Genomic DNA, 72,089 nt, shown 5'->3' on the forward strand with positions numbered 1-72,089 from the left:
CCCCGCGTTGTTCTTGCCACACACACACCAATCAGTCCTCAGTCTACCAATCAGCAGCCAGGCACATCTCCACACATGCATTTTACTTACCAACTCTTATTTCGGACTTACCTCTGCTTCATCGCCACCTGGTGCCAAACCCGGGATTTGAACCCTGGTCGTCTGGTTGGAAGTCAGGAACTTACCCACTGGACCACACTGGCTTTCATGTCTTTACCCTTTCCAGTCTTCCCTATATCATGGCTATCCTTTGTCATGTGCAGTAGGGGGCCTGTATGCTGCTTATAGAGTCTCCTGCACTGAGGAGTTCCAACAAGGAGCTGTAGCTCAATGGCAATGTCGTCTGCCTTTGGTGCAGCAGGCTCCCCAGGACAAGGGTTCAAATCCTGCCGATGCCATCAAAGTGTATGAAGGCTTCAAAAATTTAAATTGACGTTTTTTTTTTTTTCATGAACTAATATTTTGATTAGAAAAAAGAGGAGAAATTTCAGCTACTCTTTTTTGCACTAATGCCCAAAAATGACAAATATTTTCTCTACTGACTCCCATGCAACACCCTTCTTCTTAAGTGGGTGAAATATGGGCAAAGCATCATCTTCATTTGTCAATGTATTAATTTATTCTCTTTAAATTTGCTGTTTTGCAGCGCAAATGTGGCCTAGGGCGCATAACTGAGCAGAAGTAAACCTCCTACAGAGAGTAAGATAGGTTGAGTGGTGGTGATTTTTCATTCTGGTGTGAGCAAAGCTGGGGCATAGTGCCTGTGCCCCTGGCTAGGCTTATAGGCCTAGTGTTAGCTGTCACTCATGAAGTGATGGGTAAAGTTTAGAGCTGGTGAAACTCCCTCTATTAGGTGCAATCAGAAGATAGGCGTGTTGAACTTTTCAAGAGGCAGAAAAGGGCAAATTCAGGCACTTGCTTCATTGAGCCTGCATTATGCCTATTGCAGGAGCAGCCACAGCCGCAGCTGCAGCTGCAGCAGCTGGGCTGGGCTGGCCTGGCCTGGCAGTGGAGCTTTAAACACCCGACTCTCAGTCTTTAGCAAGCAAGCCCACGAACGCCCACGAACGCCCATGTTCTGTATAGGGGAAGAATGCAGGTAATTTGGCACCCTGCTAAATGAGGGTGGTGCCCCCATGTGTGGTCTTCGAGGGAGGTAAAGCCTTAGCCTAAGACAGGCTTTCAACCTTACAATTCTGCTGAAAACAATATGTTGGAGGCCGTATCATGGTGGACGCCCGTGAATGTCTGAGGCCAAAGTAAGCATGGGAGGATATTATTTGCATGGGGCAGCCCCCTTCTAAATCACATTATCATGCTGCAGTTGCCATGTAGCACTACTAGAGGGCAGCAGTACAAACATAATGGCAGAGAGAGGTGTTAAATCTGTTTGCTGACATGCCTCCTGTTCATGGTGGACTTTGCTGGGCCTATGGAGTGGAGGACTACAATAAGCGAGTGAACGAGTAAGGCGGGATGATTAGCCTGAATTTTTGTGGTGAAGGAAGGGCATTTGGAGGGAAAACAGCAAGAAGAGAGAGTCAAAGTATAGATGTCTGCAGAGTGATTGAGTGAGTGTGTCATCTGTCTCTTTGAAGGGACATGTGAGAGGAAGAGCAGCCCACGGTTCTCAGGTGGGAGAAGAAGTATAGAAGATCATTTTCCCCAAAATAAAAACCTTTGCACCATCTCGAAAGCTTAGAAGTGCACTATGACGCTTTGCAGGTTGTAAGATTTGCCATGTTTGGTGCATAAATATGCAGAGTTAGTAAGGCTTCTCTCAGAATTTAAGAAGCACACACACTCTTTGGGAGTATCCTAAGGCCAGACATGTTAGGCACGTAATTGGGGATGTGAGTCCAAGAAAAACTTTGGGACGCTTGGTCTAATCATCTGCACGATTGGAAGACACTGCAGAGAAACTGGAGAGGGAACCACGCTGCACAAACAAATGGCCAGGGTGTCACATCACACCCTACAAGGAATATCTGACCCCACACCTCTGTGCCTGGGACAACATTTCTGACCGCTCAACACCCCCATCTGATTGCCAGTCAAATGTTTCCTTTTAGTATCCCACCTTGGGAAGTGCACCAAAGCATTTTCAAGCATTTGAATGACCATAAACACCCTTCCTTTTGTCCCTCCATTTGTAATTCTCCCAGTAACCCAGGTGCTTTTGCCACAGTTCAGCCTCCAGTGACTGGTTGGATGCACATTGCTCGGCGCGCCATCCATCTACCACTCCGTACAGGTCCCTCTCAGCACACCCAGACTGCGCTTCTTTAAATCAGGCATACATGATCTGCCTCACTATAAGCTGTGAGCTTCCCTCTGTGGTTCATATACACAATCCAGGGAGGACAAACCACTTGCCAAGCACCCCAGGCTATCTGCAGACGCTTCCAATCCATGGACTACTGTCTATTTTGCAGGCCATGATTATTCTCTAGGCATCATCCAACCAATTACAACATGGGCCCTCTCCCTGCCTCATTCATCTACTTCCCCAGTGAGTTGCACATCTGTACTCAGGTGGCAGTTCCTCCAAGTGGCACTCGAAGATCGCCTTACTTCTGTTTCTCTACCTTATGTGGCCCCTTTCAGTACGACCACCACACCAGCTGTCATTTTGTGGGTTCCCCCTTGTGATGAGTAAATAAACGAGAGGGTATCGCACAAGAAATTGGCCCCATGAAACCAGTCCTTTAACACCCCAAGGCCTCTTTCACTACTGTCAGTCACATCATCCCTTTTTGACTGCCCCCGCTTAGGGGGCAGGGCAATACACACCCAATGGGGGACACACGTTTCAACATGCCCCTTCCCTTCAATGTCTAAAGATCTGTTTTCAATACAGCCATCCCATGAGACCTCATAACATATCTCACGTGGGTGATGGGGGGCTGGGAGGGGTGCAACAACACCTTGGGGAGCCTTGCCACCCCCCTCCCCCCGGCAGTATCTTGCCATGTGCTCCTTGTTGCCTCTTTCAAAACCATCACTACAGTAGGTCTGTGTAGTGCCCCCTTGTGGTTGGTAATACAAACTGCCCCGAATTTATTCCCCAAGTTTCCTCTGTTGCCCCTACACTTTTGGGGTACACCCCATGGAGTTGGGGGGGAGCAAAAAAAGCTATCGCTAGCCTCCCAAAAAGCCGCAAGCCACATCATTCTGTGACTCTTGTTACCCCTTTCGTAATGCACCCCAACACCCCCTTTTTTTACACTGCTCCTCAAAATTTGCCCCTCCCCCCCCCCCCACTCCAACTCAGTTGGGGGTGGGGGGGTAATAATAAAATGATGGGGTCCCCTACCACCAGGTCAATCCTATTTGATCACCCCTATGTGCTTGCTGACAAGCATTTGGCCTCACTCCCCTATGCTTCTCATCTGACCTAGTGCCCTAGACTCCGCCTACATCTGTGACCCCCTCCTGGTACCACCTCGCCTCTCTGGCCCAATCCGCAACCCCACTTCTTGGTCCCTGGTCTCCCTGACACCACCAACACCTGCTGCTAGGCTCCTCCCCCCCCATGCCCCCTTCTCACAGCACCCTCGTTCTTGCTCCACCCTCTCACACTTACCCCCTGTGACTCCACCCACTATGCCTGGACACAGCCACACTCCAGCTCCTGGACTCCTCCCCCACTTCTCTCGACACCCCACTCCGCTTTCCATTCTTGCTCCACCCCCTTACACTTACTCCCTGTGACTCCTCCTCCTCTCACTATGCCTGGACCCCGCGTTGTTCTTGCCACACACACACACCAATCAGTCCTCAGTCTACCAATCAGCAGCCAGGCACATCTCCACACATGCATTTTACTTACCAACTCTTATTTCGGACTTACCTCTGCTTCATCGCCACCTGGTGCTGAACCCGGGATTTGAACCCTGGTCGTCTGGTTGGAAGTCAGGAACTTACCCACTGGACCACACTGGCTTCCATGTCTTTACCCTTTCCAGTCTTCCCTATATCATGGCTATCCTTTGTCATGTGCAGTAGGGGGCCTGTATGCTGCTTATAGAGTCTCCTGCACTGAGGAGTTCCAACAAGGAGCTGTAGCTCAATGGCAATATCGTCTGCCTTTGGTGCAGCAGGCTCCCCAGGACAAGGGTTCGAATCCCGCCGATGCCATCAAAGTGTATGAAGGCTTCAAATATTTAAATTGCCGTTTTTTTTTTTTCATGAACTAATATTTTGATTAGAAAAAAGAGGAGAAATTTCAGCTACTCTTTTTGGCACTAATGCCCAAAAATGACAAATATTTTCTCTACTGACTCCCATGCAACCCCCTTCTTCTTAAGTGGGTGAAATATGGGCAAAGCATCATCTTCATTTGTCAATGTATTAATTTATTCTCTTTAAATTTGCTGTTTTGCAGCGCAAATGTGGCCTAGGGCGCATAACTGAGCAGAAGTAAACCTCCTACAGAGAGTAAGATAGGTTGAGTGGTGGTGATTTTTCATTCTGGTGTGAGCAAAGCTGGGGCATAGTGCCTGTGCCCCTGGCTAGGCTTATAGGCCTAGTGTTAGCTGTCACTCATGAAGTGATGGGTAAAGTTTAGAGCTGGTGAAACTCCCTCTATTAGGTGCAATCAGAAGATAGGCGTGTTGAACTTTTCAAGAGGCAGAAAAGGGCAAATTCAGGCACTTGCTTCATTGAGCCTGCATTATGCCTATTGCAGGAGCAGCCACAGCCGCAGCTGCAGCTGCAGCAGCTGGGCTGGGCTGGCCTGGCCTGGCAGTGGAGCTTTAAACACCCGACTCTCAGTCTTTAGCAAGCAAGCCCACGAACGCCCACGAACGCCCATGTTCTGTATAGGGGAAGAATGCAGGTAATTTGGCACCCTGCTAAATGAGGGTGGTGCCCCCATGTGTGGTCTTCGAGGGAGGTAAAGCCTTAGCCTAAGACAGGCTTTCAACCTTACAATTCTGCTGAAAACAATATGTTGGAGGCCGTATCATGGTGGACGCCCGTGAATGTCTGAGGCCAAAGTAAGCATGGGAGGATATTATTTGCATGGGGCAGCCCCCTTCTAAATCACATTATCATGCTGCAGTTGCCATGTAGCACTACTAGAGGGCAGCAGTACAAACATAATGGCAGAGAGAGGTGTTAAATCTGTTTGCTGACATGCCTCCTGTTCATGGTGGACTTTGCTGGGCCTATGGAGTGGAGGACTACAATAAGCGAGTGAACGAGTAAGGCGGGATGATTAGCCTGAATTTTTGTGGTGAAGGAAGGGCATTTGGAGGGAAAACAGCAAGAAGAGAGAGTCAAAGTATAGATGTCTGCAGAGTGATTGAGTGAGTGTGTCATCTGTCTCTTTGAAGGGACATGTGAGAGGAAGAGCAGCCCACGGTTCTCAGGTGGGAGAAGAAGTATAGAAGATCATTTTCCCCAAAATAAAAACCTTTGCACCATCTCGAAAGCTTAGAAGTGCACTATGACGCTTTGCAGGTTGTAAGATTTGCCATGTTTGGTGCATAAATATGCAGAGTTAGTAAGGCTTCTCTCAGAATTTAAGAAGCACACACACTCTTTGGGAGTATCCTAAGGCCAGACATGTTAGGCACGTAATTGGGGATGTGAGTCCAAGAAAAACTTTGGGACGCTTGGTCTAATCATCTGCACGATTGGAAGACACTGTAGAGAAACTGGAGAGGGAACCAGGCTGCACAAACAAATGGCCAGGGTGTCACATCACACCCTACAAGGAATATCTGACCCCACACCTCTGTGCCTGGGACAACATTTCTGACCGCTCAACACCCCCATCTGATTGCCAGTCAAATGTTTCCTTTTAGTATCCCACCTTGGGAAGTGCACCAAAGCATTTTCAAGCATTTGAATGACCATAAACACCCTTCCTTTTGTCCCTCCATTTGTAATTCTCCCAGTAACCCAGGTGCTTTTGCCACAGTTCAGCCTCCAGTGACTGGTTGGATGCACATTGCTCGGCGCGCCATCCATCTACCACTCCGTACAGGTCCCTCTCAGCACACCCAGACTGCGCTTCTTTAAATCAGGCATACATGATCTGCCTCACTATAAGCTGTGAGCTTCCCTCTGTGGTTCATATACACAATCCAGGGAGGACAAACCACTTGCCAAGCACCCCAGGCTATCTGCAGACGCTTCCAATCCATGGACTACTGTCTATTTTGCAGGCCATGATTATTCTCTAGGCATCATCCAACCAATTACAACATGGGCCCTCTCCCTGCCTCATTCATCTACTTCCCCAGTGAGTTGCACATCTGTACTCAGGTGGCAGTTCCTCCAAGTGGCACTCGAAGATCGCCTTACTTCTGTTTCTCTACCTTATGTGGCCCCTTTCAGTACGACCACCACACCAGCTGTCATTTTGTGGGTTCCCCCTTGTGATGAGTAAATAAACGAGAGGGTATTGCACAAGAAATTGGCCCCATGAAACCAGTCCTTTAACACCCCAAGGCCTCTTTCACTACTGTCAGTCACATCATCCCTTTTTGACTGCCCCCGCTTGGGGGGCAGGGCAATACACACCCAATGGGGGACACACGTTTCAACATGCCCCTTCCCTTCAATGTCTAAAGATCTGTTTTCAATACAGCCATCCCATGAGACCTCATAACATATCTCACGAGGGTGATGGGGGGCTGGGAGGGGTGCAACAACACCTTGGGGAGCCTTGCCACCCCCCTCCCCCCGGCAGTATCTTGCCATGTGCTCCTTGTTGCCTCTTTCAAAACCATCACTACAGTAGGTCTGTGTAGTGCCCCCTTGTGGTTGGTAATACAAACTGCTCGAATTTATTCCCCAAGTTTCCTCTGTTGCCCCTACACTTTTGGGGTACACCCCATGGAGTTGGGGGGGAGCAAAAAAAGCTATCGCTAGCCTCCCAAAAAGCCGCAAGCCACATCATTCTGTGACTCTTGTCACCCCTTTCGGAATGCACCCCAACACCCCCTTTTTTTACACTGCTCCTCAAAATTTGCCCCTCCCTCCCCCACTCCAACTCAGTTGGGGGTGGGGGGTAATAATAAAATGATGGGGTCCCCTACCACCAGGTCAATCCTATTTGATCACCCCTATGTGCTTGCTGACAAGCATTTGGCCTCACTCCCCTATGCTTCTCCTCTGACCTAATGCCCTAGACTCCGCCTACATCTGTGACCCCTTCCTGGTACCACCTCCCCTCTCTGGCCCAATCCCCAACCCCACTTCTTGGTCCCTGGTCTCCCTGACACCACCAACACCTGCTGCTAGGCTCCTCCCCCCCATGCCCCCTTCTCACAGCACCCTCATTCTTGCTCCACCCCCCTCACACTTACCCCCTGTGACTCCACCCACTATGCCTGGACACAGCCACACTCCAGCTCCTGGACTCCTCCCCCACTTCTCTCGACACCCCACTCCGCTTTCCATTCTTGCTCCGCCCCCTCGACTCCTCCCCTTCCTGTGCCCACAACTCTCAACACCCCACTCTGCTTTCCATTCTTGCTCCACCCCCTTACACTTACTCCCTGTGACTCCTCCTCCTCTCACTATGCCTGGACCCCGCGTTGTTCTTGCCACACACACACACCAATCAGTCCTCAGTCTACCAATCAGCAGCCAGGCACATCTCCACACATGCATTTTACTTACCAACTCTTATTTCGGACTTACCTCTGCTTCATCGCCACCTGGTGCCGAACCCGGGATTTGAACCCTGGTCGTCTGGTTGGAAGTCAGGAACTTACCCACTGGACCACACTGGCTTCCATGTCTTTACCCTTTCCAGTCTTCCCTATATCATGGCTATCCTTTGTCATGTGCAGTAGGGGGCCTGTATGCTGCTTATAGAGTCTCCTGCACTGAGGAGTTCCAACAAGGAGCTGTAGCTCAATGGCAATGTTGTCTGCCTTTGGTGCAGCAGGCTCCCCAGGACAAGGGTTTGAATCCCGCCAATGCCATCAAAGTGTATGAAGGCTTCAAAAATTTAAATTGACGTTTTTTTTTTTTCATGAACTAATATTTTGATTAGAAAAAAGAGGAGAAATTTCAGCTACTCTTTTTTGCACTAATGCCCACAAATGACAAATATTTTCTCTACTGACTCCCATGCAACCCCCTTCTTCTTAAGTGGGTGAAATATGGGCAAAGCATCATCTTCATTTGTCAATGTATTAATTTATTCTCTTTAAATTTGCTGTTTTGCAGCGCAAATGTGGCCTAGGGCGCATAACTGAGCAGAAGTAAACCTCCTACAGAGAGTAAGATAGGTTGAGTGGTGGTGATTTTTCATTCTGGTGTGAGCAAAGCTGGGGCATAGTGCCTGTGCCCCTGGCTAGGCTTATAGGCCTAGTGTTAGCTGTCACTCATGAAGTGATGGGTAAAGTTTAGAGCTGGTGAAACTCCCTCTATTAGGTGCAATCAGAAGATAGGCGTGTTGAACTTTTCAAGAGGCAGAAAAGGGCAAATTCAGGCACTTGCTTCATTGAGCCTGCATTATGCCTATTGCAGGAGCAGCCACAGCCCAGCTGCAGCTGCAGCAGCTGGGCTGGGCTGGCCTGGCCTGGCAGTGGAGCTTTAAACACCCGACTCTCAGTCTTTAGCAAGCAAGCCCACGAACGCCCACGAACGCCCATGTTCTGTATAGGGGAAGAATGCAGGTAATTTGGCACCCTGCTAAATGAGGGTGGTGCCCCCATGTGTGGTCTTCGAGGGAGGTAAAGCCTTAGCCTAAGACAGGCTTTCAACCTTACAATTCTGCTGAAAACAATATGTTGGAGGCCGTATCATGGTGGACGCCCGTGAATGTCTGAGGCCAAAGTAAGCATGGGAGGATATTATTTGCATGGGGCAGCCCCCTTCTAAATCACATTATCATGCTGCAGTTGCCATGTAGCACTACTAGAGGGCAGCAGTACAAACATAATGGCAGAGAGAGGTGTTAAATCTGTTTGCTGACATGCCTCCTGTTCATGGTGGACTTTGCTGGGCCTATGGAGTGGAGGACTACAATAAGCGAGTGAACGAGTAAGGCGGGATGATTAGCCTGAATTTTTGTGGTGAAGGAATGGCATTTGGAGGGAAAACAGCAAGAAGAGAGAGTCAAAGTATAGATGTCTGCAGAGTGATTGAGTGAGTGTGTCATCTGTCTCTTTGAAGGGACATGTGAGAGGAAGAGCAGCCCACGGTTCTCAGGTGGGAGAAGAAGTATAGAAGATCATTTTCCCCAAAATAAAAACCTTTGCACCATCTCGAAAGCTTAGAAGTGCACTATGACGCTTTGCAGGTTGTAAGATTTGCCATGTTTGGTGCATAAATATGCAGAGTTAGTAAGGCTTCTCTCAGAATTTAAGAAGCACACACACTCTTTGGGAGTATCCTAAGGCCAGACATGTTAGGCACGTAATTGGGGATGTGAGTCCAAGAAAAACTTTGGGACGCTTGCTCTAATCATCTGCACGATTGGAAGACACTGTAGAGAAACTGGAGAGGGAACCAGGCTGCACAAACAAATGGCCAGGGTGGCACATCACACCCTACAAGGAATATCTGACCCCACACCTCTGTGCCTGGGACAACATTTCTGACCGCTCAACACCCCCATCTGATTGCCAGTCAAATGTTTCCTTTTAGTATCCCACCTTGGGAAGTGCACCAAAGCATTTTCAAGCATTTGAATGACCATAAACACCCTTCCTTTTGTCCCTCCATTTGTAATTCTCCCAGTAACCCAGGTGCTTTTGCCACGGTTCAGCCTCCAGTGACTGGTTGGATGCACATTGCTCGGCGCGCCATCCATCTACCACTCCGTACAGGTCCCTCTCAGCACACCCAGACTGCGCTTCTTTAAATCAGACATACATGATCTGCCTCACTATAAGCTGTGAGCTTCCCTCTGTGGTTCATATACACAATCCAGGGAGGACAAACCACTTGCCAAGCACCCCAGGCTATCGGCAGACGCTTCCAATCCATGGACTACTGTCTATTTTGCAGGCCATGATTATTCTCTAGGCATCATCCAACCAATTACAACATGGGCCCTCTCCCTGCCTCATTCATCTACTTCCCCAGTGAGTTGCACATCTGTACTCAGGTGGCCGTTCCTCCAAGTGGCACTCGAAGATCGCCTTACTTCTGTTTCTCTACCTTATGTGGCCCCTTTCAGTACGACCACCACACCAGCTGTCATTTTGTGGGTTCCCCCTTGTGATGAGTAAATAAACGAGAGGGTATTGCACAAGAAATTGGCCCCATGAAACCAGTCCTTTAACACCCCAAGGCCTCTTTCACTACTGTCAGTCACATCATCCCTTTTTGACTGCCCCCGCTTGGGGGGCAGGGCAATACACACCCAATGGGGGACACACGTTTCAACATGCCCCTTCCCTTCAATGTCTAAAGATCTGTTTTCAATACAGCCATCCCATGAGACCTCATAACATATCTCACGAGGGTGATGGGGGGCTGGGAGGGGTGCAACAACACCTTGGGGAGCCTTGCCACCCCCCTCCCCCCGGCAGTATCTTGCCATGTGCTCCTTGTTGCCTCTTTCAAAACCATCACTACAGTAGGTCTGTGTAGTGCCCCCTTGTGGTTGGTAATACAAACTGCTCGAATTTATTCCCCAAGTTTCCTCTGTTGCCCCTACACTTTTGGGGTACACCCCATGGAGTTGGGGGGGAGCAAAAAAAGCTATCGCTAGCCTCCCAAAAAGCCGCAAGCCACATCATTCTGTGACTCTTGTCACCCCTTTCGGAATGCACCCCAACACCCCCTTTTTTTACACTGCTCCTCAAAATTTGCCCCTCCCTCCCCCACTCCAACTCAGTTGGGGGTGGGGGGTAATAATAAAATGATGGGGTCCCCTACCACCAGGTCAATCCTATTTGATCACCCCTATGTGCTTGCTGACAAGCATTTGGCCTCACTCCCCTATGCTTCTCCTCTGACCTAATGCCCTAGACTCCGCCTACATCTGTGACCCCTTCCTGGTACCACCTCCCCTCTCTGGCCCAATCCCCAACCCCACTTCTTGGTCCCTGGTCTCCCTGACACCACCAACACCTGCTGCTAGGCTCCTCCCCCCCATGCCCCCTTCTCACAGCACCCTCATTCTTGCTCCACCCCCCTCACACTTACCCCCTGTGACTCCACCCACTATGCCTGGACACAGCCACACTCCAGCTCCTGGACTCCTCCCCCACTTCTCTCGACACCCCACTCCGCTTTCCATTCTTGCTCCGCCCCCTCGACTCCTCCCCTTCCTGTGCCCACAACTCTCAACACCCCACTCTGCTTTCCATTCTTGCTCCACCCCCTTACACTTACTCCCTGTGACTCCTCCTCCTCTCACTATGCCTGGACCCCGCGTTGTTCTTGCCACACACACACACCAATCAGTCCTCAGTCTACCAATCAGCAGCCAGGCACATCTCCACACATGCATTTTACTTACCAACTCTTATTTCGGACTTACCTCTGCTTCATCGCCACCTGGTGCCGAACCCGGGATTTGAACCCTGGTCGTCTGGTTGGAAGTCAGGAACTTACCCACTGGACCACACTGGCTTCCATGTCTTTACCCTTTCCAGTCTTCCCTATATCATGGCTATCCTTTGTCATGTGCAGTAGGGGGCCTGTATGCTGCTTATAGAGTCTCCTGCACTGAGGAGTTCCAACAAGGAGCTGTAGCTCAATGGCAATGTTGTCTGCCTTTGGTGCAGCAGGCTCCCCAGGACAAGGGTTTGAATCCCGCCAATGCCATCAAAGTGTATGAAGGCTTCAAAAATTTAAATTGACGGTTTTTTTTTTTCATGAACTAATATTTTGATTAGAAAAAAGAGGAGAAATTTCAGCTACTCTTTTTTGCACTAATGCCCACAAATGACAAATATTTTCTCTACTGACTCCCATGCAACCCCCTTCTTCTTAAGTGGGTGAAATATGGGCAAAGCATCATCTTCATTTGTCAATGTATTAATTTATTCTCTTTAAATTTGCTGTTTTGCAGCGCAAATGTGGCCTAGGGCGCATAACTGAGCAGAAGTAAACCTCCTACAGAGAGTAAGATAGGTTGAGTGGTGGTGATTTTTCATTCTGGTGTGAGCAAAGCTGGGGCATAGTGCCTGTGCCCCTGGCTAGGCTTATAGGCCTAGTGTTAGCTGTCACTCATGAAGTGATGGGTAAAGTTTAGAGCTGGTGAAACTCCCTCTATTAGGTGCAATCAGAAGATAGGCGTGTTGAACTTTTCAAGAGGCAGAAAAGGGCAAATTCAGGCACTTGCTTCATTGAGCCTGCATTATGCCTATTGCAGGAGCAGCCACAGCCCAGCTGCAGCTGCAGCAGCTGGGCTGGGCTGGCCTGGCCTGGCAGTGGAGCTTTAAACACCCGACTCTCAGTCTTTAGCAAGCAAGCCCACGAACGCCCACGAACGCCCATGTTCTGTATAGGGGAAGAATGCAGGTAATTTGGCACCCTGCTAAATGAGGGTGGTGCCCCCATGTGTGGTCTTCGAGGGAGGTAAAGCCTTAGCCTAAGACAGGCTTTCAACCTTACAATTCTGCTGAAAACAATATGTTGGAGGCCGTATCATGGTGGACGCCCGTGAATGTCTGAGGCCAAAGTAAGCATGGGAGGATATTATTTGCATGGGGCAGCCCCCTTCTAAATCACATTATCATGCTGCAGTTGCCATGTAGCACTACTAGAGGGCAGCAGTACAAACATAATGGCAGAGAGAGGTGTTAAATCTGTTTGCTGACATGCCTCCTGTTCATGGTGGACTTTGCTGGGCCTATGGAGTGGAGGACTACAATAAGCGAGTGAACGAGTAAGGCGGGATGATTAGCCTGAATTTTTGTGGTGAAGGAATGGCATTTGGAGGGAAAACAGCAAGAAGAGAGAGTCAAAGTATAGATGTCTGCAGAGTGATTGAGTGAGTGTGTCATCTGTCTCTTTGAAGGGACATGTGAGAGGAAGAGCAGCCCACGGTTCTCAGGTGGGAGAAGAAGTATAGAAGATCATTTTCCCCAAAATAAAAACCTTTGCACCATCTCGAAAGCTTAGAAGTGCACTATGACGCTTTGCAGGTTGTAAGATTTGCCATGTTTGGTGCATAAATATGCAGAGTTAGTAAGGCTTCTCTCAGAATTTAAGAAGCACACACACTCTTTGGGAGTATCCTAAGGCCAGACATGTTAGGCACGTAATTGGGGATGTGAGTCCAAGAAAAACTTTGGGACGCTTGCTCTAATCATCTGCACGATTGGAAGACACTGTAGAGAAACTGGAGAGGGAACCAGGCTGCACAAACAAATGGCCAGGGTGGCACATCACACCCTACAAGGAATATCTGACCCCACACCTCTGTGCCTGGGACAACATTTCTGACCGCTCAACACCCCCATCTGATTGCCAGTCAAATGTTTCCTTTTAGTATCCCACCTTGGGAAGTGCACCAAAGCATTTTCAAGCATTTGAATGACCATAAACACCCTTCCTTTTGTCCCTCCATTTGTAATTCTCCCAGTAACCCAGGTGCTTTTGCCACGGTTCAGCCTCCAGTGACTGGTTGGATGCACATTGCTCGGCGCGCCATCCATCTACCACTCCGTACAGGTCCCTCTCAGCACACCCAGACTGCGCTTCTTTAAATCAGACATACATGATCTGCCTCACTATAAGCTGTGAGCTTCCCTCTGTGGTTCATATACACAATCCAGGGAGGACAAACCACTTGCCAAGCACCCCAGGCTATCGGCAGACGCTTCCAATCCATGGACTACTGTCTATTTTGCAGGCCATGATTATTCTCTAGGCATCATCCAACCAATTACAACATGGGCCCTCTCCCTGCCTCATTCATCTACTTCCCCAGTGAGTTGCACATCTGTACTCAGGTGGCCGTTCCTCCAAGTGGCACTCGAAGATCGCCTTACTTCTGTTTCTCTACCTTATGTGGCCCCTTTCAGTACGACCACCACACCAGCTGTCATTTTGTGGGTTCCCCCTTGTGATGAGTAAATAAACGAGAGGGTATTGCACAAGAAATTGGCCCCATGAAACCAGTCCTTTAACACCCCAAGGCCTCTTTCACTACTGTCAGTCACATCATCCCTTTTTGACTGCCCCCGCTTGGGGGGCAGGGCAATACACACCCAATGGGGGACACACGTTTCAACATGCCCCTTCCCTTCAATGTCTAAAGATCTGTTTTCAATACAGCCATCCCATGAGACCTCATAACATATCTCACGAGGGTGATGGGGGGCTGGGAGGGGTGCAACAACACCTTGGGGAGCCTTGCCACCCCCCTCCCCCCGGCAGTATCTTGCCATGTGCTCCTTGTTGCCTCTTTCAAAACCATCACTACAGTAGGTCTGTGTAGTGCCCCCTTGTGGTTGGTAATACAAACTGCTCGAATTTATTCCCCAAGTTTCCTCTGTTGCCCCTACACTTTTGGGGTACACCCCATGGAGTTGGGGGGGAGCAAAAAAAGCTATCGCTAGCCTCCCAAAAAGCCGCAAGCCACATCATTCTGTGACTCTTGTCACCCCTTTCGGAATGCACCCCAACACCCCCTTTTTTTACACTGCTCCTCAAAATTTGCCCCTCCCTCCCCCACTCCAACTCAGTTGGGGGTGGGGGGTAATAATAAAATGATGGGGTCCCCTACCACCAGGTCAATCCTATTTGATCACCCCTATGTGCTTGCTGACAAGCATTTGGCCTCACTCCCCTATGCTTCTCCTCTGACCTAATGCCCTAGACTCCGCCTACATCTGTGACCCCTTCCTGGTACCACCTCCCCTCTCTGGCCCAATCCCCAACCCCACTTCTTGGTCCCTGGTCTCCCTGACACCACCAACACCTGCTGCTAGGCTCCTCCCCCCCATGCCCCCTTCTCACAGCACCCTCATTCTTGCTCCACCCCCCTCACACTTACCCCCTGTGACTCCACCCACTATGCCTGGACACAGCCACACTCTAGCTCCTGGACTCCTCCCCCACTTCTCTCGACACCCCACTCCGCTTTCCATTCTTGCTCCGCCCCCTCGACTCCTCCCCTTCCTGTGCCCACAACTCTCAACACCCCACTCTGCTTTCCATTCTTGCTCCACCCCCTTACACTTACTCCCTGTGACTCCTCCTCCTCTCACTATGCCTGGACCCCGCGTTGTTCTTGCCACACACACACACCAATCAGTCCTCAGTCTACCAATCAGCAGCCAGGCACATCTCCACACATGCATTTTACTTACCAACTCTTATTTCGGACTTACCTCTGCTTCATCGCCACCTGGTGCCGAACCCGGGATTTGAACCCTGGTCGTCTGGTTGGAAGTCAGGAACTTACCCACTGGACCACACTGGCTTCCATGTCTTTACCCTTTCCAGTCTTCCCTATATCATGGCTATCCTTTGTCATGTGCAGTAGGGGGCCTGTATGCTGCTTATAGAGTCTCCTGCACTGAGGAGTTCCAACAAGGAGCTGTAGCTCAATGGCAATGTTGTCTGCCTTTGGTGCAGCAGGCTCCCCAGGACAAGGGTTTGAATCCCGCCAATGCCATCAAAGTGTATGAAGGCTTCAAAAATTTAAATTGACGGTTTTTTTTTTTCATGAACTAATATTTTGATTAGAAAAAAGAGGAGAAATTTCAGCTACTCTTTTTTGCACTAATGCCCACAAATGACAAATATTTTCTCTACTGACTCCCATGCAACCCCCTTCTTCTTAAGTGGGTGAAATATGGGCAAAGCATCATCTTCATTTGTCAATGTATTAATTTATTCTCTTTAAATTTGCTGTTTTGCAGCGCAAATGTGGCCTAGGGCGCATAACTGAGCAGAAGTAAACCTCCTACAGAGAGTAAGATAGGTTGAGTGGTGGTGATTTTTCATTCTGGTGTGAGCAAAGCTGGGGCATAGTGCCTGTGCCCCTGGCTAGGCTTATAGGCCTAGTGTTAGCTGTCACTCATGAAGTGATGGGTAAAGTTTAGAGCTGGTGAAACTCCCTCTATTAGGTGCAATCAGAAGATAGGCGTGTTGAACTTTTCAAGAGGCAGAAAAGGGCAAATTCAGGCACTTGCTTCATTGAGCCTGCATTATGCCTATTGCAGGAGCAGCCACAGCCCAGCTGCAGCTGCAGCAGCTGGGCTGGGCTGGCCTGGCCTGGCCTGGCAGTGGAGCTTTAAACACCCGACTCTCAGTCTTTAGCAAGCAAGCCCACGAACGCCCACGAACGCCCATGTTCTGTATAGGGGAAGAATGCAGGTAATTTGGCACCCTGCTAAATGAGGGTGGTGCCCCCATGTGTGGTCTTCGAGGGAGGTAAAGCCTTAGCCTAAGACAGGCTTTCAACCTTACAATTCTGCTGAAAACAATATGTTGGAGGCCGTATCATGGTGGACGCCCGTGAATGTCTGAGGCCAAAGTAAGCATGGGAGGATATTATTTGCATGGGGCAGCCCCCTTCTAAATCACATTATCATGCTGCAGTTGCCATGTAGCACTACTAGAGGGCAGCAGTACAAACATAATGGCAGAGAGAGGTGTTAAATCTGTTTGCTGACATGCCTCCTGTTCATGGTGGACTTTGCTGGGCCTATGGAGTGGAGGACTACAATAAGCGAGTGAACGAGTAAGGCGGGATGATTAGCCTGAATTTTTGTGGTGAAGGAATGGCATTTGGAGGGAAAACAGCAAGAAGAGAGAGTCAAAGTATAGATGTCTGCAGAGTGATTGAGTGAGTGTGTCATCTGTCTCTTTGAAGGGACATGTGAGAGGAAGAGCAGCCCACGGTTCTCAGGTGGGAGAAGAAGTATAGAAGATCATTTTCCCCAAAATAAAAACCTTTGCACCATCTCGAAAGCTTAGAAGTGCACTATGACGCTTTGCAGGTTGTAAGATTTGCCATGTTTGGTGCATAAATATGCAGAGTTAGTAAGGCTTCTCTCAGAATTTAAGAAGCACACACACTCTTTGGGAGTATCCTAAGGCCAGACATGTTAGGCACGTAATTGGGGATGTGAGTCCAAGAAAAACTTTGGGACGCTTGCTCTAATCATCTGCACGATTGGAAGACACTGTAGAGAAACTGGAGAGGGAACCAGGCTGCACAAACAAATGGCCAGGGTGGCACATCACACCCTACAAGGAATATCTGACCCCACACCTCTGTGCCTGGGACAACATTTCTGACCGCTCAACACCCCCATCTGATTGCCAGTCAAATGTTTCCTTTTAGTATCCCACCTTGGGAAGTGCACCAAAGCATTTTCAAGCATTTGAATGACCATAAACACCCTTCCTTTTGTCCCTCCATTTGTAATTCTCCCAGTAACCCAGGTGCTTTTGCCACGGTTCAGCCTCCAGTGACTGGTTGGATGCACATTGCTCGGCGCGCCATCCATCTACCACTCCGTACAGGTCCCTCTCAGCACACCCAGACTGCGCTTCTTTAAATCAGACATACATGATCTGCCTCACTATAAGCTGTGAGCTTCCCTCTGTGGTTCATATACACAATCCAGGGAGGACAAACCACTTGCCAAGCACCCCAGGCTATCGGCAGACGCTTCCAATCCATGGACTACTGTCTATTTTGCAGGCCATGATTATTCTCTAGGCATCATCCAACCAATTACAACATGGGCCCTCTCCCTGCCTCATTCATCTACTTCCCCAGTGAGTTGCACATCTGTACTCAGGTGGCCGTTCCTCCAAGTGGCACTCGAAGATCGCCTTACTTCTGTTTCTCTACCTTATGTGGCCCCTTTCAGTACGACCACCACACCAGCTGTCATTTTGTGGGTTCCCCCTTGTGATGAGTAAATAAACGAGAGGGTATTGCACAAGAAATTGGCCCCATGAAACCAGTCCTTTAACACCCCAAGGCCTCTTTCACTACTGTCAGTCACATCATCCCTTTTTGACTGCCCCCGCTTGGGGGGCAGGGCAATACACACCCAATGGGGGACACACGTTTCAACATGCCCCTTCCCTTCAATGTCTAAAGATCTGTTTTCAATACAGCCATCCCATGAGACCTCATAACATATCTCACGAGGGTGATGGGGGGCTGGGAGGGGTGCAACAACACCTTGGGGAGCCTTGCCACCCCCCTCCCCCCGGCAGTATCTTGCCATGTGCTCCTTGTTGCCTCTTTCAAAACCATCACTACAGTAGGTCTGTGTAGTGCCCCCTTGTGGTTGGTAATACAAACTGCTCGAATTTATTCCCCAAGTTTCCTCTGTTGCCCCTACACTTTTGGGGTACACCCCATGGAGTTGGGGGGGAGCAAAAAAAGCTATCGCTAGCCTCCCAAAAAGCCGCAAGCCACATCATTCTGTGACTCTTGTCACCCCTTTCGGAATGCACCCCAACACCCCCTTTTTTTACACTGCTCCTCAAAATTTGCCCCTCCCTCCCCCACTCCAACTCAGTTGGGGGTGGGGGGTAATAATAAAATGATGGGGTCCCCTACCACCAGGTCAATCCTATTTGATCACCCCTATGTGCTTGCTGACAAGCATTTGGCCTCACTCCCCTATGCTTCTCCTCTGACCTAATGCCCTAGACTCCGCCTACATCTGTGACCCCTTCCTGGTACCACCTCCCCTCTCTGGCCCAATCCCCAACCCCACTTCTTGGTCCCTGGTCTCCCTGACACCACCAACACCTGCTGCTAGGCTCCTCCCCCCCATGCCCCCTTCTCACAGCACCCTCATTCTTGCTCCACCCCCCTCACACTTACCCCCTGTGACTCCACCCACTATGCCTGGACACAGCCACACTCCAGCTCCTGGACTCCTCCCCCACTTCTCTCGACACCCCACTCCGCTTTCCATTCTTGCTCCGCCCCCTCGACTCCTCCCCTTCCTGTGCCCACAACTCTCAACACCCCACTCTGCTTTCCATTCTTGCTCCACCCCCTTACACTTACTCCCTGTGACTCCTCCTCCTCTCACTATGCCTGGACCCCGCGTTGTTCTTGCCACACACACACACACCAATCAGTCCTCAGTCTACCAATCAGCAGCCAGGCACATCTCCACACATGCATTTTACTTACCAACTCTTATTTCGGACTTACCTCTGCTTCATCGCCACCTGGTGCCGAACCCGGGATTTGAACCCTGGTCGTCTGGTTGGAAGTCAGGAACTTACCCACTGGACCACACTGGCTTCCATGTCTTTACCCTTTCCAGTCTTCCCTATATCATGGCTATCCTTTGTCATGTGCAGTAGGGGGCCTGTATGCTGCTTATAGAGTCTCCTGCACTGAGGAGTTCCAACAAGGAGCTGTAGCTCAATGGCAATGTTGTCTGCCTTTGGTGCAGCAGGCTCCCCAGGACAAGGGTTTGAATCCCGCCAATGCCATCAAAGTGTATGAAGGCTTCAAAAATTTAAATTGACGGTTTTTTTTTTTCATGAACTAATATTTTGATTAGAAAAAAGAGGAGAAATTTCAGCTACTCTTTTTTGCACTAATGCCCACAAATGACAAATATTTTCTCTACTGACTCCCATGCAACCCCCTTCTTCTTAAGTGGGTGAAATATGGGCAAAGCATCATCTTCATTTGTCAATGTATTAATTTATTCTCTTTAAATTTGCTGTTTTGCAGCGCAAATGTGGCCTAGGGCGCATAACTGAGCAGAAGTAAACCTCCTACAGAGAGTAAGATAGGTTGAGTGGTGGTGATTTTTCATTCTGGTGTGAGCAAAGCTGGGGCATAGTGCCTGTGCCCCTGGCTAGGCTTATAGGCCTAGTGTTAGCTGTCACTCATGAAGTGATGGGTAAAGTTTAGAGCTGGTGAAACTCCCTCTATTAGGTGCAATCAGAAGATAGGCGTGTTGAACTTTTCAAGAGGCAGAAAAGGGCAAATTCAGGCACTTGCTTCATTGAGCCTGCATTATGCCTATTGCAGGAGCAGCCACAGCCCAGCTGCAGCTGCAGCAGCTGGGCTGGGCTGGCCTGGCCTGGCAGTGGAGCTTTAAACACCCGACTCTCAGTCTTTAGCAAGCAAGCCCACGAACGCCCATGTTCTGTATAGGGGAAGAATGCAGGTAATTTGGCACCCTGCTAAATGAGGGTGGTGCCCCCATGTGTGGTCTTCGAGGGAGGTAAAGCCTTAGCCTAAGACAGGCTTTCAACCTTACAATTCTGCTGAAAACAATATGTTGGAGGCCGTATCATGGTGGACGCCCGTGAATGTCTGAGGCCAAAGTAAGCATGGGAGGATATTATTTGCATGGGGCAGCCCCCTTCTAAATCACATTATCATGCTGCAGTTGCCATGTAGCACTACTAGAGGGCAGCAGTACAAACATAATGGCAGAGAGAGGTGTTAAATCTGTTTGCTGACATGCCTCCTGTTCATGGTGGACTTTGCTGGGCCTATGGAGTGGAGGACTACAATAAGCGAGTGAACGAGTAAGGCGGGATGATTAGCCTGAATTTTTGTGGTGAAGGAAGGGCAGAGTCAAAGTATAGATGTCTGCAGAGTGATTGAGTGAGTGTGTCATCTGTCTCTTTGAAGGGACATGTGAGAGGAAGAGCAGCCCACGGTCCTCAGGTGGGAGAAGAAGTATAGAAGATCATTTTCCCCAAAATAAAAACCTTTGCACCATCTCAAAGCTTAGAAGTGCACTATGACGCTTTGCAGGTTGTAAGATTTGCCATGTTTGGTGCATAAATATGCAGAGTTAGTAAGGCTTCTCTCAGAATTTAAGAAGCACACACACTCTTTGGGAGTATCCTAAGGCCAGACATGTTAGGCACGTAATTGGGGATGTGAGTCCAAGAAAAACTTTGGGACGCTTGCTCTAATCATCTGCACGATTGGAAGACACTGTAGAGAAACTGGAGAGGGAACCAGGCTGCACAAACAAATGGCCAGGGTGGCACATCACACCCTACAAGGAATATCTGACCCCACACCTCTGTGCCTGGGACAACATTTCTGACCGCTCAATACCCCCATCTGATTGCCAGTCAAATGTTTCCTTTTAGTATCCCACCTTGGGAAGTGCACCAAAGCATTTTCAAGCATTTGAATGACCATAAACACCCTTCCTTTTGTCCCTCCATTTGTAATTCTCCCATAACCCAGGTGCTTTTGCCACGTTCAGCCTCCAGTGACTGGTTGGATGCACATTGCTCGGCGCGCCATCCATCTACCACTCCGTACAGGTCCCTCTCAGCACACCCAGACTGCGCTTCTTTAAATCAGACATACATGATCTGCCTCACTATAAGCTGTGAGCTTCCCTCTGTGGTTCATATACACAATCCAGGGAGGACAAACCACTTGCCAAGCACCCCAGGCTATCTGCAGACGCTTCCAATCCATGGACTACTGTCTATTTTGCAGGCCATGATTATTCTCTAGGCATCATCCAACCAATTACAACATGGACCCTCTCCCTGCCTCATTCATCTACTTCCCCAGTGAGTTGCACATCTGTACTCAGGTGGCCGTTCCTCCAAGTGGCACTCGAAGATCGCCTTACTTCTGTTTCTCTACCTTATGTGGCCCCTTTCAGTACGACCACCACACCAGCTGTCATTTTGTGGGTTCCCCCTTGTGATGAGTAAATAAACGAGAGGGTATCGCACAAGAAATTGGCCCCATGAAACCAGTCCTTTAACACCCCAAGGCCTCTTTCACTACTGTCAGTCACATCATCCCTTTTTGACTGCCCCCGCTTGGGGGGCAGGGCAATACACACCCAATGGGGGACACACGTTTCAACATGCCCCTTCCCTTCAGTGTCTAAAGATCTGTTTTCAATACAGCCATCCCATGAGACCTCATAACATATCTCACGAGGGTGATGGGGGGCTGGGAGGGGTGCAACAACACCTTGGGGAGCCTTGCCACCCTCCTCCCCCCGGCAGTATCTTGCCATGTGCTCCTTGTTGCCTCTTTCAAAACCATCACTACAGTAGGTCTGTGTAGTGCCCCCTTGTGGTTGGTAATACAAACTGCCCCGAATTTATTCCCCAAGTTTCCTCTGTTGCCCCTACACTTTTGGGGTACACCCCATGGAGTTGGGGGGGGGCAAAAAAAGCTATCGCTAGCCTCCCAAAAAGCCGCAAGCCACATCATTCTGTGACTCTTGTCACCCCTTTCGTAATGCACCCCAACACCCCCTTTTTTTACACTGCTCCTCAAAATTTGCCCCTCCCTCCCCCCCCAACTACAACTCAGTTGGGGGTGGGGGGGGGTAATAATAAAATGATGGGGTCCCCTACCACCAGGTCAATCCTATTTGATCACCCCTATGTGCTTGCTGACAAGCATTTGGCCTCACTCCCCTATGCTTCTCCTCTGACCTAGTGCCCTAGACTCCGCCTACATCTGTGACCCCTTCCTGGTACCACCTCCCCTCTCTGGCCCAATCCCCAACCCCCCTTCTTGGTCCCTGGTCTCCCTGACACCACCAACACCTGCTGCTAGGCTCCTCCCCCCCATGCCCCCTTCTCACAGCACCCTCATTCTTGCTCCACCCCCCTCACACTTACCCCCTGTGACTCCACCCACTATGCCTGGACACAGCCACACTCCAGCTCCTGGACTCCTCCCCCACTTCTCTCGACACCCCACTCCGCTTTCCATTCTTGCTCCGCCCCCTCGACTCCTCCCCTTCCTGTGCCCACAACTCTCAACACCCCACTCTGCTTTCCATTCTTGCTCCACCCCCTTACACTTACTCCCTGTGACTCCTCCTCCTCTCACTATGCCTGGACCCCGCGTTGTTCTTGCCACACACACACCAATCAGTCCTCAGTCTACCAATCAGCAGCCAGGGACATCTCCACACATGCATTTTACTTACCAACTCTTATTTCGGACTTACCTCTGCTTCATCGCAACCTGGTGCCGAACCCGGGATTTGAACCCTGGTCGTCTGGTTGGAAGTCAGGAACTTACCCACTGGACCACACTGGCTTCCATGTCTTTACCCTTTCCAGTCTTCCCTATATCATGGCTATCCTTTGTCATGTGCAGTAGGGGGCCTGTATGCTGCTTATAGAGTCTCCCGCACTGAGGAGTTCCAACAAGGAGCTGTAGCTCAATGGCAATGTCGTCTGCCTTTGGTGCAGCAGGCTCCCCAGGACAAGGGTTCGAATCCCGCCGATGCCATCAAAGTGTATGAAGGCTTCAAAAATGAAAATTGCCGTTTTTTTTTTTCATGAACTAATATTTTGATTAGAAAAAAGAGGAGAAATTTCAGCTACTCTTTTTTGCACTAATGCCCAAAAATGACAAATATTTTCTCTACTGACTCCCATGCAACCCCCTTCTTCTTAAGTGGGTGAAATATGGGCAAAGCATCATCTTCATTTGTCAATGTATTAATTTATTCTCTTTAAATTTGCTGTTTTGCAGCGCAAATGTGGCCTAGGGCGCATAACTGAGCAGAAGTAAACCTCCTACAGAGAGTAAGATAGGTTGAGTGGTGGTGATTTTTCATTCTGGTGTGAGCAAAGCTGGGGCATAGTGTCTGTGCCCCTGGCTAGGCTTATAGGCCTAGTGTTAGCTGTCACTCATGAAGTGATGGGTAAGGTTTAGAGCTGGTGAAACTCCCTCTATTAGGTGCAATCAGAAGATAGGCGTGTTGAACTTTTCAAGAGGCAGAAAAGGGCAAATTCAGGCACTTGCTTCATTGAGCCTGCATTATGCCTATTGCAGGAGCAGCCACAGCCGCAGCTGCAGCTGCAGCAGCTGAGCTGGGCTGGCCTGGCCTGGCAGTGGAGCTTTAAACACCCGACTCTCAGTCTTTAGCAAGCAAGCCCACGAACGCCCACGAACGCCCATGTTCTGTATAGGGGAAGAATGCAGGTAATTTGGCACCCTGCTAATTGAGGGTGGTGCCCCCATGTGTGGTCTTCGAGGGAGGTAAAGCCTTAGCCTAAGACAGGCTTTCAACGTTACAATTCTGCTGAAAACAATATGTTGGAGGCCGTATCATGGTGGACGCCCGTGAATGTCTGAGGCCAAAGTAAGCATGAGAGGATATTATTTGCATAGGGCAGCCCCCTTCTAAATCACATTATCATGCTGCAGTTGCCATGTAGCACTACTAGAGGGCAGCAGTACAAACATAATGGCAGAGAGAGGTGTTAAATCTGTTTGCTGACATGCCTCCTGTTCATGTTGGACTTTGCTGGGCCTATGGAGTGGAGGACTACAATAAGCGAGTGAACGAGTAAGGCGGGATGATTAGCCTGAATTTTTGTGGTGAAGGAAGGGCATTTGGAGGGAAAACAGCAAGAAGAGAGAGTCAAAGTATAGATGTCTGCAGAGTGATTGAGTGAGTGTGTCATCTGTCTCTTTGAAGGGACATGTGAGAGGAAGAGCAGCCCACGGTCCTCAGGTGGGAGAAGAAGTATAGAAGATCATTTTCCCCAAAATAAAAACCTTTGCACCATCTCAAAGCTTAGAAGTGCACTATGACGCTTTGCAGGTTGTAAGATTTGCCATGTTTGGTGCATAAATATGCAGAGTTAGTAAGGCTTCTCTCAGAATTTAAGAAGCACACACACTCTTTGGGAGTATCCTAAGGCCAGACATGTTAGGCACGTAATTGGGGATGTGAGTCCAAGAAAAACTTTGGGACGCTTGCTCTAATCATCTGCACGATTGGAAGACACTGTAGAGAAACTGGAGAGGGAACCAGGCTGCACAAACAAATTGCCAGGGTGGCACATCACACCCTACAAGGAATATCTGACCCCACACCTCTGTGCCTGGGACAACATTTCTGACCGCTCAATACCCCCATCTGATTGCCAGTCAAATGTTTCCTTTTAGTATTTCACCTTGGGAAGTGCACCAAAGCATGTTCAAGCATTTGAATGACCATAAACACCCTTCCTTTTGTCCCTCCATTTGTAATTCTCCCAGTAACCCAGGTGCTTTTGCCACGGTTCAGCCTCCAGTGACTGGTTGGATGCACATTGCTCGGCGCGCCATCCATCTACCACTCCGTACAGGTCCCTCTCAGCACACCCAGACTGCGCTTCTTTAAATCAAACATACATGATCTGCCTCACTATAAGCTGTGAGCTTCCCTCTGTGGTTCATATACACAATCCAGGGAGGACAAACCACTTGCCAAGCACCCCAGGCTATCTGCAGACGCTTCCAATCCATGGACTACTGTCTATTTTGCAGGCCATGATTATTCTCTAGGCATCATCCAACCAATTACAACATGGGCCCTCTCCCTGCCTCATTCATCTACTTCCCCAGTGAGTTGCACATCTGTACTCAGGTGGCCGTTCCTCCAAGTGGCACTCGAAGATCGCCTTACTTCTGTTTCTCTACCTTATGTGGCCCCTTTCAGTACGACCACCACACCAGCTGTCATTTTGTGGGTTCCCCCTTGTGATGAGTAAATAAACGAGAGGGTATCGCACAAGAAATTGGCCCCATGAAACCAGTCCTTTAACACCCCAAGGCCTCTTTCACTACTGTCAGTCACATCATCCCTTTTTGACTGCCCCCGCTTGGGGGGCAGGGCAATACACACCCAATGGGGGACACACGTTTCAACATGCCCCTTCCCTTCAGTGTCTTAAGATCTGTTTTCAATACAGCCATCCCATGAGACCTCATAACATATCTCACGAGGGTGATGGGGGGGCTGGGAGGGGTGCAACAACACCTTGGGGAGCCTTGCCACCCCGCCTCCCCCCGGCAGTATCTTGCCATGTGCTCCTTGTTGCCTCTTTCAAAACCATCACTACAGTAGGTCTGTGTAGTGCCCCCTTGTGGTTGGTAATACAAACTGCCCCGAATTTATTCCCCAAGTTTCCTCTGTTGCCCCTACACTTTTGGGGTACACCCCATGGAGTTGGGGGGGAGCAAAAAAAGCTATCGCTAGCCTCCCAAAAAGCCGCAAGCCACATCATTCTGTGACTCTTGTCACCCCTTTCGTAATGCACCCCAACACCCCCTTTTTTTACACTGCTCCTCAAATTGTGCCCCTCCCTCCCCCCCCAACTCCAACTCAGTTGGGGGTGGGGGGGGGTAATAATAAAATGATGGGGTCCCCTACCACCAGGTCAATCCTATTTGATCACCCCTATGTGCTTGCTGACAAGCATTTGGCCTCACTCCCCTATGCTTCTCCTCTGACCTAGTGCCCTAGACTCCGCCCACATCTGTGACCCCTTCCTGGTACCACCTCCCCTCTCTGGCCCAATCCCCAACCCCCCTTCTTGGTCCCTGGTCTCCCTCACACCACCAACACCTGCTGCTAGGCTCCTCCCCCCCATGCCCCCTTCTCACAGCACCCTCATTCTTGCTCCACCCCCCTCACACTTACCCCCTGTGACTCCACCCACTATGCCTGGACACAGCCACACTCCAGCTCCTGGACTCCTCCCCCACTTCTCTCGACACCCCACTCCGCTTTCCATTCTTGCTCCGCCCCCTCGACTCCTCCCCTTCCTGTGCCCACAACTCTCAACACCCCACTCTGCTTTCCATTCTTGCTCCACCCCCTTACACTTACTCCCTGTGACTCCTCCTCCTCTCACTATGCCTGGACCCCGCGTTGTTCTTGCCACACACACACCAATCAGTCCTCAGTCTACCAATCAGCAGCCAGGCACATCTCCACACATGCATTTTACTTACCAACTCTTATTTCGGACTTACCTCTGCTTCATCGCCACCTGGTGCCGAACCCGGGATTTGAACCCTGGTCGTCTGGTTGGAAGTCAGGAACTTACCCACTGGACCACACTGGCTTCCATGTCTTTACCCTTTCCAGTCTTCCCTATATCATGGCTATCCTTTGTCATGTGCAGTAGGGGGCCTGTATGCTGCTTATAGAGTCTCCCGCAGTGAGGAGTTCCAACAAGGAGCTGTAGCTCAATGGCAATGTCGTCTGCCTTTGGTGCAGCAGGCTCCCCAGGACAAGGGTTCGAATCCCACCGATGCCATCAAAGTGTATGAAGGCTTCAAAAATTTAAATTGACCTTTTTTTTTTTTCATGAACTAATATTTTGATTAGAAAAAAGAGGAGAAATTTCAGCTACTCTTTTTTGCACTAATGCCCAAAAATGACAAATATTTTCTCTACTGACTCCCATGCAACCCCCTTCTTCTTAAGTGGGTGAAATATGGGCAAAGCATCATCTTCATTTGTCAATGTATTAATTTATTCTCTTTAAATTTGCTGTTTTGCAGCGCAAATGTGGCCTAGGGCGCATAACTGAGCAGAAGTAAACCTCCTACAGAGAGTAAGATAGGTTGAGTGGTGGTGATTTTTCATTCTGGTGTGAGCAAAGCTGGGGCATAGTGCCTGTGCCCCTGGCTAGGCTTATAGGCCTAGTGTTAGCTGTCACTCATGAAGTGATGGGTAAGGTTTAGAGCTGGTGAAACTCCCTCTAATAGGTGCAATCAGAAGATAGGCGTGTTGAACTTTTCAAGAGGCAGAAAAGGGCAAATTCAGGCACTTGCTTCATTGAGCCTGCATTATGCCTATTGCAGGAGCAGCCACAGCCGCAGCTGCAGCTGCAGCAGCTGGGCTGGGCTGGCCTGGCCTGGCAGTGGAGCTTTAAACACCCGACTCTCAGTCTTTAGCAAGCAAGCCCACGAACGCCCATGTTCTGTATAGGGGAAGAATGCAGGTAATTTGGCACCCTGCTAAATGAGGGTGGTGCCCCCATGTGTGGTCTTCGAGGGAGGTAAAGCCTTAGCCTAAGACAGGCTTTCAACCTTACAATTCTGCTGAAAACAATATGTTGGAGGCCGTATCATGGTGGACGCCCGTGAATGTCTGAGGCCAAAGTAAGCATGGGAGGATATTATTTGCATAGGGCAGCCCCCTTCTAAATCACATTATCATGCTGCAGTTGCCATGTAGCACTACTAGAGGGCAGCAGTACAAACATAATGGCAGAGAGAGGTGTTAAATCTGTTTGCTGACATGCCTCCTGTTCATGTTGGACTTTGCTGGGCCTATGGAGTGGAGGACTACAATAAGCGAGTGAACGAGTAAGGCGGGATGATTAGCCTGAATTTTTGTGGTGAAGGAAGGGCATTTGGAGGGAAAACAGCAAGAAGAGAGAGTCAAAGTATAGATGTCTGCAGAGTGATTGAGTGAGTGTGTCATCTGTCTCTTTGAAGGGACATGTGAGAGGAAGAGCAGCCCACGGTCCTCAGGTGGGAGAAGAAGTATAGAAGATCATTTTCCCCAAAATAAAAACCTTTGCACCATCTCAAAGCTTAGAAGTGCACTATGACGCTTTGCAGGTTGTAAGATTTGCCATGTTTGGTGCATAAATATGCAGAGTTAGTAAGGCTTCTCTCAGAATTTAAGAAGCACACACACTCTTTGGGAGTATCCTAAGGCCAGACATGTTAGGCACGTAATTGGGGATGTGAGTCCAAGAAAAACTTTGGGACGCTTGCTCTAATCATCTGCACGATTGGAAGACACTGTAGAGAAACTGGAGAGGGAACCAGGCTGCACAAACAAATGGCCAGGGTGGCACATCACACCCTACAAGGAATATCTGACCCCACATCTCTGTGCCTGGGACAACATTTCTGACCGCTCAACACCCCCATCTGATTGCCAGTCAAATGTTTCCTTTTAGTATCCCACCTTGGGAAGTGCACCAAAGCATTTTCAAGCATTTGAATGACCATAAACACCCTTCCTTTTGTCCCTCCATTTGTAATTCTCCCAGTAACCTAGGTGCTTTTGCCACGGTTCAGCCTCCAGTGACTGGTTGGATGCACATTGCTCGGCGCGCCATCCATCTACCACTCCGTACAGGTCCCTCTCAGCACACCCAGACTGCGCTTCTTTAAATCAGACATACATGATCTGCCTCACTATAAGCTGTGAGCTTCCCTCTGTGGTTCATATACACAATCCAGGGAGGACAAACCACTTGCCAAGCACCCCAGGCTATCTGCAGACGCTTCCAATCCATGGACTACTGTCTATTTTGCAGGCCATGATTATTCTCTAGGCATCATCCAACCAATTACAACATGGGCCCTCTCCCTGCCTCATTCATCTACTTCCCCAGTGAGTTGCACATCTGTACTCAGGTGGCCGTTCCTCCAAGTGGCACTCGAAGATCGCCTTACTTCTGTTTCTCTACCTTATGTGGCCCCTTTCAGTACGACCACCACACCAGCTGTCATTTTGTGGGTTCCCCCTTGTGATGAGTAAATAAACGAGAGGGTATCGCACAAGAAATTGGCCCCATGAAACCAGTCCTTTAACACCCCAAGGCCTCTTTCACTACTGTCAGTCACATCATCCCTTTTTGACTGCCCCCGCTTGGGGGGCAGGGCAATACACACCCAATGGGGGACACACGTTTCAACATGCCCCTTCCCTTCAGTGTCTAAAGATCTGTTTTCAATACAGCCATCCCATGAGACCTCATAACATATCTCACGAGGGTGATGGGGGGCTGGGAGGGGTGCAACAACACCTTGGGGAGCCTTGCCACCCCCCTCCCCCCGGCAGTATCTTGCCATGTGCTCCTTGTTGCCTCTTTCAAAACCATCACTACAGTAGGTCTGTGTAGTGCCCCCTTGTGGTTGGTAATACAAACTGCCCCGAATATATTCCCCGAGTTTCCTCTGTTGCCCCTACACTTTTGGGGTACACCCCATGGAGTTGGGGGGGAGCAAAAAAAGCTATTGCTAGCCTCCCAAAAAGCCGCAAGCCACATCATTCTGTGACTCTTGTCACCCCTTTCGTAATGCACCCCAACACCCCCTTTTTTTACACTGCTCCTCAAAATGTGCCCCTCCCTCCCCCCCCAACTCCAACTCAGTTGGGGGTGGGGGGGGTAATAATAAAATGATGGGGTCCCCTACCACCAGGTCAATCCTATTTGATCACCCCTATGTGCTTGCTGACAAGCATTTGGCCTCACTCCCCTATGCTTCTCCTCTGACCTAGTGCCCTAGACTCCGCCTACATCTGTGACCCCTTCCTGGTACCACCTCCCCTCTCTGGCCCCATCCCCAACCCCCCTTCTTGGTCCCTGGTCTCCCTGACACCACCAACACCTGCTGCTAGGCTCCTCCCCCCCATGCCCCCTTCTCACAGCACCCTCATTCTTGCTCCACCCCCCTCACACTTACCCCCTGTGACTCCACCCACTATGCCTGGACACAGCCACACTCCAGCTCCTGGACTCCTCCCCCACTTCTCTCGACACCCCACTCCGCTTTCCATTCTTGCTCCGCCCCCTCGACTCCTCCCCTTCCTGTGCCCACAACTCTCAACACCCCACTCTGCTTTCCATTCTTGCTCCACCCCCTTACACTTACTCCCTGTGACTCCTCCTCCTCTCACTCTGCCTGGACCCCGCTTGTTCTTGCCACACACACACCAATCAGTCCTCAGTCTACCAATCAGCAGCCAGGCACATCTCCACACATGCATTTTACTTACCAACTCTTATTTCGGACTTACCTCTGCTTCATCGCCATCTGGTGCCGAACCTGGGATTTGAAACCTGGTCGTCTGGTTGGAAGTCAGGAACTTACCCACTGGACCACACTGGCTTCCATGTCTTTACCCTTTCCAGTCTTCCCTATATCATGGCTATCCTTTGTCATGTGCAGTAGGGGGCCTGTATGCTGCTTATAGAGTCTCCTGCACTGAGGAGTTCTAACAAGGAGCTGTAGCTCAATGGCAATGTCGTCTGCTTTTGGTGCAGCAGGCTCCCCAGGACAAGGGTTCGAATCCTGCCAATTCCATCAAAGTGTATGAAGGCTTCAAAAATTTAAATTGCCGTTTTTTTTTTCATGAACTAATATTTTGATTAGAAAAAAGATGAGAAATTTCAGCTACTCTTTTTTGCACTAATGCCCAAAAATGACAAATATTTTCTCTACTGACTCCCATGCAACCCCCTTCTTCTTAAGTGGGTGAAATATGGGAAAAGCATCATCTTCATTTGTCAATGTATTAATTTATTCTCTTTAAATTTGCTGTTTTGCAGCACAAATGTGGCCTAGGGCGCATAACTGAGCAGAAGTAAACCTCCTACAGAGAGTAAGATAGGTTGAGTGGTGGTGATTTTTCATTCTGGTGTGAGCAAAGCTGGGGCATAGTGCCTGTGCCCCTGGCTAGGCTTATAGGCCTAGTGTTAGCTGTCACTCATGAAGTGATGGGTAAAGTTTAGAGCTGGTGAAACTCCCTCTATTAGGTGCAATCAGAAGATAGGCGTGTTGAACTTTTCAAGAGGCAGAAAAGGGCAAATTCAGGCACTTGCTTCATTGAGCCTGCATTATGCCTATTGCAGGAGCAGCCACAGCCGCAGCTGCAGCTGCAGCAGCTGGGCTGGGCTGGCCTGGCCTGGCAGTGGAGCTTTAAACACCTGACTCTCAGTCTTTAGCAAGCAAGCCCACGAACGCCCACGAACGCCCATGTTCTGTATAGGGGAAGAATGCAGGTAATTTGGCACCCTGCTAAATGAGGGTGGTGCCCCCATGTGTGGTCTTCGAGGGAGGTAAAGCCTTAGCCTAAGACAGGCTTTCAACCTTACAATTCTGCTGAAAACAATATGTTGGAGGCCGTATCATGGTGGACGCCCGTGAATGTCTGAGGCCAAAGTAAGCATGGGAGGATATTATTTGCATAGGGCAGCCCCCTTCTAAATCACATTATCATGCTGCAGTTGCCATGTAGCACTACTAGAGGGCAGCAGTACAAACATAATGGCAGAGAGAGGTGTTAAATCTGTTTGCTGACATGCCTCCTGTTCATGTTGGACGTTGCTGGGCCTATGGAGTGGAGGACTACAATAAGCGAGTGAACGAGTAAGGCGGGATGATTAGCCTGAATTTTTGTGGTGAAGGAAGGGCATTTGGAGGGAAAACAGCAAGAAGAGAGAGTCAAAGTATAGATGTCTGCAGAGTGATTGAGTGAGTGTGTCATCTGTCTCTTTGAAGGGACATGTGAGAGGAAGAGCAGCACACGGTCCTCAGGTGGGAGAAGAAGTATAGAAGATCATTTTCGCCAAAATAAAAACCTTTGCACCATCTCAAAGCTTAGAAGTGCACTATGACGCTTTGCAGGTTGTAAGATTTGCCATGTTTGGTGCATAAATATGCAGAGTTAGTAAGGCTTCTCTCAGAATTTAAGAAGCACACACACTCTTTGGGAGTATCCTAAGGCCAGACATGTTAGGCACGTAATTGGGGATGTGAGTCCAAGAAAAACTTTGGGACGCTTGCTCTAATCATCTGCACGATTGGAAGACACTGTAGAGAAACTGGAGAGGGAGCCAGGCTGCACAAACAAATGGCCAGGGTGGCACATCACACCCTATAAGGAATATCTGACCCCACACATCTGTGCCTGGGACAACATTTCTGACTGCTCATTACCCCCATCTGATTGCCAGTCAAATGTTTCCTTTTAGTATCCCACCTTGGGAAGTGCACCAAAGCATTTTCAAGCATTTGAATGACCATAAACACCCTTCCTTTTGTCCCTCCATTTGTAATTCTCCCAGTAACCCAGGTGCTTTTGCCACGGTTCAGCCTCCAGTGACTGGTTGGATGCACATTGCTCGGCGCGCCATCCATCTACCACTCCGTACAGGTCCCTCTCAGCACACCCAGACTGCGCTTCTTTAAATCAGACATACATGATCTGCCTCACTATAAGCTGTGAGCTTCCCTCTGTGGTTCATATACACAATCCAGGGAGGACAAACCACTTGCCAAGCACCCCAGGCTATCTGCAGACGCTTCCAATCCATGGACTACTGTCTATTTTGCAGGCCATGATTATTCTCTAGGCATCATCCAACCAATTACAACATGGGCCCTCTCCCTGCCTCATTCATCTACTTCCCCAGTGAGTTGCACATCTGTACTCAGGTGGCCGTTCCTCCAAGTGGCACTCGAAGATCGCCTTACTTCTGTTTCTCTACCTTATGTGGCCCCTTTCAGTACGACCACCACACCAGCTGTCATTTTGTGGGTGCCCCCTTGTGATGAGTAAATAAACGAGAGGGTATCGCACAAGAAATTGGCCTCATGAAACCAGTCCTTCAACACCCCAAGGCCTCTTTCACTACTGTCAGTCACATCATCCCTTTTTGACTGCCCCCGCTAGGGGGGCAGGGCAATACACACCCAATGGGGGACACACGTTTCAACATGCCCCTTCCCTTCAGCGTCTAAAGATCTGTTTTCAATACAGCCATCCCATGAGACCTCATAACATATCTCACGAGGGTGATGGGGGGCTGGGAGGGGTGCAACAACACCTTGGGGAGCCTTGCCACCCCCCTCCCCCCGGCAGTATCTTGCCATGTGCTCCTTGTTGCCTCTTTCAAAACCATCACTACAGTAGGTCTGTGTAGTGCCCTCTTGTAGTTGGTAATACAAACTGCACCGAATTTATTCCCCAAGTTTCCTCTGTTGCCCCTACACTTTTGGGGTACACCCCATGGAGTTGGGGGGGAGCAAAAAAAGTTATTGCTAGCCTCCCAAAAAGCCACAAGCCACATCATTCTGTGACTCTTGTCACCCCTTTCGTAATGCACCACAACACCCCCTTTTTTTACACTGCTCCTCAAAATTTTCCCCTCCCTCCCCCCCCAAACTCCAACTCAGTAGGGGGTGGGGGGGGTAATAATAAAATGATGGGGTCCCCTACCATCAGGTCAATCCTATTTGATCACCCCTATGTGCTTGCTGACAAGCATTTGGCCTCACTCCCCTATGCTTCTCCTCTGACCTAGTCTCCCCCTACATCTGTGGCCCCTTCCTGGTACCACCTCCCCTCTCTGACCCAACCCCCAACCCCCCTGCTTGGTCCCTCTGACACCACCAACACCTGCTGCTAGGCTCCTCCCCCCAAGCCCCCTTCTCACAGCACGCTCATTCTTGCTCCACCCCCTCACACTTACGCCCTCTGACTCCTCCCACTATGCCTGGAAACAGCCACACTCCAGCTCCTGGACTCCTCCCCCACTTCTCTCGCCACCCCACTCCGCTTTCCATTCTTCCTCCGCCTCCCTCAACTCCTCCCCTTCATGTGCCCACTACTCTCAACACCCGACTCTGCTTTCCATTCTTGCTCCACCCCCTCACACTTATCCCCTGTGACTCCTCCCACTCTCACTATGCCTGGACCCCGCCTTATTCTTGCAACACACACACCAATCAGTCCTCAGTCTACCAATCAGCAGCCAGGCACATATCCACACATGCATTTTACTTACCAACTCTTATTTCGGACTTACCTCTGCTTTATCGCCACCTGGTGCCGAACCCGGGATTTGAACCCTGGTCGTCTGGTTGGAAGTCAGGAACTTACCCACTGGACCACACTGGCTTCCATGTCTTTACCCTTTCCAGTCTTCCCTATATCATGGCTATCATTTGTCATGTGCAGTAGGGGGCCTGTATGCTGCTTATAGTGTCTCCTGCACAGAGGAGTTCCAACAAAGAGCTGTAGCTCAATGGCAATGTCGTCTGCCTTTGGTGCAGCAGGCTCCCCAGCACAAGGGTTCGAATCCTGCCGATGCCATCAAAGTGTATGAAGGCTCCAAAAATTTAAATTGCCATTTTTTTTTTCATGAACTAATATTTTGATTTGAAAAAAGAGGAGAAATTTCAGCTACTCTTTTTTGCACTCAATGCCCAAAAATGACAAATATTTTCTCTACTGACTCCCATGCAACCCCCTTCTTCTTAAGTGGGTGAAATATGGGCAAAGCATCATCTTCATTTGTCAATGTATTGATTTATTCTCTTTAAATTTGCTGTTTTGCAGTGCAAATGTGGCCTAGGACGCTTAACTGAGCAGAAGTAAACCTCCTACAGAGAGTAAGATAGGTTGAGTGGTGGTGATTTTTCATTCTGGTGTGAGCAAAGCTGGGGCATAGTGCCTGTGCCCCTGGCTAGGCTTATAGGCCTTGTGTTAGCTGTCACTCATGAAGTGATGGGTAAAGTTTAGAGCTGGTGAAACTCCCTCTATTAGGTGCAATCAGAAGATAGGCGTGTTGAACTTTTCAAGAGGCAGAAAAGGGCAAATTCAGGCACTTGCTTCATTGAGCCTGCATTATGCCTATTGCAGGAGCAGCCACAGCCGCAGCTGCAGCTGCAGCAGCTGGGCTGGGCTGGCCTGGCCTGGCCTGGCAGTGGGGCTTTAAACACCCGACTCTCAGTCTTTAGCAAGCAAGCCCACGAACGCCCATGTTCTGTATAGGGGAAGAATGCAGGTAATTTGGCACCCTGCTAAATGAGGGTAGTGCCCCCATGTGTGGTCTTCGAGGGAGGTAAAGCCTTAGCCTAAGCAGGCTTTCAACCTTACAATTCTGCTGAAAACAATATGTTGGAGGCCGTATCATGGTGGACGCCCGTGAATGTCTGAGGCCAAAGTAAGCATGGGAGGATATTATTTGCATAGGGCAGCCCCCTTCTAAATCACATTATCATGCTGCAGTTGCCATGTAGCACTACTAGAGGGCAGCAGTACAAACATAATGGCAGAGAGAGGTGTTAAATCTGTTTGCTGACATGCCTCCTGTTCATGTTGGACTTTGCTGGGCCTATGGAGTGGAGGACTACAATAAGCGAGTGAACGAGTAAGGTGGGATGATTAGCCTGAATTTTTGTGGGGAAGGAAGGGCATTTGGAGGGAAAACAGCAAGAAGAGAGAGTCAAAGTATAGATGTCTGCAGAGTGATTGAGTGAGTGTGTCATCTGTCTCTTTGAAGGGACATGTGAGAGAGGAAGAGCAGCCCCCAAAATAAAAACCTTTACAGCATCTCAAAGCTTACAAGTGCACTATTACCAACCACAAGGGGCACTACACAGAACTACTGTAATGATGGTTTTGAAAGAGGCAACAAGGAGCACATGGCAAGATACTGCCGGGGGGAGAGGGGTGGCAAGGCTCCCCAAGGTGTTGTTGCACCCCTCCCAGCCCCCCATCACTCTCGTGAGATATGTTATGAGGTCTCATGGGATGGCTGTATTGAAAACAGATCTTTAGACACTGAAGGGAAGGGGCATGTTGAAACGTGTGTCCCCCATTGTGTGTGTATTGCCCTGCCCCCCAAGCGGGGGCAGTCAAAAAGGGATGATGTGACTGACAGTAGTGAAAGAGGCCTAGGGGTGTTAAAGGACTGGTTGCATGGGGCCAATTTCTTGTGCGATACCCTCTCGTTTATTTACTCATCACAAGGGGGCACCCACAAAATGACAGCTGGTGTGGTGGTCGTACTGAAAGGGGCCACATAAGGTAGAGAAACAGTAGTAAGGCGATCTTCGAGTGCCACTTGGAGGAACGGCCACCTGAGTACAGATGTGCAACTCACTGGGGAAGTAGACGAATGAGGCAGGGAGAGGGCGCATGTTGTAATTGGTTGGATGAGGCCTAGAGAATAATCATGGCCTGTACAATAGACAGAAGTGCATGGAATGGAAGCGTCTGCAGATAGCCTGGGGTGCTTGGCAAGTGGTTTGTCCTCCCTGGATTGTGTATATGAACCACAGAGGGAAGCTCACAGCTTATAGTGAGGCAGATCATGTATGTCTGATTTAAAGAAGCGCAGTCTGGGTGCGCTGAGAGGGACCTGTACGGAGTGGTAGATGGATGGCGCGCCGAGCAATGTGCATCCAACCAGTCACTGGAGGCTGAACGTGGCAAAAGCACCTGGGTTATGGGAGAATTACAAATGGAGGGACAAAAGGAAGGGTGTTTATGGTCATTCAAATGCTTGAAAATGCTTTGGTGCACTTCCCAAGGTGGGGTACTAAAAGGAAACATTTGACTGGCAATCAGATGGGGGTATTGAGCGGTCAGAAATGGCATCCCAGGCACAGAGGTGTGGGCTCAGATATTCCTTATAGGGTGTGATGTGCCACCCTGGCCATTTGTTTGTGCAGCCTGGTTCCCTCTCCAGTTTCTCTACAGTGTCTTCCAATCGTGCAGATGATTAGAGCAAGCGTCCCAAAGTTTTTCTTGGCCTCACATCCCCAATTACGTGCCTAACATGTCTGGCCTTAGGATACTCCCAAAGAGTGTGTGTGCTTCTTAAATTCTGAGAGAAGCCTTACTAACTTTACATATTTATGCACCAAACATGGCAAATCTTACAACCTGCAAAGCGTCATAGTGCACTTGTAAGCTTTGAGATGGTGTAAAGGTTTTTATTTTGGGGAAAATGATCTTCTATACTTCTTCTCCCACCCGAGGACCGTGGGCTGCTCTTCCTCTCTCACATGTCCCTTCAAAGAGACAGATGACACACTCACTCAATCACTCTGCAGACATCTATACTTTGACTCTCTCTTCTTGCTGTTTTCCCTCCAAATGCCCTTCCTTCCCCACAAAAATTAAGGCTAATCATCCCGCCTTACTCGTTCACTTGCTTATTGTAGTCCTCCACCCCATAGGCCCAGCAAAGTCCAACATGAACAGGAGGCATGTCAGCAAACAGATTTAACACCTCTCTCTGCCATTATGTTTGTACTGCTGCCCTCTAGTAGTGCTACATGGCAACTGCAGCATGATAATGTGATTTAGAAGGGGGCTGCCCTATGCAAATAATATCCTCCCATGCTTACTTTGGCCTCAGACATTCACGGGCGTCCACCATTATATGGCCTCCAACATATTGTTTTCAGCAGAATTGTAAGGTTGAAAGCCTGTCTTAGGCTAAGGCTTTATCTTCCTCGAAGACCACACGTGGGGGCACCACCCTCATTTAGCAGGGTGCCAAATTACCTGCATTCTTCCCCTATACAGAACATGGGCGTCCGTGGGCTTGCTTGCTAAAGACTGAGAGTCGGGTGTTTAAAGCCCCACTGACAAGCCAGGCCAGCCCAGCCCAGCTGCTGCAGCTGCAGCTGCCGCTGTGGCTGCTCCTGCAATAGGCATAATGCAGGCTCAATGAAGCAAGTGCCTTAATTTGCCCTTTTCTGCCTCTTGAAAAGTTCAACACGCCTATCTTCTGATTGCACCTAATAGAGGGAGTTTCACCAGCTCTAAACTTTACCCATCACTTCATGAGTGACAGCCAACACTAGGCCTATAAGCCTAGCCAGCGGCACAGGCACCATCCCCCAGATTTGACAGCTTTGCTCACACCAGAATGAAAAATCACCACCACTCAACCTATCTTACTCTCTGTAGGAGGTTTACTTCTGCTCAGTTATGCCCCCTAGGCCACATTTGCGCTGCAAAACAGCAAATTTAAAGAGAATAAATCAATACATTGACAAATGAAGATGATGCTTTGCCCATATTTCACCCACTTAAGAAGAAGGGGGTTTCATGGGAGTCAGGAGAGAAAATATTTGTCATTTTTGGGCATTAGTGCAAAAAAGAGTAGCTGAAATTTCTCCTCTTTTTTCAAATCAAAATATTAGTTCATGAAGAAAAAAAAAACAGCAATTCAAATTTTTGAAGCCTTCATACACTTTGATGGCATCGGCGGGATTCGAACCCTTGTCCTGGGGAGCCTGCTGCACCAAAGGCAGACGACATTGCCATTGAGCTACAGCTCCTTGTTGGAGCTCCTCAGTGCAGGAGACTCTATAAGCAGCATACAGGCCCCCTACTGCACTTGACAAAGGACAGCCATGATATAGGGAAGACTGGAAAGGGTAAAGACATGGAAGCCAGTGTGGTCCAGTGGGTAAGTTCCTGACTTCCAACCAGACGACCAGGGTTCAAATCCCGGGTTCGGCACCAGATGGCGATGAAGCAGAGGTAAGTCAGAAATAAGAGTTGGTAAGTAAAATGCATGTGTGGATATGTGCCTGGCTGCTGATTGGTAGACTGAGGACTGATTGGTGTGTGTGTGGCAAGAATAAGGCGGGGTCCAGGCATAGTGAGAGTGGGAGGAGTCACAGGGGGTAAGTGTGAGGGGGTGGAGCAAGAATGGAAAGCAGAGTGGGGTGTTGAGAGTAGTGGGCACATGAAGGGGAGGAGTTGAGGGAGGCGGAGGAAGAATGGAAAGCGGAGTGGGGTGGCGAGAGAAGTGGGGGAGGAGTCCAGGAGCTGGAGTGTGGCTGTTTCCAGGCATAGTGGGAGGAGTCAGAGGGCGTAAGTGTGAGGGGGTGGAGCAAGAATGAGCGTGCTGTGAGAAGGGGGTATGGGGGGAGGAGCCTAGCAGCAGGTGTTGGTGGTGTCAGGGAGACCAGGGACCAAGCAGGGGGGTTGGGGGTTGGGTCAGAGAGGGGTGGTGGTACCAGGAAGGGGCCACAGATGTAGGCGGAGACTAGGTCAGAGGAGAAGCATAGGGGAGTGAGGCCAAATGCTTGTCAGCAAGCACATAGGGGTGATCAAATAGGATGGACCTGGTGGTAGGGAACCCCATCATTTTATTATTGCCCCACCCACCCCCACTATTGAGTTGGAGTTGGGGGGGGGGGGAAGGGAGGGGCACATTTTGAGGAGCAGTGTAAAAAAAAGGGGGTGTTGGGGTGCATTACGAAAGGGGTGACAAGAGTCACAGAATGATGTGGCTTGTGGCTTTTTGGGAGGCTAGCGATAGCTTTTTTTGCTCCCCCCCAACTCCATGGGGTGTACCCCAAAAGTGTAGGGGCAACAGAGGAAACTTGGGGAATAAATTCGGGGCAGTTTGTATTACCAACCACAAGGGGGCACTACACAGACCTACTGCAATGATGGTTTTGAAAGAGGCAACAAGGAGCACATGGCAAGATACTGCCGGGGGGAGAGGGGTGGCAAGGCTCCCCAAGGTGTTGTTGCACCCCTCCCAGCCCCCCATCACTCTCGTGAGATATGTTATGAGGTCTCATGGGATGGCTGTATTGAAAACAGATCTTTAGACACTGAAGGGAAGGGGCATGTTGAAACGTGTGTCCCCCATTGTGTGTGTATTGCCCTGCGCCCCAAGCGGGGGCAGTCAAAAAGGGATGATGTGACTGACAGTAGTGAAAGAGGCCTAGGGGTGTTAAAGGACTGGTTGCATGGGGCCAATTTCTTGTGCGATACCCTCTCGTTTATTTACTCATCACAAGGGGGCACCCACAAAATGACAGCTGGTGTGGTGGTCGTACTGAAAGGGGCCACATAAGGTAGAGAAACAGTAGTAAGGCGATCTTCGAGTGCCGTTTGGAGGAACGGCCACCTGAGTACAGATGTGCAACTCACTGGGGAAGTAGATGAATGAGGCAGGGAGAGGGCGCATGTTGTAATTGGTTGGATGAGGCCTAGAGAATAATCATGGCCTGTAAAATAGACAGTAGTGCATGGATTGGAAGCGTCTGCAGATAGCCTGGGGTGCTTGGCAAGTGGTTTGTCCTCCCTGGATTGTGTATATGAACCACAGAGGGAAGCTCACAGCTTATAGTGAGGCAGATCATGTATGTCAGATTTAAAGAAGCGCAGTCTGGGTGTGCTGAGAGGGACCTGTACGGAGTGGTAGATGGATGGCGCGCCGAGTAATGTGCATCCAACCAGTCACTGGAGGCTGAACGTGGCAAAAGCACCTGGGTTATGGGAGAATTACAAATGGAGGGACAAAAGGAAGGGTGTTTATGGTCATTCAAATGCTTGAAAATGCTTTGGTGCACTTCCCAAGGTGGGATACTAAAAGGAAACATTTGACTGGCAATCAGATGGGGGTATTGAGCGGTCAGAAATGGCATCCCAGGCACAGAGGTGTGGGCTCAGATATTCCTTATAGGGTGTGATGTGCCACCCTGGCCATTTGTTTGTGCAGCCTGGTTCCCTCTCCAGTTTCTCTACAGAGTCTTCCAATCGTGCAGATGATTAGAGCAAGCGTCCCAAAGTTTTTCTTGGCCTCACATCCCCAATTACGTGCCTAACATGTCTGGCCTTAGGATACTCCCAAAGAGTGTGTGTGCTTCTTAAATTCTGAGAGAAGCCTTACTAACTCTGCATATTTATGCACCAAACATGGCAAATCTTACAACCTGCAAAGCGTCATAGTGCACTTGTAAGCTTTGAGATGGTGTAAAGGTTTTTATTTTGGGGAAAATGATCTTCTTTACTTCTTCTCCCACCCGAGGACCGTGGGCTGCTCTTCCTCTCTCACATGTCCCTTCAAAGAGACAGATGACACACTCACTCAATCACTCTGCAGACATCTATACTTTGACTCTCTCTTCTTGCTGTTTTCCCTCCAAATGCCCTTCCTTCCCCACAAAAATTCAGGCTAATCATCCCGCCTTACTCGTTCACTTGCTTATTGTAGTCCTCCACCCCATAGGCCCAGCAAAGTCCAACATGAACAGGAGGCATGTCAGCAAACAGATTTAACACCTCTCTCTGCCATTATGTTTGTACTGCTGCCCTCTAGTAGTGCTACATGGCAACTGCAGCATGATAATGTGATTTAGAAGGGGGCTGCCCTATGCAAATAATATCCTCCCATGCTTAATTTGGCCTCAGACATTCACGGGCGTCCACCATGATATGGCCTCCAACATATTGTTTTCAGCAGAATTGTAAGGTTGAAAGCCTGTCTTAGGCTAAGGCTTTATCTTCCTCGAAGACCACACGTGGGGGCACCACCCTCATTTAGCAGGGTGCCAAATTACCTGCATTCTTCCCCTATACAGAACATGGGCGTTCGTGGGCGTTCGTGGGCTTGCTCGCTAAAGACTGAGAGTCTGGTGTTTAAAGCCCCACTGCCAGGCCAGGCCAGCCCAGCCCAGCTGCTGCAGCTGCAGCTGCCGCTGTGGCTGCTCTTGCAATAGGCATAATGCAGGCTCAATGAAGCAAGTGCCTTAATTTGCCCTTTTCTGCCTCTTGAAAAGTTCAACACGCCTATCTTCTGATTGCACCTAATAGAGGGAGTTTCACCAGCTCTAAACTTTACCCATCACTTCATGAGTGACAGCCAACACTAGGCCTATAAGCCTAGCCAGCGGCACAGGCACCATCCCCCAGATTTGACAGCTTTGCTCACACCAGAATGAAAAATCACCACCACTCAACCTATCTTACTCTCTGTAGGAGGTTTACTTCTGCTCAGTTATGCCCCCTAGGCCACATTTGCGCTGCAAAACAGCAAATTTAAAGAGAATAAATCAATACATTGACAAATGAAGATGATGCTTTGCCCATATTTCACCCACTTAAGAAGAAGGGGGTTTCATGGGAGTCAGGAGAGAAAATATTTGTCATTTTTGGGCATTAGTGCAAAAAAGAGTAGCTGAAATTTCTCCTCTTTTTTCAAATCAAAATATTAGTTCATGAAGAAAAAAAAAACAGCAATTTAAATTTTTGAAGCCTTCATACACTTTGATGGCATCGGCGGGATTCGAACCCTTGTCCTGGGGAGCCTGCTGCACCAAAGGCAGACGACATTGCCATTGAGCTACAGCTCCTTGTTGGAGCTCCTCAGTGCAGGAGACTCTATAAGCAGCATACAGGCCCCCTACTGCACTTGACAAAGGACAGCCATGATATAGGGAAGACTGGAAAGGGTAAAGACATGGAAGCCAGTGTGGTCCAGTGGGTAAGTTCCTGACTTCCAACCAGACGACCAGGGTTCAAATCCCGGGTTCGGCACCAGATGGCGATGAAGCAGAGGTAAGTCAGAAATAAGAGTTGGTAAGTAAAATGCATGTGTGGATATGTGCCTGGCTGCTGATTGGTAGACTGAGGACTGATTGGTGTGTGTGTGGCAAGAATAAGGCGGGGTCCAGGCATAGTGGGAGGAGTCACAGGGGGTAAGTGTGAGGGGGTGGAGCAAGAATGGAAAGCAGAGAGGGGTGTTGAGAGTAGTGGGCACATGAAGGGGAGGAGTTGAGGGAGGCGGAGGAAGAATGGAAAGCGGAGTGGGGTGGGGAGAGAAGTGGGGGAGGAGTCCAGGAGCTGGACTGTGGCTGTTTCCAGGCATAGTGGGAGGAGTCAGAGGGCGTAAGTGTGAGGGGGTGGAGCAAGAATGAGCGTGCTGTGAGAAGTGGGCATGGGGGGAGGAGCCTAGCAGCAGGTGTTGGTGGTGTCAGGGAGACCAGGGACCAAGCAGGGGGGTTGGGGGTTGGGTCAGAGAGGGGAGGTGGTACCAGGAAGGGACCACAGATGTAGGCGGAGTCTGGGGCACTAGGTCAGAGGAGAAGCATAGGGGAGTGAGGCCAAATGCTTGTCAGCAAGCACATAGGGGTGATCAAATAGGATGGACCTGGTGGTAGGGAACCCCATCATTTTATTATTGCCCCACCCACCCCCACTATTGAGTTGGAGTTGGGGGGGGGGAAGGGAGGGGCACATTTTGAGGAGCAGTGTAAAAAAAAAGGGGGTGTTGGGATGCATTACGAAAGGGGTGACAAGAGTCACAGAATGATGTGGCTTGTGGCTTTTTGGGAGGCTAGCGATAGCTTTTTTTGCTCCCCCCCCAACTCCATGGGGTGTACCCCAAAAGTGTAGGGGCAACAGAGGAAACTTGGGGAATAAATTCGGGGCAGTTTGTATTACCAACCACAAGGGGGCACTACACAGACCTACTGCAATGATGGTTTTGAAAGAGGCAACAAGGAGCACATGGCAAGATACTGCCGGGGGAGAGGGGTGGCAAGGCTCCCCAAGGTGTTGTTGCACCCCTCCCAGCCCCCCATCACTCTCGTGAGATATGTTATGAGGTCTCATGGGATGGCTGTATTGAAAACAGATCTTTAGACACTGAAGGGAAGGGGCATGTTGAAACGTGTGTCCCCCATTGTGTGTGTATTGCCCTGCGCCCCAAGCGGGGGCAGTCAAAAAGGGATGATGTGACTGACAGTAGTGAAAGAGGCCTAGGGGTGTTAAAGGACTGGTTGCATGGGGCCAATTTCTTGTGCGATACCCTCTCGTTTATTTACTCATCACAAGGGGGCACCCACAAAATGACAGCTGGTGTGGTGGTCGTACTGAAAGGGGCCACATAAGGTAGAGAAACAGTAGTAAGGCGATCTTCGAGTGCCGTTTGGAGGAACGGCCACCTCAGTACAGATGTGCAACTCACTGGGGAAGTAGATGAATGAGGCAGGGAGAGGGCGCATGTTGTAATTGGTTGGATGAGGCCTAGAGAATAATCATGGCCTGTAAAATAGACAGTAGTGCATGGATTGGAAGCGTCTGCAGATAGCCTGGGGTGCTTGGCAAGTGGTTTGTCCTCCCTGGATTGTGTATATGAACCACAGAGGGAAGCTCACAGCTTATAGTGAGGCAGATCATGTATGTCTGATTTAAAGAAGCGCAGTCTGGGTGTGCTGAGAGGGACCTGTACGGAGTGGTAGATGGATGGCGCGCCGAGCAATGTGCATCCAACCAGTCACTGGAGGCTGAACGTGGCAAAAGCACCTGGGTTATGGGAGAATTACAAATGGAGGGACAAAAGGAAGGGTGTTTATGGTCATTCAAATGCTTGAAAATGCTTTGGTGCACTTCCCAAGGTGGGATACTAAAAGGAAACATTTGACTGGCAATCAGATGGGGGTATTGAGCGGTCAGAAATGGCATCCCAGGCACAGAGGTGTGGGCTCAGATATTCCTTATAGGGTGTGATGTGCCACCCTGGCCATTTGTTTGTGCAGCCTGGTTCCCTCTCCAGTTTCTCTACAGTGTCTTCCAATCGTGCAGATGATTAGAGCAAGTGTCCCAAAGTTTTTCTTGGCCTCACATCCCCAATTACGTGCCTAACATGTCTGGCCTTAGGATACTCCCAAAGAGTGTGTGTGCTTCTTAAATTCTGAGAGAAGCCTTACTAACTCTGCATATTTATGCACCAAACATGGCAAATCTTACAACCTGCAAAGCGTCATAGTGCACTTGTAAGCTTTGAGATGGTGTAAAGGTTTTTATTTTGGGGAAAATGATCTTCTATACTTCTTCTCCCTCCCGAGGACCGTGGGCTGCTCTTCCTCTCTCACATGTCCCTTCAAGGAGACAGATGACACACTCACTCAATCACTCTGCAGACATCTATACTTTGACTCTCTCTTCTTGCTGTTTTCCCTCCAAATGCCCTTCCTTCCCCACAAAAATTCAGGCTAATCATCCCACCTTACTCGTTCACTTGCTTATTGTAGTCCTCCACCCCATAGGCCCAGCAAAGTCCAACATGAACAGGAGGCATGTCAGCAAACAGATTTAACACCTCTCTCTGCCATTATGTTTGTACTGCTGCCCTCTAGTAGTGCTACATGGCAACTGCAGCATGATAATGTGATTTAGAAGGGGGCTGCCCTATGCAAATAATATCCTCCCATGCTTACTTTGGCCTCAGACATTCACGGGCGTCCAACATGAGATGGCCTCCAACATATTGTTTTCAGCAGAATTGTAAGGTTGAAAGCCTGTCTTAGGCTAAGGCTTTATCTTCCTCGAAGACCACACGTGGGGGCACCACCCTCATTTAGCAGGGTGCCAAATTACCTGCATTCTTCCCCTATACAGAACATGGGCGTTCGTGGGCGTTCGTGGGCTTGCTTGCTAAAGACTGAGAGTCGGGTGTTTAAAGCCCCACTGCCAGGCCAGGCCAGCCCAGCCCAGCTGCTGCAGCTGCAGCTCCCGCTGTGGCTGCTCCTGTAATAGGCATAATGCAGGCTCAATGAAGCAAGTGCCTTAATTTGCCCTTTTCTGCCTCTTGAAAAGTTCAACACGCCTATCTTCTGATTGCACCTAATAGAGGGAGTTTCACCAGCTCTAAACTTTACCCATCACTTCATGAGTGACAGCCAACACTAGGCCTATAAGCCTAGCCAGCGGCACAGGCACTATCCCCCAGATTTGACAGCTTTGCTCACACCAGAATGAAAAATCACCACCACTCAACCTATCTTACTCTCTGTAGGAGGTTTACTTCTGCTCAGTTATGCCCCCTAGGCCACATTTGCGCTGCAAAACAGCAAATTTAAAGAGAATAAATCAATACATTGACAAATGAAGATGATGCTTTGCCCATATTTCACCCACTTAAGAAGAAGGGGGTTTCATGGGAGTCAGGAGAGAAAATATTTGTCATTTTTGGGCATTAGTGCAAAAAAGAGTAGCTGAAATTTCTCCTCTTTTTTCAAATCAAAATATTAGTTCATGAAGAAAAAAAAAACAGCAATTTAAATTTTTGAAGCCTTCATACACTTTGATGGCATCGGCGGGATTCGAACCCTTGTCCTGGGGAGCCTGCTGCACCAAAGGAAGACGACATTGCCATTGAGCTACAGCTCCTTGTTGGAGCTCCTCCGTGCAGGAGACTCTATAAGCAGCATACAGGCCCCCTACTGCACTTGACAAAGGACAGCCATGATATAGGGAAGACTGGAAAGGGTAAAGACATGGAAGCCAGTGTGGTCCAGTGGGTAAGTTCCTGGCTTCCAACCAGACGACCAGGGTTCAAATCCCGGGTTCGGCACCAGATGGCGATGAAGCAGAGGTAAGTCAGAAATAAGAGTTGGTAAGTAAAATGCATGTGTGGATATGTGCCTGGCTGCTGATTGGTAGACTGAGGACTGATTGGTGTGTGTGTGGCAAGAATAAGGCGGGGTCCAGGCATAGTGAGAGTGGGAGGAGTCACAGGGGGTAAGTGTGAGGGGGTGGAGCAAGAATGGAAAGCAGAGTGGGGTGTTGAGAGTAGTGGGCACATGAAGGGGAGGAGTTGAGGGAGGCGGAGCAAGAATGGAAAGCGGAGTGGGGTGGCGAGAGAAGTGGGGGAGGAGTCCAGGAGCTGGAGTGTGGCTGTTTCCAGGCATAGTGGGAGGAGTCAGAGGGCGTAAGTGTGAGGGGGTGGAGCAAAAATGAGCGTGCTGTGAGAAGGGGGCATGGGGGGAGGAGCCTAGCAGCAGGTGTTGGGGGTGTCAGGGAGACCAGGGACCAAGCAGGGGGGTTGGGGGTTGGGTCAGAGAGGGGAGGTGGTACCAGGAAGGGGCCACAGATGTAGGCGGAGACTAGGTCAGAGGAGAAGCATAGGGGAGTGAGGCCAAATGCTTGTCAGCAAGCACATAGGGGTGATCAAATAGGATGGACCTGGTGGTAGGGAACCCCATCATTTTATTATTGCCCCACCCACCCCCACTATTGAGTTGGAGTTGGGGGGGGGGGAAGGGAGGGGCATATTTTGAGGAGCAGTGTAAAAAAAAGGGGGTGTTGGAGTGCATTACGAAAGGGGTGACAAGAGTCACAGAATGATGTGGCTTGTGGCTTTTTGGGAGGCTAGCGATAGCTTTTTTTGCTCCCCCCCCAACTCCATGGGGTGTACCCCAAAAGTGTAGGGGCAACAGAGGAAACTTGGGGAATAAATTCGGGGCAGTTTGTATTACCAACCACAAGGGGGCACTACACAGACCTACTGCATTGATGGTTTTGAAAGAGGCAACAAGGAGCACATGGCAAGATACTGCCGGGGGGAGAGGGGTGGCAAGGCTCCCCAAGGTGTTGTTGCACCCCTCCCAGCCCCCCATCACTCTCGTGAGATATGTTATGAGGTCTCATGGGATGGCTGTATTGAAAACAGATCTTTAGACACTGAAGGGAAGGGGCATGTTGAAACGTGTGTCCCCCATTGTGTGTGTATTGCCCTGCGCCCCAAGCGGGGGCAGTCAAAAAGGGATGATGTGACTGACAGTAGTGAAAGAGGCCTAGGGGTGTTAAAGGACTGGTTGCATGGGGCCAATTTCTTGTGCGATACCCTCTCGTTTATTTACTCATCACAAGGGGGCACCCACAAAATGACAGCTGGTGTGGTGGTCGTACTGAAAGGGGCCACATAAGGTAGAGAAACAGTAGTAAGGCGATCTTCGAGTGCCGTTTGGAGGAACGGCCACCTGAGTACAGATGTGCAACTCACTGGGGAAGTAGATGAATGAGGCAGGGAGAGGGCGCATGTTGTAATTGGTTGGATGAGGCCTAGAGAATAATCATGGCCTGTAAAATAGACAGTAGTGCATGGATTGGAAGCGTCTGCAGATAGCCTGGGGTGCTTGGCAAGTGGTTTGTCCTCCCTGGATTGTGTATATGAACCACAGAGGGAAGCTCACAGCTTATAGTGAGGCAGATCATGTATGTCTGATTTAAAGAAGCGCAGTCTGGGTGTGCTGAGAGGGACCTGTACGGAGTGGTAGATGGATGGCGCGCCGAGCAATGTGCATCCAACCAGTCACTGGAGGCTGAACGTGGCAAAAGCACCTGGGTTATGGGAGAATTACAAATGGAGGGACAAAAGGAAGGGTGTTTATGGTCATTCAAATGCTTGAAAATGCTTTGGTGCACTTCCCAAGGTGGGATACTAAAAGGAAACATTTGACTGGCAATCAGATGGGGGTATTGAGCTGTCAGAAATGGCATCCCAGGCACAGAGGTGTGGGCTCAGATATTCCTTATAGGGTGTGATGTGCCACCCTGGCCATTTGTTTGTGCAGCCTGGTTCCCTGTCCAGTTTCTCTATAGTGTCTTCCAATCGTGCAGATGATTAGAGCAAGCGTCCCAAAGTTTTTCTTGGCCTCACATCCCCAATTACGTGCCTAACATGTCTGGCCTTAGGATACTCCCAAAGAGTGTGTGTGCTTCTTAAATTCTGAGAGAAGCCTTACTAACTCTGCATATTTATGCACCAAACATGGCAAATCTTACAACCTGCAAAGCGTCATAGTGCACTTGTAAGCTTTGAGATGGTGTAAAGGTTTTTATTTTGGGGAAAATGATCTTCTATACTTCTTCTCCCACCCGAGGACCGTGGGCTGCTCTTCCTCTCTCACATGTCCCTTCAAAGAGACAGATGACACACTCAGTCAATCACTCTGCAGACATCTATACTTTGACTCTCTCTTCTTGCTGTTTTCCCTCCAAATGCCCTTCCTTCCCCACAAAAATTCAGGCTAATCATCCCACCTTACTCGTTCACTTGCTTATTGTAGTCCTCCACCCCATAGGCCCAGCAAAGTCCAACATGAACAGGAGGCATGTCAGCAAACAGATTTAACACCTCTCTCTGCCATTATGTTTGTACTGCTGCCCTCTAGTAGTGCTACATGGCAACTGCAGCATGATAATGTGATTTAGAAGGGGGCTGCCCTATGCAAATAATATCCTCCCATGCTTACTTTGGCCTCAGACATTCACGGGCGTCCACCATGATATGGCCTCCAACATATTGTTTTCAGCAGAATTGTAAGGTTGAAAGCCTGTCTTAGGCTAAGACTTTATCTTCCTCGAAGACCACACGTGGGGGCACCACCCTCATTTAGCAGGGTGCCAAATTACCTGCATTCTTCCCCTATACAGAACATGGGCGTTCGTGGGCGTTCGTGGGCTTGCTTGCTAAAGACTGAGAGTCGGGTGTTTAAAGCCCCACTGCCAGGCCAGGCCAGCCCAGCCCAGCTGCTGCAGCTGCAGCTCCCGCTGTGGCTGCTCCTGTAATAGGCATAATGCAGGCTCAATGAAGCAAGTGCCTTAATTTGCCCTTTTCTGCCTCTTGAAAAGTTCAACACGCCTATCTTCTGATTGCACCTAATAGAGGGAGTTTCACCAGCTCTAAACTTTACCCATCACTTCATGAGTGACAGCCAACACTAGGCCTATAAGCCTAGCCAGCGGCACAGGCACTATCCCCCAGATTTGACAGCTTTGCTCACACCAGAATGAAAAATCACCACCACTCAACCTATCTTACTCTCTGTAGGAGGTTTACTTCTGCTCAGTTATGCCCCCTAGGCCACATTTGCGCTGCAAAACAGCAAATTTAAAGAGAATAAATCAATACATTGACAAATGAAGATGATGCTTTGCCCATATTTCACCCACTTAAGAAGAAGGGGGTTTCATGGGAGTCAGGAGAGAAAATATTTGTCATTTTTGGGCATTAGTGCAAAAAAGAGTAGCTGAAATTTCTCCTCTTTTTTCAAATCAAAATATTAGTTCATGAAGAAAAAAAAAACAGCAATTTAAATTTTTCAAGCCTTCATACACTTTGAAGGCATCGGCGGGATACGAACCCTTGTCCTGGGGAGCCTGCTGCACCAAAGGCAGACGACATTGCCATTGAGCTACAGCTCCTTGTTGGAGCTCCTCAGTGCAGGAGACTCTATAAGCAGCATACAGGCCCCCTACTGCACTTGACAAAGGACAGCCATGATATAGGGAAGACTGGAAAGGGTAAAGACATGGAAGCCAGTGTGGTCCAGTGGGTAAGTTCCTGGCTTCCAACCAGACGACCAGAGTTCAAATCCCGGGTTCGGCACCAGATGGCGATGAAGCAGAGGTAAGTCAGAAATAAGAGTTGTTAAGTAAAATGCATGTGTGGATATGTGCCTGGCTGCTGATTGGTAGACTGAGGACTGATTGGTGTGTGTGTGGCAAGAATAAGGCGGGGTCCAGGCATAGTGAGAGTGGGAGGAGTCACAGGGGGTAAGTGTGAGGGGGTGGAGCAAGAATGGAAAGCAGAGTGGGGTGTTGAGAGTAGTGGGCACATGAAGGGGAGGAGTTGAGGGAGGCGGAGCAAGAATGGAGAGTGGGGTGGCGAGAGAAGTGGGGGAGGAGTCCAGGAGCTGGAATGTGGCTGTTTCCAGGCATAGTGGGAGGAGTCAGAGGGCGTAAGTGTGAGGGGGTGGAGCAAGAATGAGCGTGCTGTGAGAAGGGGGCATGGGGGGAGGAGCCTAGCAGCAGGTGTTGGTGGTGTCAGGGAGACCAGGGACCAAGCAGGGGGGTTGGGGGTTGGGTCAGAGAGGGTAGGTGGTACCAGGAAGGGGCCACAGATGTAGGCGGAGACTAGGTCAGAGGAGAAGCATAGGGGAGTGAGGCCAAATGCTTGTCAGCAAGCACATAGGGGTGATCAAATAGGATGGACCTGGTGGTAGGGAACCCCATCATTTTATTATTGCCCCACCCACCCCCACTATTGAGTTGGAGTTGGGGGGGGGGGGAAGGGAGGGGCACATTTTGAGGAGCAGTGTAAAAAAAAAGGAGGTGTTGGGGTGCATTACGAAAGGGGTGACAAGAGTCACAGAATGATGTGGCTTGTGGCTTTTTGGGAGGCTAGCGATAGCTTTTTTTGCTCCCCCCCCAATTCCATGGGGTGTACCCCAAAAGTGTAGGGGCAACAGAGGAAACTTGGGGAATAAATTCGGGGCAGTTTGTATTACCAACCACAATGGGGCACTACACAGACCTACTGCAATGATGGTTTTGAAAGAGGCAACAAGGAGCACATGGCAAGATACTGCCGGGGGGAGAGGGGTGGCAAGGCTCCCCAAGGTGTTGTTGCACCCCTCCCAGCCCCCCATCACTCTCGTGAGATATGTTATGAGGTCTCATGGGATGGCTGTATTGAAAACAGATCTTTAGACACTGAAGGGAAGGGGCATGTTGAAACGTGTGTCCCCCATTGTGTGTGTATTGCCCTGCGCCCCAAGCGGGGGCAGTCAAAAAGGGATGATGTGACTGACAGTAGTGAAAGAGGCCTAGGGGTGTTAAAGGACTGGTTGCATGGGGCCAATTTCTTGTGCGATACCCTCTCGTTTATTTACTCATCACAAGGGGGCACCCACAAAATGACAGCTGGTGTGGTGGTCGTACTGAAAGGTGCCACATAAGGTAGAGAAACAGTAGTAAGGCGATCTTCGAGTGCCGTTTGGAGGAACGGCCACCTCAGTACAGATGTGCAACTCACTGGGGAAGTAGATGAATGAGGCAGGGAGAGGGCGCATGTTGTAATTGGTTGGATGAGGCCTAGAGAATAATCATGGCCTGTAAAATAGATAGTAGTGCATGGATTGGAAGCGTCTGCAGATAGCCTGGGGTGCTTGGCAAGTGGTTTGTCCTCCCTGGATTGTGTATATGAACCACAGAGGGAAGCTCACAGCTTATAGTGAGGCAGATCATGTATGTCTGATTTAAAGAAGCGCAGTCTGGGTGTGCTGAGAAGGACCTGTACGGAGTGGTAGATGGATGGCGCGCCGAGCAATGTGCATCCAACCAGTCACTGGAGGCTGAACGTGGCAAAAGCACCTGGGTTATGGGAGAATTACAAATGGAGGGACAAAAGGAAGGGTGTTTATGGTCATTCAAATGCTTGAAAATGCTTTGGTGCACTTCCCAAGGTGGGATACTAAAAGGAAACATTTGACTGGCAATCAGATGGGGGTATTGAGCGGTCAGAAATGGCATCCCAGGCACAGAGGTGTGGGCTCAGATATTCCTTATAGGGTGTGATGTGCCACCCTGGCCATTTGTTTGTGCAGCTTGGTTCCCTCTCCACTTTCTCTACAGTGTCTTCCAATCGTGCAGATGATTAGAGCAAGCGTCCCAAAGTTTTTCTTGGCCTCACATCCCCAATTACGTGCCTAACATGTCTGGCCTTAGGATACTCCCAAAGAGTGTGTGTGCTTCTTAAATTCTGAGAGAAGCCTTACTAACTCTGCATATTTATGCACCAAACATGGCAAATCTTACAACCTGCAAAGCGTCATAGTGCACTTGTAAGCTTTGAGATGGTGTAAAGGTTTTTATTTTGGGGAAAATGATCTTCTATACTTCTTCTCCCACCCGAGGACCGTGGGCTGCTCTTCCTCTCTCACATGCCCCTTCAAAGAGACAGATGACACACTCACTCAATCACTCTGCAGACATCTATACTTTGACTCTCTCTTCTTGCTGTTTTCCCTCCAAATGCCCTTCCTTCCCCACAAAAATTCAGGCTAATCATCCCGCCTTACTCGTTCACTTGCTTATTGTAGTCCTCCACCCCATAGGCCCAGCAAAGTCCAACATGAACAGGAGGCATGTCAGCAAACAGATTTAACACCTCTCTCTGCCATTATGTTTGTACTGCTGCCCTCTAGTAGTGCTACATGGCAACTGCAGCATGATAATGTGATTTAGAAGGGGGCTGCCCTATGCAAATAATATCCTCCCATGCTTACTTTGGCCTCAGACATTCACGGGCGTCCACCATGATATGGCCTCCAACATATTGTTTTCAGCAGAATTGTAAGGTTGAAAGCCTGTCTTAGGCTAAGGCTTTATCTTCCTCGAAGACCACACGTGGGGGCACCACCCTCATTTAGCAGGGTGCCAAATTACCTGCATTCTTCCCCTATACAGAACATGGGCGTTCGTGGGCGTTCGTGGGCTTGCTTGCTAAAGACTGAGAGTCGGGTGTTTAAAGCCCCACTGCCATGCCAGGCCAGCCCAGCCCAGCTGCTGCAGCTGCAGCTGCCGCTGTGGCTGCTCCTGCAATAGGCATAATGCAGGCTCAATGAAGCAAGTGCCTTAATTTGCCCTTTTCTGCCTCTTGAAAAGTTCAACACGCCTATCTTCTGATTGCACCTAATAGAGGGAGTTTCACCAGCTCGAAACTTTACCCATCACTTCATGAGTGACAGCCAACACTAGGCCTATAAGCCTAGCCAGCGGCACAGGCACTATCCCCCAGATTTGACAGCTTTGCTCACACCAGAATGAAAAATCACCACCACTCAACCTATCTTACTCTCTGTAGGAGGTTTACTTCTGCTCAGTTATGCCCCCTAGGCCACATTTGCGCTGCAAAACAGCAAATTTAAAGAGAATAAATCAATACATTGACAAATGAAGATGATGCTTTGCCCATATTTCGCCCACTTAAGAAGAAGGGGGTTTCATGGGAGTCAGGAGAGAAAATATTTGTCATTTTTGGGCATTAGTGCAAAAAAGAGTAGCTGAAATTTCTCCTCTTTTTTCAAATCAAAATATTAGTTCATGAAGAAAAAAAAACAGCAATTTAAATTTTTGAAGCCTTCATACACTTTGATGGCATCAGCGGGATTCGAACCCTTGTCCTGGGGAGCCTGCTGCACCAAAGGCAGACAACATTGCCATTGAGCTACAGCTCCTTGTTGGAGCTCCTCAGTGCAGGAGACTCTATAAGCAGCATACAGGCCCCCTACTGCACTTGACAAAGGACAGCCATGATATAGGGAAGACTGGAAAGGGTAAAGACATGGAAGCCAGTGTGGTCCAGTGGGTAAGTTCCTGACTTCCAACCAGACGACCAGGGTTCAAATCCCGTGGCGATGAAGCAGAGGTAAGTCAGAAATAAGAGTTGGTAAGTAAAATGCATGTGTGGATATGTGCCTGGCTGCTGATTGGTAGACTGAGGACTGATTGGTGTGTGTGTGGCAAGAATAAGGCGGGGTCCAGGCATAGTGAGAGTGGGAGGAGTCACAGGGGGTAAGTGTGAGGGGGTGGAGCAAGAATGGAAAGCAGAGTGGGGTGTTGGGAGTAGTGGGCACATGAAGGGGAGGAGTTGAGGGAGGCGGAGCAAGAATGGAAAGCGGAGTGGGGTGGCGAGAGAAGTGGGGGAGGAGTCCAGGAGCTGGAGTGTGGCTGTTTCCAGGCATAGTGGGAGGAGTCAGAGGGCGTAAGTGTGAGGGGGTGGAGCAAGAATGAGCGTGCTGTGAGAAGGGGGCATGGGGGGAGGAGCCTAGCAGCAGGTGTTGGTGGTGTCAGGGAGACCAGGGACCAAGCAGGGGGGTTGGGGGTTGGGTCAGAGAGGGTAGGTGGTACCAGGAAGGGGCCACAGATGTAGGCGGAGACTAGGTCAGAGGAGAAGCATAGGGGAGTGAGGCCAAATGCTTGTCAGCAAGCACATAGGGGTGATCAAATAGGATGGACCTGGTGGTAGGGAACCCCATCATTTTATTATTGCCCCACCCACCCCCACTATTGAGTTGGAGTTGGGGGGGGGGGGAAGGGAGGGACACATTTTGAGGAGCAGTGTAAAAAAAAGGGGGTGTTGGGGTGCATTACGAAAGGGGTGACAAGAGTCACAGAATGATGTGGCTTGTGGCTTTTTGGGAGGCTAGCGATAGCTTTTTTCGCTCCCCCCCCAACTCCATGGGGTGTACCCCAAAAGTGTAGGGGCAACAGAGGAAACTTGGGGAATAAATTCGGGGCAGTTTGTATTACCAACCACAAGGGGGCACTACACAGACCTACTGCAATGATGGTTTTGAAAGAGGCAACAAGGAGCACATGGCAAGATACTGCCGGGGGGAGAGGGGTGGCAAGGCTCCCCAAGGTGTTGTTGCACCCCTCCCAGCCCCCCATCACTCTCGTGAGATATGTTATGAGGTCTCATGGGATGGCTGTATTGAAAACAGATCTTTAGACACTGAAGGGAAGGGGCATGTTGAAACATGTGTCCCCCATTGTGTGTGTATTGCCCTGCCCCCCAAGCGGGGGCAGTCAAAAAGGGATGATGTGACTGACAGTAGTGAAAGAGGCCTAGGGGTGTTAAAGGACTGGTTGCATGGGGCCAATTTCTTGTGCGATACCCTCTCGTTTATTTACTCATCAAAAGGGGGCACCCACAAAATGACAGCTGGTGTGGTGGTCATACTGAAAGGGGCCACATAAGGTAGAGAAACAGTAGTAAGGCGATCTTCGAGTGCCGTTTGGAGGAACGGCCACCTGAGTACAGATGTGCAACTCACTGGGGAAGTAGATGAATGAGGCAGGGAGAGGGCGCATGTTGTAATTGGTTGGATGAGGCCTAGAGAATAATCATGGCCTGTAAAATAGACAGTAGTGCATGGATTGGAAGCGTCTGCAGATAGCCTGGGGTGCTTGGCAAGTGGTTTGTCCTCCCTGGATTGTGTATATGAACCACAGAAGGAAGCTCACAGCTTATAGTGAGGCAGATCATGTATGTCTGATTTAAAGAAGCGCAGTCTGGGTGTGCTGAGAGGGACCTGTACGGAGTGGTAGATGGATGGCGCGCCAAGCAATGTGCATCCAACCAGTCACTGGAGGCTGAACGTGGCAAAAGCACCTGGGTTATGGGAGAATTACAAATGGAGGGACAAAAGGAAGGGTGTTTAGGGTCATTCAAATGCTTGAAAATGCTTTGGTGCACTTCCCAAGGTGGGATACTAAAAGGAAACATTTGACTGGCAATCAGATGGGGGTATTGAACGGTCAGAAAGGGCATCCCAGGCACAGAGGTGTGGGCTCAGATATTCCTTATAGGGTGTGATGTGCCACCCTGGGCATTTGTTTGTGCAGCCTGGTTCCCTCTCCAGTTTCTCTACAGTGTCTTCCAATCGTGCAGATGATTAGAGCAAGCGTCCCAAAGTTTTTCTTGGCCTCAAATCCCCAATTACGTGCCTAACATGTCTGGCCTTAGGATACTCCCAAAGAGTGTGTGTGCTTCTTAAATTCTGAGAGAAGCCTTACTAACTCTGCATATTTATGCACCAAACATGGCAAATCTTACAACCTGCAAAGCGTCATAGTGCACTTGTAAGCTTTGAGATGGTGTAAAGGTTTTTATTTTGGGGAAAATTATCTTCTATACTTCTTCTCCCACCCGAGGACGGTGGGCTGCTCTTCCTCTCTCACATGTCCCTTCAAAGAGACAGATGACACACTCACTCAATCACTCTGCAGACATCTATACTTTGACTCTCTCTTCTTGCTGTTTTCCCTCCAAATGCCCTTCCTTCCCCACAAAAATTCAGGCTAATCATCCCACCTTACTCGTTCACTTGCTTATTGTAGTCCTCCACCCCATAGGCCCAGCAAAGTCCAACATGAACAGGAGGCATGTCAGCAAACAGATTTAACACCTCTCTCTGCCATTATGTTTGTACTGCTGCCCTCTGGTAGTGCTACATGGCATCTGCAGCATGATAATGTGATTTAGAAGGGGGCTGCCCTATGCAAATAATATCCTCCCATGCTTACTTTGGCCTCAGACATTCACAGGCGTCCACCATGATATGGCCTCCAACATATTGTTTTCAGCAGAATTGTAAGGTTGAAAGCCTGTCTTAGGCTAAGGCTTTATCTTCCTCGAAGACCACATGTGGGGGCACCACCCTCATTTAGCAGGGTGCCAAATTACCTGCATTCTTCCCCTATACAGAACATGGGCATTCGTGGGCGTTCTTGGGCTTGCTTGCTAAAGACTGAGAGTCGGGTGTTTAAAGCCCCACTGCCAGGCCAGCCCAGCCCAGCCCAGCTGCTGCAGCTGCAGCTGCCGCTGTGGCTGCTCCTGCAATAGGCATAATGCAGGCTCAATGAAGCAAGTGCCTTAATTTGCCCTCTTCTGCCTCTTGAAAAGTTCAACACGCCTATCTTCTGATTGCACCTAATAGAGGGAGTTTCACCAGCTCTAAACTTTACCCATCACTTCATGAGTGACAGCCAACACTAGGCCTATAAGCCTAGCCAGCGGCACAGGCACTATCCCCCAGATTTGACAGCTTTGCTCACACCAGAATGAAAAATCACCACCACTCAACCTATCTTACTCTCTGTAGGAGGTTTACTTCTGCTCAGTTATGCCCCCTAGGCCACATTTGCGCTGCAAAACAGCAAATTTAAAGAGAATAAATCAATACATTGACAAATGAAGATGATGCTTTGCCCATATTTCACCCACTTAAGAAGAAGGGGGTTTCATGGGAGTCAGGAGAGAAAATATTTGTCATTTTTGGGCATTAGTGCAAAAAAGAGTAGCTGAAATTTCTCCTCTTTTTTCAAATCAAAATATTAGTTCATGAAGAAAAAAAAACAGCAATTTAAATTTTTGAAGCCTTCATACACTTTGATGGCATCGGCGGGATTCGAACCCTTGTCCTGGGGAGCCTGCTGCACCAAAGGCAGACGACATTGCCATTGAGCTACAGCTCCTTGTTGGAGCTCTTCCGTGCAGGAGACTCTATAAGCAGCATACAGGCCCCCTACTGCACTTGACAAAGGACAGCCATGATATAGGGAAGACTGGAAAGGGTAAAGACATGGAAGCCAGTGGGGTCCAGTGGGTAAGTTCCTGACTTCCAACCAGACGACCAGGGTTCAAATCCCGGGTTCGGCACCAGATGGCGATGAAGCAGAGGTAAGTCAGAAATAAGAGTTGGTAAGTAAAATGCATGTGTGGATATGTGCCTGGCTGCTGATTGGTAGACTGAGGACTGATTGGTGTGTGTGTGGCAAGAATAAGGCGGGGTCCAGGCATAGTGAGAGTGGGAGGAGTCACAGGGGGTAAGTGTGAGGGGGTGGAGCAAGAATGGAAAGCAGAGTGTGGTGTTGAGAGTAGTGGGCACATGAAGGGGAGGAGTTGAGGGAGGCGGAGCAAGAATGGAAAGCGGAGTGGGGTGGCGAGAGAAGTGGGGGAGGAGTCCAGGAGCTGGAGTGTGGCTGTTTCCAGGCATAGTGGGAGGAGTCAGAGGGCGTAAGTGTGAGGGGGTGGAGCAAGAATGAGCGTGCTGTGAGAAGGGGGCATGGGGGGAGGAGCCTAGCAGCAGGTGTTGGTGGTGTCAGGGAGACCAGGGACCAAGGAGGGGGGTTGGGGGTTGGGTCAGAGAGGGGAGGTGGTACCAGGAAGGGGCCACAGATGTAGGCAGAGACTAGGTCAGAGGAGAAGCATAGGGGAGTGAGGCCAAATGCTTGTCAGCAAGCACATAGGGGTGATCAAATAGGATGGACCTGGTGGTAGGGAACCCCATCATTTTATTATTGCCCCCCCCCACCCCCACTATTGAGTTGGAGTTGGGGGGGGGGGGGAAGGGAGGGGCACATTTTGAGGAGCAGTGTAAAAAAAAGGGGGTGTTGGGGTGCATTACGAAAGGGGTGACAAGAGTCACAGAATGATGTGGCTTGTGGCTTTTTGGGAGGCTAGCGATAGCTTTTTTTGCTCCCCCCCAACTCCATGGGGTGTACCCCAAAAGTGTAGGGGCAACAGAGGAAACTTGGGGAATAAATTCGGGGCAGTTTGTATTACCAACCACAAGGGGGCACTACACAGACCTACTGCAATGATGGTTTTGAAAGAGGCAACAAGGAGCACATGGCAAGATACTGCCGGGGGGAGAGGGGTGGCAAGGCTCCCCAAGGTGTTGTGGCACCCCTCCCAGGCCCCCATCACTCTCGTGAGATATGTTATGAGGTCTCATGGGATGGCTGTATTGAAAACAGATCTTTAGACACTGAAGGGAAGGGGCATGTTGAAACGTGTGTCCCCCATTGTGTGTGTATTGCCCTGCCCCCCAAGCGGGGGCAGTCAAAAAGGGATGATGTGACTGACAGTAGTGAAAGAGGCCTAGGGGTGTTAAAGGACTGGTTGCATGGGGCCAATTTCTTGTGCGATACCCTCTCGTTTATTTACTCATCACAAGGGGGCACCCACAAAATGACAGCTGGTGTGGTGGTCGTACTGAAAGGGGCCACATAAGGTAGAGAAACAGTAGTAAGGCGATCTTCGAGTGCCACTTGGAGGAACGGCTACCTGAGTACAGATGTGCAACTCACTGGGGAAGTAGATGAATGAGGCAGGGAGAGGGCGCATATTGTAATTGGTTGGATGAGGCCTAGAGAATAATCATGGCCTGTAAAATAGACAGTAGTGCATGGATTGGAAGCGTCTGCAGATAGCCTGGGGTGCTTGGCAAGTGGTTTGTCCTCCCTGGATTGTGTATATGAACCACAGAGGGAAGCTCACAGCTTATAGTGAGGCAGATCATGTATGTCTGATTTAAAGAAGCGCAGTCTGGGTGTGCTGAGAGGGACCTGTACGGAGTGGTAGATGGATGGCGCGCCGAGCAATGTGCATCCAACCAGTCACTGGAGGCTGAACGTGGCAAAAGCACCTGGGTTATGGGAGAATTACAAATGGAGGGACAAAAGGAAGGGTGTTTATGGTCATTCAAATGCTTGAAAATGCTTTGGTGCACTTCCCAAGGTGGGATACTAAAAGGAAACATTTGACTGGCAATCAGATGGGGGTATTGAGCGGTCAGAAATGGCATCCCAGGCACAGAGGTGTGGGCTCAGATATTCCTTATAGGGTGTGATGTGCCACCCTGGCCATTTGTTTGTGCAGCTTGGTTCCCTCTCCAGTTTCTCTACAGTGTCTTCCAATCGTGCAGATGATTAGAGCAAGCGTCCCAAAGTTTTTCTTGGCCTCACATCCCCAATTACGTGCCTAACATGTCTGGCCTTAGGATACTCCCAAAGAGTGTGTGTGCTTCTTAAATTCTGAGAGAAGCCTTACTAACTCTGCATATTTATGCACCAAACATGGCAAATCTTACAACCTGCAAAGCGTCATAGTGCACTTGTAAGCTTTGAGATGGTGTAAAGGTTTTTATTTTGGGGAAAATGATCTTCTATACTTCTTCTCCCACCCGAGGACCGTGGGCTGCTCTTCCTCTCTCACATGTCCCTTCAAAGAGACAGATGACACACTCACTCAATCACTCTGCAGATATCTATACTTTGACTCTCTCTTCTTGCTGTTTTCCCTCCAAATGCCCTTCCTTCCCCACAAAAATTCAGGCTAATCATCCCACCTTACTCGTTCACTTGCTTATTGTAGTCCTCCACCCCATAGGCCCAGCAAAGTCCAACATGAACAGGAGGCATGTCAGCAAACAGATTTAACACCTCTCTGCCATTATGTTTGTACTGCTGCCCTCTAGTAGTGCTAGATGGCAACTGCAGCATGATAATGTGATTTAGAAGGGGGCTGCCCTATGCAAATAATATCCTCCCATGCTTACTTTGGCCTCAGACATTCACAGGCGTCCACCATGATATGGCCTCCAACATATTGTTTTCAGCAGAATTGTAAGGTTGAAAGCCTGTCTTAGGCTAAGGCTTTATCTTCCTCGAAGACCACATGTGGGGGCACCACCCTCATTTAGCAGGGTGCCAAATTACCTGCATTCTTCCCCTATACAGAACATGGGCGTTCGTGGGAGTTCGTGGGCTTGCTTGCTAAAGACTGAGAGTCGGGTGTTTAAAGCCCCACTGCCAGGCCAGCCCAGCCCAGCCCAGCTGCTGCAGCTGCAGCTGCCGCTGTGGCTGCTCCTGCAATAGGCATAATGCAGGCTCAATGAAGCAAGTGCCTTAATTTGCCCTCTTCTGCCTCTTGAAAAGTTCAACACGCCTATCTTCTGATTGCACCTAATAGAGGGAGTTTCACCAGCTCTAAACTTTACCCATCACTTCATGAGTGACAGCCAACACTAGGCCTATAAGCCTAGCCAGCGGCACAGGCACTATCCCCCAGATTTGACAGCTTTGCTCACACCAGAATGAAAAATCACCACCACTCAACCTATCTTACTCTCTGTAGGAGGTTTACTTCTGCTCAGTTATGCCCCCTAGGCCACATTTGCGCTGCAAAACAGCAAATTTAAAGAGAATAAATCAATACATTGACAAATGAAGATGATGCTTTGCCCATATTTCACCCACTTAAGAAGAAGGGGGTTTCATGGGAGTCAGGAGAGAAAATATTTGTCATTTTTGGGCATTAGTGCAAAAAAGAGTAGCTGAAATTTCTCCTCTTTTTTCAAATCAAAATATTAGTTCATGAAGAAAAAAAAAACAGCAATTTAAATTTTTGAAGCCTTCATACACTTTGATGGCATCGGCGGGATTCGAACCCTTGTCCTGGGGAGCCTGCTGCACCAAAGGAAGACGACATTGCCATTGAGCTACAGCTCCTTGTTGGAGCTCCTCCGTGCAGGAGACTCTATAAGCAGCATACAGGCCCCCTACTGCACTTGACAAAGGACAGCCATGATATAGGGAAGACTGGAAAGGGTAAAGACATGGAAGCCAGTGTGGTCCAGTGGGTAAGTTCCTGGCTTCCAACCAGACGACCAGGGTTCAAATCCCGGGTTCGGCACCAGATGGCGATGAAGCAGAGGTAAGTCAGAAATAAGAGTTGGTAAGTAAAATGCATGTGTGGATATGTGCCTGGCTGCTGATTGGTAGACTGAGGACTGATTGGTGTGTGTGTGGCAAGAATAATGCGGGGTCCAGGCATAGTGAGAGTGGGAGGAGTCACAGGGGGTAAGTGTGAGGGGGTGGAGCAAGAATGGAAAGCAGAGTGGGGTGTTGAGAGTAGTGGGCACATGAAGGGGAGGAGTTGAGGGAGGCGGAGCAAGAATGGAAAGCGGAGTGGGGTGGCGAGAGAAGTGGGGGAGGAGTCCAGGAGCTGGAGTGTGGCTGTTTCCAGGCATAGTGGGAGGAGTCAGAGGGCGTAAGTGTGAGGGGGTGGAGCAAGAATGAGCGTGCTGTGAGAAGGGGGCATGGGGGGAGGAGCCTAGCAGCAGGTGTTGGTGGTGTCAGGGAGACCAGGGACCAAGCAGGGGGGTTGGGGGTTGGGTCAGAGAGGGGAGGTGGTACCAGGAAGGGGCCACAGATGTAGGCGGAGACTAGGTCAGAGGAGAAGCATAGGGGAGTGAGGCCCAATGCTTGTCAGCAAGCACATAGGGGTGATCAAATAGGATGGACCTGGTGGTAGGGAACCCCATCATTTTATTATTGCCCCACCCACCCCCACTATTGAGTTGGAGTTGGGGGGGGGGGGAGGGAGGGGCACATTTTGAGGAGCAGTGTAAAAAAAAGGGTGTGTTGGGGTGCATTACGAAAGGGGTGACAAGAGTCACAGAATGATGTGGCTTGTGGCTTTTTGGGAGGCTAGCGATAGCTTTTTTTGCTCCCCCCCCAACTCCATGGGGTGTACCCCAAAATTGTAGGGGCAACAGAGGAAACTTGGGGAATAAATTCGGGGCAGTTTGTATTACCAACCACAAGGGGGCACTACACAGACCTACTGCAATGATGGTTTTGAAAGAGGCAACAAGGAGCACATGGCAAGATACTGCCGGGGGGAGAGGGGTGGCAAGGCTCCCCAAGGTGTTGTTGCACCCCTCCCAGCCCCCCATCACTCTCGTGAGATATGTTATGAGGTCTCATGGGATGGCTGTATTGAAAACAGATCTTTAGACACTGAAGGGAAGGGGCATGTTGAAACGTGTGTCCCCCATTGTGTGTGTATTGCCCTGCCCCCCAAGCGGGGGCAGTCAAAAAGGGATGATGTGACTGACAGTAGTGAAAGAGGCCTAGGGGTGTTAAAGGACTGGTTGCATGGGGCCAATTTCTTGTGCGATACCCTCTCGTTTATTTACTCATCACAAGGGGGCACCCACAAAATGACAGCTGGTGTGGTGGTCGTACTGAAAGGGGCCACATAAGGTAGAGAAACAGTAGTAAGGCGATCTTCGAGTGCCGTTTGGAGGAACGGCCACCTGAGTACAGATGTGCAACTCACTGGGGAAGTAGATGAATGAGGCAGGGAGAGGGCGCATGTTGTAATTGGTTGGATGAGGCCTAGAGAATAATCATGGCCTGTAAAATAGACAGTAGTGCATGGATTGGAAGCGTCTGCAGATAGCCTGGGGTGCTTGGCAAGTGGTTTGTCCTCCCTGGATTGTGTATATGAACCACAGAGGGAAGCTCACAGCTTATAGTGAGGCAGATCATGTATGTCTGATTTAAAGAAGCGCAGTCTGGGTGTGCTGAGAGGGACCTGTACGTAGTGGTAGATGGATGGCGCGCCGAGCAATGTGCATCCAACCAGTCACTGGAGGCTGAACGTGGCAAAAGCACCTGGGTTATGGGACAATTACAAATGGAGGGACAAAAGGAAGGGTGTTTATGGTCATTCAAATGCTTGAAAATGCTTTGGTGCACTTCCCAAGGTGGGATACTAAAAGGAAACATTTGACTGGCAATCAGATGGGGGTATTGAGCGGTCAGAAATGGCATCCCAGGCACAGAGGTGTGGGCTCAGATATTCCTTATAGGGTGTGATGTGCCACCCTGGCCATTTGTTTGTGCAGCCTGGTTCCCTCTCCAGTTTCTCTACAGTGTCTTCCAATCGTGCAGATGATTAGAGCAAGCGTCCCAAAGTTTTTCTTGGCCTCACATCCCCAATTACGTGCCTAAGATGTATGGCCTTAGGATACTCCCAAAGAGTGTGTGTGATTCTTAAATTCTGAGAGAAGCCTTACTAACTCTGCATATTTATGCACCAAACATGGCAAATCTTACAACCTGCAAAGCGTCATAGTGCACTTGTAAGCTTTGAGATGGTGTAAAGGTTTTTATTTTGGGGAAAATGATCTTCTATACTTCTTCTCCCACCCGAGGACCGTGGGCTGCTCTTCCTCTCTCACATGTCCCTTCAAAGAGACAGATGACACACTCACTCAATCACTCTGCAGACATCTATACTTTGACTCTCTCTTCTTGCTGTTTTCCCTCCAAATGCCCTTCCTTCCCCACAAAAATTCAGGCTAATCATCCCACCTTACTCGTTCACTTGCTTATTGTAGTCCTCCACCCCATAGGCCCAGCAAAGTCCAACATGAACAGGAGGCATGTCAGCAAACAGATTTAACACCTCTCTCTGCCATTATGTTTGTACTGCTGCCCTCTGGTAGTGCTACATGGCATCTGCAGCATGATAATGTGATTTAGAAGGGGGCTGCCCTATGCAAATAATATCCTCCCATGCTTACTTTGGCCTCAGACATTCACAGGCGTCCACCATGATATGGCCTCCAACATATTGTTTTCAGCAGAATTGTAAGGTTGAAAGCCTGTCTTAGGCTAAGGCTTTATCTTCCTCGAAGACCACATGTGGGGGCACCACCCTCATTTAGCAGGGTGCCAAATTACCTGCATTCTTCCCCTATACAGAACATGGGCATTCGTGGGCGTTCTTGGGCTTGCTTGCTAAAGACTGAGAGTCGGGTGTTTAAAGCCCCACTGCCAGGCCAGCCCAGCCCAGCCCAGCTGCTGCAGCTGCAGCTGCCGCTGTGGCTGCTCCTGCAATAGGCATAATGCAGGCTCAATGAAGCAAGTGCCTTAATTTGCCCTCTTCTGTCTCTTGAAAAGTTCAACACGCCTATCTTCTGATTGCACCTAATAGAGGGAGTTTCACCAGCTCTAAACTTTACCCATCACTTCATGAGTGACAGCCAACACTAGGCCTATAAGCCTAGCCAGCGGCACAGGCACTATCCCCCAGATTTGACAGCTTTGCTCACACCAGAATGAAAAATCACCACCACTCAACCTATCTTACTCTCTGTAGGAGGTTTACTTCTGCTCAGTTATGCCCCCTAGGCCACATTTGCGCTGCAAAACAGCAAATTTAAAGAGAATAAATCAATACATTGACAAATGAAGATGATGCTTTGCCCATATTTCACCCACTTAAGAAGAAGGGGGTTTCATGGGAGTCAGGAGAGAAAATATTTGTCATTTTTGGGCATTAGTGCAAAAAAGAGTAGCTGAAATTTCTCCTCTTTTTTCAAATCAAAATATTAGTTCATGAAGAAAAAAAAACAGCAATTTAAATTTTTGAAGCCTTCATACACTTTGATGGCATCGGCGGGATTCGAACCCTTGTCCTGGGGAGCCTGCTGCACCAAAGGCAGACGACATTGCCATTGAGCTACAGCTCCTTGTTGGAGCTCTTCCGTGCAGGAGACTCTATAAGCAGCATACAGGCCCCCTACTGCACTTGACAAAGGACAGCCATGATATAGGGAAGACTGGAAAGGGTAAAGACATGGAAGCCAGTGGGGTCCAGTGGGTAAGTTCCTGACTTCCAACCAGACGACCAGGGTTCAAATCCCGGGTTCGGCACCAGATGGCGATGAAGCAGAGGTAAGTCAGAAATAAGAGTTGGTAAGTAAAATGCATGTGTGGATATGTGCCTGGCTGCTGATTGGTAGACTGAGGACTGATTGGTGTGTGTGTGGCAAGAATAAGGCGGGGTCCAGGCATAGTGAGAGTGGGAGGAGTCACAGGGGGTAAGTGTGAGGGGGTGGAGCAAGAATGGAAAGCAGAGTGTGGTGTTGAGAGTAGTGGGCACATGAAGGGGAGGAGTTGAGGGAGGCGGAGCAAGAATGGAAAGCGGAGTGGGGTGGCGAGAGAAGTGGGGGAGGAGTCCAGGAGCTGGAGTGTGGCTGTTTCCAGGCATAGTGGGAGGAGTCAGAGGGCGTAAGTGTGAGGGGGTGGAGCAAGAATGAGCGTGCTGTGAGAAGGGGGCATGGGGGGAGGAGCCTAGCAGCAGGTGTTGGTGGTGTCAGGGAGACCAGGGACCAAGGAGGGGGGTTGGGGGTTGGGTCAGAGAGGGGAGGTGGTACCAGGAAGGGGCCACAGATGTAGGCAGAGACTAGGTCAGAGGAGAAGCATAGGGGAGTGAGGCCAAATGCTTGTCAGCAAGCACATAGGGGTGATCAAATAGGATGGACCTGGTGGTAGGGAACCCCATCATTTTATTATTGCCCCCCCCCACCCCCACTATTGAGTTGGAGTTGGGGGGGGGGGGGAAGGGAGGGGCACATTTTGAGGAGCAGTGTAAAAAAAAGGGGGTGTTGGGGTGCATTACGAAAGGGGTGACAAGAGTCACAGAATGATGTGGCTTGTGGCTTTTTGGGAGGCTAGCGATAGCTTTTTTTGCTCCCCCCCAACTCCATGGGGTGTACCCCAAAAGTGTAGGGGCAACAGAGGAAACTTGGGGAATAAATTCGGGGCAGTTTGTATTACCAACCACAAGGGGGCACTACACAGACCTACTGCAATGATGGTTTTGAAAGAGGCAACAAGGAGCACATGGCAAGATACTGCCGGGGGGAGAGGGGTGGCAAGGCTCCCCAAGGTGTTGTGGCACCCCTCCCAGGCCCCCATCACTCTCGTGAGATATGTTATGAGGTCTCATGGGATGGCTGTATTGAAAACAGATCTTTAGACACTGAAGGGAAGGGGCATGTTGAAACGTGTGTCCCCCATTGTGTGTGTATTGCCCTGCCCCCCAAGCGGGGGCAGTCAAAAAGGGATGATGTGACTGACAGTAGTGAAAGAGGCCTAGGGGTGTTAAAGGACTGGTTGCATGGGGCCAATTTCTTGTGCGATACCCTCTCGTTTATTTACTCATCACAAGGGGGCACCCACAAAATGACAGCTGGTGTGGTGGTCGTACTGAAAGGGGCCACATAAGGTAGAGAAACAGTAGTAAGGCGATCTTCGAGTGCCACTTGGAGGAACGGCTACCTGAGTACAGATGTGCAACTCACTGGGGAAGTAGATGAATGAGGCAGGGAGAGGGCGCATATTGTAATTGGTTGGATGAGGCCTAGAGAATAATCATGGCCTGTAAAATAGACAGTAGTGCATGGATTGGAAGCGTCTGCAGATAGCCTGGGGTGCTTGGCAAGTGGTTTGTCCTCCCTGGATTGTGTATATGAACCACAGAGGGAAGCTCACAGCTTATAGTGAGGCAGATCATGTATGTCTGATTTAAAGAAGCGCAGTCTGGGTGTGCTGAGAGGGACCTGTACGGAGTGGTAGATGGATGGCGCGCCGAGCAATGTGCATCCAACCAGTCACTGGAGGCTGAACGTGGCAAAAGCACCTGGGTTATGGGAGAATTACAAATGGAGGGACAAAAGGAAGGGTGTTTATGGTCATTCAAATGCTTGAAAATGCTTTGGTGCACTTCCCAAGGTGGGATACTAAAAGGAAACATTTGACTGGCAATCAGATGGGGGTATTGAGCGGTCAGAAATGGCATCCCAGGCACAGAGGTGTGGGCTCAGATATTCCTTATAGGGTGTGATGTGCCACCCTGGCCATTTGTTTGTGCAGCTTGGTTCCCTCTCCAGTTTCTCTACAGTGTCTTCCAATCGTGCAGATGATTAGAGCAAGCGTCCCAAAGTTTTTCTTGGCCTCACATCCCCAATTACGTGCCTAACATGTCTGGCCTTAGGATACTCCCAAAGAGTGTGTGTGCTTCTTAAATTCTGAGAGAAGCCTTACTAACTCTGCATATTTATGCACCAAACATGGCAAATCTTACAACCTGCAAAGCGTCATAGTGCACTTGTAAGCTTTGAGATGGTGTAAAGGTTTTTATTTTGGGGAAAATGATCTTCTATACTTCTTCTCCCACCCGAGGACCGTGGGCTGCTCTTCCTCTCTCACATGTCCCTTCAAAGAGACAGATGACACACTCACTCAATCACTCTGCAGATATCTATACTTTGACTCTCTCTTCTTGCTGTTTTCCCTCCAAATGCCCTTCCTTCCCCACAAAAATTCAGGCTAATCATCCCACCTTACTCGTTCACTTGCTTATTGTAGTCCTCCACCCCATAGGCCCAGCAAAGTCCAACATGAACAGGAGGCATGTCAGCAAACAGATTTAACACCTCTCTGCCATTATGTTTGTACTGCTGCCCTCTAGTAGTGCTAGATGGCAACTGCAGCATGATAATGTGATTTAGAAGGGGGCTGCCCTATGCAAATAATATCCTCCCATGCTTACTTTGGCCTCAGACATTCACAGGCGTCCACCATGATATGGCCTCCAACATATTGTTTTCAGCAGAATTGTAAGGTTGAAAGCCTGTCTTAGGCTAAGGCTTTATCTTCCTCGAAGACCACATGTGGGGGCACCACCCTCATTTAGCAGGGTGCCAAATTACCTGCATTCTTCCCCTATACAGAACATGGGCGTTCGTGGGAGTTCGTGGGCTTGCTTGCTAAAGACTGAGAGTCGGGTGTTTAAAGCCCCACTGCCAGGCCAGCCCAGCCCAGCCCAGCTGCTGCAGCTGCAGCTGCCGCTGTGGCTGCTCCTGCAATAGGCATAATGCAGGCTCAATGAAGCAAGTGCCTTAATTTGCCCTCTTCTGCCTCTTGAAAAGTTCAACACGCCTATCTTCTGATTGCACCTAATAGAGGGAGTTTCACCAGCTCTAAACTTTACCCATCACTTCATGAGTGACAGCCAACACTAGGCCTATAAGCCTAGCCAGCGGCACAGGCACTATCCCCCAGATTTGACAGCTTTGCTCACACCAGAATGAAAAATCACCACCACTCAACCTATCTTACTCTCTGTAGGAGGTTTACTTCTGCTCAGTTATGCCCCCTAGGCCACATTTGCGCTGCAAAACAGCAAATTTAAAGAGAATAAATCAATACATTGACAAATGAAGATGATGCTTTGCCCATATTTCACCCACTTAAGAAGAAGGGGGTTTCATGGGAGTCAGGAGAGAAAATATTTGTCATTTTTGGGCATTAGTGCAAAAAAGAGTAGCTGAAATTTCTCCTCTTTTTTCAAATCAAAATATTAGTTCATGAAGAAAAAAAAAACAGCAATTTAAATTTTTGAAGCCTTCATACACTTTGATGGCATCGGCGGGATTCGAACCCTTGTCCTGGGGAGCCTGCTGCACCAAAGGAAGACGACATTGCCATTGAGCTACAGCTCCTTGTTGGAGCTCCTCCGTGCAGGAGACTCTATAAGCAGCATACAGGCCCCCTACTGCACTTGACAAAGGACAGCCATGATATAGGGAAGACTGGAAAGGGTAAAGACATGGAAGCCAGTGTGGTCCAGTGGGTAAGTTCCTGGCTTCCAACCAGACGACCAGGGTTCAAATCCCGGGTTCGGCACCAGATGGCGATGAAGCAGAGGTAAGTCAGAAATAAGAGTTGGTAAGTAAAATGCATGTGTGGATATGTGCCTGGCTGCTGATTGGTAGACTGAGGACTGATTGGTGTGTGTGTGGCAAGAATAATGCGGGGTCCAGGCATAGTGAGAGTGGGAGGAGTCACAGGGGGTAAGTGTGAGGGGGTGGAGCAAGAATGGAAAGCAGAGTGGGGTGTTGAGAGTAGTGGGCACATGAAGGGGAGGAGTTGAGGGAGGCGGAGCAAGAATGGAAAGCGGAGTGGGGTGGCGAGAGAAGTGGGGGAGGAGTCCAGGAGCTGGAGTGTGGCTGTTTCCAGGCATAGTGGGAGGAGTCAGAGGGCGTAAGTGTGAGGGGGTGGAGCAAGAATGAGCGTGCTGTGAGAAGGGGGCATGGGGGGAGGAGCCTAGCAGCAGGTGTTGGTGGTGTCAGGGAGACCAGGGACCAAGCAGGGGGGTTGGGGGTTGGGTCAGAGAGGGGAGGTGGTACCAGGAAGGGGCCACAGATGTAGGCGGAGACTAGGTCAGAGGAGAAGCATAGGGGAGTGAGGCCCAATGCTTGTCAGCAAGCACATAGGGGTGATCAAATAGGATGGACCTGGTGGTAGGGAACCCCATCATTTTATTATTGCCCCACCCACCCCCACTATTGAGTTGGAGTTGGGGGGGGGGGAGGGAGGGGCACATTTTGAGGAGCAGTGTAAAAAAAAGGGTGTGTTGGGGTGCATTACGAAAGGGGTGACAAGAGTCACAGAATGATGTGGCTTGTGGCTTTTTGGGAGGCTAGCGATAGCTTTTTTTGCTCCCCCCCCAACTCCATGGGGTGTACCCCAAAATTGTAGGGGCAACAGAGGAAACTTGGGGAATAAATTCGGGGCAGTTTGTATTACCAACCACAAGGGGGCACTACACAGACCTACTGCAATGATGGTTTTGAAAGAGGCAACAAGGAGCACATGGCAAGATACTGCCGGGGGGAGAGGGGTGGCAAGGCTCCCCAAGGTGTTGTTGCACCCCTCCCAGCCCCCCATCACTCTCGTGAGATATGTTATGAGGTCTCATGGGATGGCTGTATTGAAAACAGATCTTTAGACACTGAAGGGAAGGGGCATGTTGAAACGTGTGTCCCCCATTGTGTGTGTATTGCCCTGCCCCCCAAGCGGGGGCAGTCAAAAAGGGATGATGTGACTGACAGTAGTGAAAGAGGCCTAGGGGTGTTAAAGGACTGGTTGCATGGGGCCAATTTCTTGTGCGATACCCTCTCGTTTATTTACTCATCACAAGGGGGCACCCACAAAATGACAGCTGGTGTGGTGGTCGTACTGAAAGGGGCCACATAAGGTAGAGAAACAGTAGTAAGGCGATCTTCGAGTGCCGTTTGGAGGAACGGCCACCTGAGTACAGATGTGCAACTCACTGGGGAAGTAGATGAATGAGGCAGGGAGAGGGCGCATGTTGTAATTGGTTGGATGAGGCCTAGAGAATAATCATGGCCTGTAAAATAGACAGTAGTGCATGGATTGGAAGCGTCTGCAGATAGCCTGGGGTGCTTGGCAAGTGGTTTGTCCTCCCTGGATTGTGTATATGAACCACAGAGGGAAGCTCACAGCTTATAGTGAGGCAGATCATGTATGTCTGATTTAAAGAAGCGCAGTCTGGGTGTGCTGAGAGGGACCTGTACGGAGTGGTAGATGGATGGCGCGCCGAGCAATGTGCATCCAACCAGTCACTGGAGGCTGAACGTGGCAAAAGCACCTGGGTTATGGGACAATTACAAATGGAGGGACAAAAGGAAGGGTGTTTATGGTCATTCAAATGCTTGAAAATGCTTTGGTGCACTTCCCAAGGTGGGATACTAAAAGGAAACATTTGACTGGCAATCAGATGGGGGTATTGAGCGGTCAGAAATGGCATCCCAGGCACAGAGGTGTGGGCTCAGATATTCCTTATAGGGTGTGATGTGCCACCCTGGCCATTTGTTTGTGCAGCCTGGTTCCCTCTCCAGTTTCTCTACAGTGTCTTCCAATCGTGCAGATGATTAGAGCAAGCGTCCCAAAGTTTTTCTTGGCCTCACATCCCCAATTACGTGCCTAAGATGTATGGCCTTAGGATACTCCCAAAGAGTGTGTGTGATTCTTAAATTCTGAGAGAAGCCTTACTAACTCTGCATATTTATGCACCAAACATGGCAAATCTTACAACCTGCAAAGCGTCATAGTGCACTTGTAAGCTTTGAGATGGTGTAAAGGTTTTTATTTTGGGGAAAATGATCTTCTATACTTCTTCTCCCACCCGAGGACCGTGGGCTGCTCTTCCTCTCTCACATGTCCCTTCAAAGAGACAGATGACACACTCACTCAATCACTCTGCAGACATCTATACTTTGACTCTCTCTTCTTGCTGTTTTCCCTCCAAATGCCCTTCCTTCCCCACAAAAATTCAGGCTAATCATCCCGCCTTACTCGTTCACTTGCTTATTGTAGTCCTCCACCCCATAGGCCCAGCAAAGTCCAACATGAACAGGAGGCATGTCAGCAAACAGATTTAACACCACTCTCTGCCATTATGTTTGTACTGCTGCCCTCTAGTAGTGCTAAATGGCAACTGCAGAATGATAATGTGATTTAGAAGGGGGTTGCCCTATGCAAATAATATCCTCCCATGCTTACTTTGGCCTCAGACATTCACGGGCGTCCACCATGATATGGCCTCCAACATATTGTTTTCAGCAGAATTGTAAGGTTGAAAGCCTGTCTTAGGCTAAGGCTTTATCTTCCTCGAAGACCACACGTGGGGGCACCACCCTCATTTAGCAGGGTGCCAAA

This window comes from Pleurodeles waltl, chromosome 3_1, assembly GCF_031143425.1.
Source record: "Pleurodeles waltl isolate 20211129_DDA chromosome 3_1, aPleWal1.hap1.20221129, whole genome shotgun sequence".
Taxonomy (NCBI): domain Eukaryota; kingdom Metazoa; phylum Chordata; class Amphibia; order Caudata; family Salamandridae; genus Pleurodeles; species Pleurodeles waltl.